The sequence below is a fragment of the Lissotriton helveticus genome, chromosome 10 (genome assembly GCF_964261635.1).
Source record: "Lissotriton helveticus chromosome 10, aLisHel1.1, whole genome shotgun sequence".
NCBI classification, from domain to species: Eukaryota; Metazoa; Chordata; class Amphibia; order Caudata; family Salamandridae; genus Lissotriton; species Lissotriton helveticus.
In genome coordinates, this window is record NC_136071.1 from 606,767,304 (window position 1) to 606,839,392 (window position 72,089).

Here is a 72,089-nt window from a genome sequence, read left to right on the forward strand (position 1 = left end):
TGCACAGGGTGTTTTGAGAACGAGGGGTACATCTGCCCAGTATAAGCATGGATCGATTCTTGCTGGTTAGGGGAGAGGCCCTAGAAATAGCAGGATGTAAGTAGGAATTCCGGCCTTGGTGGGGGGCCCTGGCTGCGACGGTCGCCACACCCAGGGCTGTGGCGGAGTTACAGGGCGATCCAGAGGCGGAAAGGTACTCAGGGGTACCCTCTTCAGGAGCACAAAGAGTGCTGAGGCCTAATATCCCCAGGAAGTCTGTGCGGTGGACCCTGGGGTGCGATGGCGCCCCGTCTATTCTACGGGCAGTTGGAAACCTGTACAACCGGGTGTAGTGTCGTGCATGCAATAATGACAGACACTACTTGATGTTCAAGGAGCTTTATTAATACACTCCTTCCTCGTCCCTGTCCCTTCTCTAACTGACCCTTTTCCGCTCGTGCCCCGCCTCTTCCTCCACCACATGACTCCACCCACACCCAGCTACTAGAATGCTTAAAGACATAACATCTCCCCCGTTGTTAACAAAAGAACAAACTAACTTTATTCAAGTTCTTCAATCAGTCTTTTAGGTCTGTGAATGTTCCTTCTCGGTCGCAGACTCATACCGCCAGCATCCAATTCAGCCTCAGTCTGCTGATCAAGTCTTTGGATTGTGCTCACTTGACTGGGTCCTTGTGTGTCCGGTATGTCTCCATCTTGTTCAAGAGCCTCCTTCAGGCCGGGCGTGCATTTTTGAAAGTGAGACACATTTCTGGTAATCTTTCTCTTGTCAGATGCCGCAGTGACCATGGTGCCCTTTTGTTGGGTGATAACCAACGGTTCGTCTTTGAACCGGCAATCTGTCTTGCGGGATTGTTCTTGTTTGACCACCACACAGTCCCCCGTCTGCAAGGAAGGAGACTTGGCTCGCCGTCGATGGTCCGCATATGATTTCATCTTGTTCTTATTGGTGCGATCAGCAAGAGCCACCTCTTGGTGGACATGTGTCGGAGACACTGGTCGCAGAGCACCTTCCCACGTCGGGATTCTGGTTCTGATGGGTCGCCCCAGCATGAGAGTGGCCGGGCACTTTCCTGTGATGGCATGTGGGGTAGTCCGGTAGGCTCGCAAGACTTCGTTGAGGGCAACTTGCAAGTCCTTCTTTTCAAGCGTAGCTTGTTTGAATGTTTTCTTCAGAGTTGCCATGAACCTCTCAATAGTGCCATTAGCCTGTGGCCACAGAGGCGTGACCTTTCTATGTCTAAAGTTAAGGTGTCGTGCAAACTCACTAAACTCCTGGCCATTGAAAGGAGGACCATTGTCCGTTTTGAGTTCCTTTGGGACACCCCAGGCGGCAAACACCTCATCAAGAACTGCGATGGCGCAGGAGGCGTTAGTGGAGGGCCCGAATTGGGCTATCGGAAGCCTTGAGTACTCATCCATGATAGCCACCACATACTTGCCCGATTGAAGGGGTCCGTAAAAGTCCATGGCTAGTTCTTGCCAGATTCCATTTGGTAGTTTAGTCATTTGAAGCGGGGCTGGGGGTGTTCCATGGCTGACTAGTTGACACTGGGGGCAGTCTTTGAGGGTGGCCTCCACCATGGTATCAAGCAGCGGGAACCAGACTCGCTCACGGAGATTTCTTTTGGTTGCAACCACTCCCCGGTGACCTTCATGAGCCAGGTTAATGACTCCTTGTCGTAACTGCCTCGGGCTGACAATCCGATGGTCTCTCAGGAGGAGCCCCTCCGAGGTGGCAGATAGCGCTTCACAGATGTGTCTGAACGCCTGCATTTCTTGGCGGACCTGAGGATCGGTCTGCTCCTCCTCACTGTCATGTCTCCATCGATGGGTGCGCAGTCGGCGCATGACTTTCTGAAGAACGCCATCTTGGGCAGTGGCTTCCTGGATTGCTTCTAAGGGAATGGCCGAAGGTCGGGCTGATCCTACTACAAAATGGATGTATTCTTCAGCAATTGACGGAGGCGAGGCCTGGGATTCCTGAGGGTGTCGGAACATGTAGTCCGCCGGATTCTCTCCTTTCCCCGGTTTGTGTATGATTGTGTATGTGTATTCCTGTAGGCGCAGGCCCCAACGTTCTATCCTAGGTGGCATTTTGGCATTAGGGTTGCCGAATATGGTGACCAACGCCTGATGATCTGTTATCATGGTGAAATGCTTGCCATAGATGAAGACGTGAAAGTGCTCACAAGCCCAGACAACTGCGAGTCTCTCCTTGTGTGGCTGAGAATAGGCTTTTTCTGTTTCAGTCAAACTGCGACTGGCGTAGGCCACGATGTGCCGTTGATCATTGTCTTTGTCATACTGGGCCAAGATGGCACCCAGACCTACTGGACTGGCATCCACTGTTATTTCAGTCTTTCTCTTGGGGCTAAAGTATGCCAGATTGTCTGCAGCCTCAACAGCCTGTTTGATTTCCCGGAAGGCCCTCTCACATTGGGAACTCCACACAAAAGGTTGTCCTTGCTTGGTGAGAGCTCTCAGGGGATGACTGATGGTGGCATAGTCTTTGATATATCGGGCACAATAGCTCGCCATGCCCAGAAGGTAACGAATGTCACTGACATCTTGGGGACTCTTGGTGGCGTTGAGTGCAGTCACTTTCTCCGGGTCAGGCCTCATGCCGGCTCCCGAAAACACATGGCCAAAGAACTTGAGAGTTGATTGGTGGAAATCACACTTATCTTTATTGAGAGTCAAGTTGGCCTCCAGAAGAGCATGGCATACTCGATCCAACGCCTTATCATGCTCCTGCGTGTTTGACCCATATACCAGGATGTCATCACTGTAATTCAGCGAGTTGGGTATGTGTCTGATGGTCTGCCGAATCATTTCCTGAAGGATTTCAGCTGCTGATGAAATGCCGAAACTTAGTCTCTTGTATCTAAACAAACCTAAATGTGTAGCGAAAGTCGTTATATATCTTGATTTCTCATGGAGTTCCAGCTGGTGATAGCCCTTGTTCAGATCAAGTTTGGAAAATACTCGGGCTCCATTCAAGGCGGCTATCATGTCACTCAGGTGGGGTCCTGGGTGACGCTCTCTCTCTATGGCAGTATTGGGAAGTCTCATGTCTACACATAGACACACTCCGTCTGGAGGGCCTTTCTTTGGGACTATGACAACAGGAGACACCCATGGCGTAGGACCATCTGTCTTTTCGATAATGTCAGTTTGTAACAGCTCCTGAATTTCCTCCTCCACTGCTTGCTGAAGATGAAAAGGCACTCGTCGAGGGTGTTGAGCCACAGGGCGCACTTGATCATTGATATGGAGGCGGATCTGGCATTTGTTCATTTTGCCTAGCCCAGTAAATAATTTGGGGAACTTGCGGATTAAGTCCGGATCATCACTGACTCTGTAAAGGATCTCCACCAGGCGGAGACGTTCCGCCGTCGGCAGGCTGAGGAGGCACTCCTCCTCAGGACCTTCAATGACATGGATATATGCTGTCACCGATTTGTCTTCGTGTGTGAGAATTGTTTCGAATTTGCCCAAGCATGGAAGTGGTTTCTTCGCCATCCAGGTGAAAACTCTTACGTGTGCTGGGCTCAGGTGAGGTGGTGATTTCATCTTGTTATATTCTGTCACGGGCATGTAGTTCAGGGACGCCCCACTGTCAAGCATGAACTGTCAAGCATGAGTCCCCACTTTTATGTCCAATGGGGGATACCTTTTTAGTTGATCAGGGTCTGATACCATGCCGACATATTCATCAGTATAATCAGACTCTGCCGACGTCGATCTGGACTCTGTCGACGGTGATCGTTTCGGTGACCTTCTGGTCCACTGAGATTCACGAGAGTCTCGGCTGGAGCGGGACGATCCAGAGGATGACATCGCCGGTCTTGCACCGCTTTGGCGTGGTGTCTTCTGGGGTCAGACTGCCGCCTGTTCGTTTCACCTCTCCTTTCTTTGTTATATGTTCCACACGTTGCTTCAAAGTGGTTCTTGCGCCCACACTTGTGACACTGTTGACCCATCGCTGGACAGACGTCTGAATGCAGATAATCGTATCCACATCGATAGCACTTTCTAGACCTGTCCATTTTCTTTGCAGGTTCGGCCTTCTTGGCTCTCCGGCTAGACTCATAGCGTCTGCGTCCTTTGTGTTGATGACGAGAGGCCGGTCTGGACCTTCTCTGCTGTTCACCTGACCTCCTGCGAGTCTTGGTGCTGTGCGCCCAGAAGGCTTGTTCTTTTCTCTCGCTTCTTCCTGTCTCCATGCACTTGGCGTGTTCCTCCGCCTGATCATGTACCCTTGTCATTTCTTCTATATCATCAAGGTTATGGCTTTTTCTTAGCAACCTCCTCCGGAGTGTTTCGGAGTGACAGCCTTCAATCACTCGCAGTCGGATAGCATCTTCCGTTGAAAACGCATCAAAATTGCAGTACTGAGACAGTCGTCGTAACCTGGAGATGAAGGTGCTCATCATTTCTTCTTTGTCTTGACGAGCTTGATGAAAAGCATATCTCTCATAGTCCACGTTCCTCTTGTGTATGAATTTCTTATTCAGCGCTTCTTTTGCTTTGGCATAAGTCCCTTTGTCATGTTCTGGCAGCTCTTTAATCACTTTGCTGACTTCTTTGCCAACTAAATTACGCAGTGCAATGAGTTTCTCTCTATCCACAGTGACCTTTGAACCTTCAAGATAGTCCACAAAATCTTCTAGCCACTCCTGCCATCGAGGGCCCATGCTTCCGCCAGCCACCAACATTAGTGGTTCAGGGGGACGCAAGTGTGATATTCGAGGTTCAGTCGAGGTAGCCACGGCAGCATGGCCATTCTCTTGCGGTGGATTCGACATCCTTGAGCGTGATTGGCTACGTCACCTTTTTTTTTACTGGTGCCAGTCGTTTTGTCGAAACCCGTTTTAGGGTATCACTGCTTGTTTCACATTTACCAATGCTTGTTTGTGTTTGCCAATGCTTGTTTCCTTTCACCAATGCCTATTTTATTTCATTTGCCAATGCTTGCTTTTGCATTTACCAGTGCTTGTTTTGCATTTACCAGTGCTTGTTTCGCATTCACCAATGCTTGTTTGCTGGAGCCGTGAGCCGCCTGACTTCAAAATGGCCGCTTCCGATTTGCACATAGGGATTGTCCTGTGGGCTGCCTGACTTCAAGATGGCCACCGCTAGTGAAATCTCGGCTCCCGCGAGATTTCAACTTCATTCATTCTCCTCACTCCGATCCAGTTACTGAGACTCACCGGATCGCCGATCTTGTCAGCAGCACTGTAGCAGCCGCGCTCCACTTGCTTTCTCTGGAACTTCTTCACGAAGGGGTCACAGTAGGCTTGCGATTCTGTCGCTTCGCTCACTGTCACTTCCGACGCCTTGCCAAGTTGCACGCATCTGGGGTGAACTCTCGTTTTGGCGCGAAGTGACTTCTCGGCAGCAAACTTATTTCAGCACTCACTCGGCAGCGCTCCACACGATCAACGGCGATCTTCTCTGGGGGCACATGTGTCGCGACGGCGACTACTTCTCGGTGCTGCCCAGGGACAGGGCACTCGTTTCCTCAATGTGGGGATGGCAGGTTACGTCATCCCATCCTCGTCGCCAGCTGTAGTGTCGTGCATGTAATAATGACAAACACTACTTGATGTTCAAGGAGCTTTATTAACACACTCCTTCCTCGTCCCTGTCCCTACTCTAACTGACCCTTTTCTGCTCGTGCCCCGCCTCTTCCTCCACCCCATGACTCCACCCACGCCCAGCTACTAGAATGCTCAATGACATAACACTTGAACGCTCCACCCCTCGTAGGGGGGGTGTGAGCAAGAGGGTGGACCGATGGTTCACCGGAAGTGGGAGTGGCTATTCCTTCACCACAACCGCTAAGCACCGATTGGCTAAGGCCACGAAGCAAGTTGGCCCATCAGGTGGTAGGCCGCGAGGGGCTTCTTGCCTTTGGATTGTCTGTATGATAACCCACCATGTTGGCATATGTGTATGCTAATAAACCTGCAGCAATTTTATCCCAACAAAAAGTTGTCTTGTCTGCTTATTTATGATACATGCATGTTGCTACGGGAGGGCTGGTGAGTGGGCCGATATTGGCACTATGGTTTACAGGTATATTTCCACAGCTGTTCACTTACGGAATCAGGTTTGGAAATGACCCTTACATATTTTAACAAACTATTTTTGTACTGTGAGGAGGAGCCAGCCATTACCCCCATCATGACCGCTGCACCAGAGTCACAGGTCGATGTATCGCCTGCTGTGGGGCACAATCCAGGTAAGCGAGGGTTAACTATTACGGACTCCTCTCCCATACAGGAACAAGAACGCCTGAGGAGAGAGAGAACCAATGGACTATGGCCCCGGGAAGCCAAGAGGCGGGGCTTCCTGCTCGAATAGGGAACCCAGAAGACGCTGGGGCAGAGGAGGGTTATCTGAAACCCAAAGGAAGACGCTCAACGAGAACCGTGACTGAAGGAGGAGGGAATTGCTACACACCGGGACCAGCGCCAACTTCGAGAAGGAAGCAGAGGACATGAATGCGGAGCCCGAGACCTGGTCGAAAGACTGGTGGACACCCCCGGAGGATGCCTTCACGCCGCCGTAACTCTAGAGAGTTACGGCCAGTGTACTACGTGGTCTGGGAAAGGGGAGATAGTGAGGGGAGGGGAAGGGCTTTTGTGAATACGGGCACACAGGTTATCGGGACAGCTTTTTCTTTGTAATTTGCGGGAGGGAGGGGGGTCAATGTGCACACTGGTATTTATGTTATTATTGAAGCCGATTCGAGGGAACGTCAGGATTCTGGGCTGTTGAGGCCTCCCTTGAACCCTAGATTGGGGGTCTATTGCGTGGCCATCACTGATTGGGGTTCAAACCTCCTCTAATTTGGGCTCTACCTAGCCTTATGTACTCTTTCCTCCTCACCACCTGAAGCTAAGGGGCAGGAAGTATAAACAGTTTCTTTTCTATTTGTCGCGCACCCTTGTAACCTCTGTTCCACCCGCACAGTACCTTGCCTAGTGCACTCCTAGTTTCTTTTTTCCCTCACATCTGGTACTGGTGACGGTACTCCACTCCCTTTATAAACCAGGCACATTCGAATTGCTGTTGTCAAGATGTCTATTATACATTGCTGGTTTTATATCTTAAATGTTTTTAATCTTTGGATGTATTCTTTTATGGCTGCAAGTAAGCTGAATAAAGATTATTTGACTGACTGACTGACTTCCAGCCTTGCTTCCCATAAGCAAGTACTATAAGTACAAAGTGCATGTTTATGCATCGCTTGCAGGTTTTAAAAATACATAAATAAAAGGCATTCAGCTAGATTCATCATAGTCCCGTTTTGCGAGTCGCTATTAAGGACTTGCAAAACGGGATTCATGTAGGAATTGCAAAAAATATTGCGATTCCTACATCTTCCTTATTTGCGATTAGCCTACAGGCCCATAGGAATGAATGGGGAGTTATTCCTTATTTGCAATTAGCAATTTGCTAATTGCAAATAAGGATGCGATTTCAAGGGTGCCAGGGGTTTACAAAGGACACCCTGTAGCACCCCTGAAATGCAAATTTACACAGGTGTTGCGCACACACATGTCCAAAGGACATGTGTGTGTGTAACATGCAACTGAGAAAAAGCACTAAAGTGCTTTTTTCTATTTTTTCGCTATTTACCACGAAGTCAGACTTCGTGGTAAATAGCGGCCAAATATTGCGAATTCGCAATTTAAAATTGGTTAATGAATTGCATTTAAGGAATCTCAAATAGAGATTCCTTAAATGCAATTCCTCGCACAATTGCGAATTCTATAATAGCGATTATTGCATTTGGGATGATGAATCCCAAATGCAATAATTGCGCTCGCAAAGGGCCAGATTCTCAGAATCTGGCCCTTTGCGAGCCGATTTTCGTTTCATGAATCTGGCTGATTATCATTTACAATGCCATTAGCTCAAACTCTCGCAAATGCGAGACCTATTTCAATGCAAATGCTCGCTATTTGTTACAACACAGGGCTAGTTAGCACCTGTTATAGTAAAGCAATTTAATTCAAATGTATCTTACTGGGTTTTAAAAGGATGGAATTTTATTTATTTTCTTATTGCCTCTCCCGTGATTCTAGGTTGATGAGCGCTGTGATTCTCTGCTGCTTGGTTGATAAAAAAGTGTTGCTCTTTTTCTTTTTTTTTGCGAAATGTCACAATTTCAATTATTCAAAACCTGGTCACCCTAAGGAGCAGGGGTTGCAAGTATTGTATTTCAGAAAAAAACACTTAGTTCTAACTGATTACAGCACAATGGTGGCAGAGACGTTTTAAGGCATGGGCAAAGTGGGCTCTGGCCCAGGGCCCCAGCCTTTCAAGGGGCCCCCTGATAGAGCCAGCTTTGTTCTGCATAGAGTCTTGCCCTGATGACTGTGAACATTTTTGAAACAAATTGTTGTAAGTTGCGTTTTTCTATCATTTATTTTTATTGTGTGAGAGTCTATTGAAGACATTATGCAGACAAAATGTGTTTGTTTCATGCAAGGTCCATATAAAAAGTTTCTTTTGGGGGGTGTACAGCATGGTGGTGGAGTTGATCGCAGCCATTGGAGCTTCGCCGTGTGTACAGGGCAAGAATCCAGGGAGGCGTCAGAGGCACGTCTGCCTGAAGGTCCAAGGTGTCCTGTGGCGCCAGACCGCGGCAGACTTGAAAGTGATGGCTGCTGTCCCTGGGCCGTGTGTGCAGAGCACTGTGGAGCCATAAGGCTGGGCATCATGGGCACCTACGGCCTTGCGGAGTGATGCATTTGCGGTAGTGCGGAGAGTCCGAAACCAGGGGTGAGTGGTGATCGGCCCTCTCCCTGGCACCATCTGAGTGAATCTGCAGCCCTGGAGTGGGAAGGGCAAGGACTTGGGGCCTGGGATTGCCGTGCTGGACTCTGGGCTGGGGCAGGCCCAGGTTCCCCCAGACCTGTAACGGAGTACACATATGGTCTAGGGCCCGGTCTTGGGACTGGGCAATCGGTACAGTGAAGAGAATGGGGACCCTCCCCCCACAATAAGTTTGGCCGCCTCTAGCAATTGGTTGGAGTTGTAGACCCTCAGGCTGTCTGGAGACCTGGTGGGCTGCCTGCCAGGTGGCCACATGCGGCGCCTCAGCACTTGCCCCTGAACCTGGTGGTCAGGCCGGGAGGGGGTCCCGTTAATGCTGTGGTGACCGGAGACCAAAACCGGGACTCCTTGAGTCTCCCATCGCTAAGGAAGAGGCCTGCAGGGGACAAGGGCACGCTACTGCAACTCTTCTGCTGTCCGGAGGGAGCAGGCCGGCATGTCCTTGTGAAGCTACACGTGGGCCCTACCACTGACTGGGTTGTCCTGCAGGAGTTGTGGAGAATGCGGGCAAATGCCAGGTCTATCACTGGATGACTGGAGGGTGCCCCCTCAATTTCTGAAGCCTGGATCGCCACTCTGTTGTTCTCTGGGCCTGTTAATGAGCCAGTGGAGGTCCCTGCGTTATCGGCAATGGCAACCGAAGTGATTGCTGGGGTGCTAAGCTGTGGCTGCTGCAGGCGGAGTGCCTCGTAGGGGACGAGGGCTTGCAACAGCAGCCTTCAGCGGTCTGGGCAAAGAAAACCGTCCCGACCCTGAGAGGCAACCAAAGTGTTTGCTGTCCCAGGCTCTGGGTGTGGCCTTAGGGATCTCCCATCAATCTTGAGGTGAGAGCATGGTTTCCAAAGAGGAGGTGCCTTGCATGGTTGCGCTATACGCCAGCAGCGGAAGGGACCAGTGCTGTGGCGACCGACGGCCATGAGAGATTATACTTTTGACCGGTGAGTGGCCATGTCGACCAATCGGACCACTATGAAGGACATGTCGGTAAAGGATATGACCTCTACAAAAAGATCCAGCTGTAAGACTTGGAGAACAGATCTCGGCGCCCCAATATTAGTATTAAGGGAGTTCCTCAACAAGCAGTCACAGGTAACCTAGAGGACTTTGTGGTCTGCCTCTTCAAGCACTTCGCTCCATCGCTGCCGGGACAGGATATCATCCTTGACCGCACTCATCACACGGGAAGACCGGCTTCTGGACCGGACCAGCCACAAGACATACTCACTTGCCTCCAATATTACCGACAGAAGAAGGCCATAATGATGGAAGCACAAGATTTGAAAGATATTGAATTCGAGGGCCTCCGGATTTGGCTGTTTCAGGATCTTTCCCCAATTACACTTCAGAGACACAGATTCATCAAACCCATCACAGACATTCTGCAGCTTCATGTACAAATGGGGGCACCCTTCCTGCCTCCAATTTGTCTGGTGAGACGAAGAACGAGTGATCCGTACTCTGGACAAGGCCAGCAACCTGCAACCTGCTGGACATCCTGAAGCTGGGAGACACAGGACCGTCTGGATCACCCGCTGCAAGCTTTGCAGAGGGGTAAGCTGGGCTCCCATCGCTCAACTAGATGTGTGAAAAAGATTGTGGGAAAACCTATGGAAGCAGAGAGGAACGCTCAAGGTTACTCCCCCATCTTCTGCAGAAAGAAAGAAGATGTGTTTCTCTCCAGGGGTTCAGCAGCTGAGGCTGAGCTGCTGAGACTCCTGTTTGTCTGGTATGTTGGCCTCCGTTGCCAGGCAAGGCGCGTTGTGTTCAGCGGAGCTCCAAACTGCCGGACGTTCGTTGGTGACTGCGTTCACCTTTGACATGGACCCATCTCATTATGACTCTTCAAGTGCCACCCGGTTCGGAAATTCATTGTGTTGATATTGTTGTTTATTCTTCTCTATATCTCGCTTTCCTTACCCCATCTTCTTCGTCAAAGGAGGTTTTTCCTTAGCCTTAATCTTTGTAAGGGCATGGTTCGACGTATGCGGGTTGCTGCTAAAGGAACACAAGCTTCCCTGAAGATTCCCTCGTAGTGGTGTCCTTGATTAGCCTCAATGTTCGAGGCCTTAAAGCCTGGGCCAAGCCGCTTGCTGTCCTGGCTCTGCTTAGAGGTTCGAAATGCAATATTTGCCTGTTACAGGCGACCGACCTCCTCCAGGAAGACTGGCGGAAACTACGTTCACTCTGGTTTGAAAGGCAATATTTCTCCTCAGGGTCCACCAAGAACGGGGTGGTTATCTTGCTTGCGACCCACTTTGCGGGAAGGGTGGAGCGGGTGCTCATGGAGATCCCAGGTAGGATGTTGGCATTGCAGGTCACTATTCAGGGGGCCAGGCTCATGGTTGCTAACATTTATCCCCCAAATGAGCAGCAGGAAGTTTTTTTTAGGGAGACAGTGGGCCTGCTGCTTAACTCTCCGATAGGGAAATAGTTGTGGAGGGAGACTTCAACATAGCAATCAACAGCCACCTGGATAGATCTGCCCCGAGAACAGGACGGAATGGGGGACTGACAGTGGTTGGGTGAGGCAGGCTTCACAGATATCTGGAGAACATGCATCCCAGGGCAATAGATTGCACCTTCTTTTCTGCATCACATCATACGTATGCGCGCAATAGATTACTTTCTCACTACATCACGGATCACTCAGGTCACACTATTGGTGGAAATTGGGCAGACGCACTCTCGATCACTCTCCTTTAACTCTGCAATTTAAATATGGGGATCAGACGCTCGCCCCCCTCTGTTGGTGACTAAATACTAAACTTTTGACTTATGGCAAAATAAGAGCTAATACACAAACTTTACTCCAATCCTTCTTGGAAACTATTTCTCTCCCTGAGACGCCAATACATATCCTTTGGGAAACTCTGAAGGTGGTATTGCGAGGGCACTTTCTAGGTATATCGGCAGGTTTCAATAGAGAACAAAGGGGGAAGAGAGAAGCCTGGGAGCACTGATCAAAGACATGAAGTCGGCGCATGTCAGGTCAGGATCAGTGGCAATCAGTCGCCAGTTGAACACAACATGAAAACAACTGCAGGCACTAGATATGGGACGTGTTGATTATGACCTTCTCGGAATACGTCAGACATATTATGCAGGAAGAAACAAGGCAGGGGTCATGTTAGCTCACCGCCTTCGAGCGCAGGCATCGGATCGGCGGGTCCTCGAGGTGCGGACTACGGAGGACTCCCTTTGTTCTTCAGACTTAGAGGTGGCTAATGCCTTCCCATATTTTTATTAGAAGCTTTATCAGGCCGAGCAGCTTCACAACATAGACATTTCAGGGTATCTTGCCCCGGTGCCTCCACCAGTGGCGACTGGGTCCATCTTTGAAGCACTGAAATAGGACATAAGTACACAGGAGCTCCTCATAGAAATTCAGAAACTAAAGTCTAACAAGGCATCTGGTCCAATGGGTACGGGGCAGAGTTCTATAAACTCTTTGGGGTACAGTTTGCTCCCATATTGGCATGGGTGTACAATTCATCGAAGTAGGGGGAGACACTGCCGTAATCAATGCTCCAAGCCACTATCAGAGTGATCCTGAAACCAGGAAAAGATCCTAGGGACTGTGCTTCTTATCACCCAATTTCACTATTGAACGTTGATGCAAAAATCTTCACCAGCATCCTGGCGCACAGGCTGGCCCCCTATGTGCAGGGATTGGTGGATTCTGACCAGGCCAGTTTTGTCTAGGAAAGAGGCTGTAGCAACAACACTAAAAGATTGTGCCATCTACTGGACAAAATTCAACGTACACAGGCCCCAGCCCTAGTGTTGACCATAGATGCTGAGAAAGCATTCAACCGCTTGCACTGGCCTTACCTACACCGAGTGTTGGAGAGATTTGGATTTGGGCCCTTGCTTCAAGGCTTGATCCACTCCTGCCACTCAACTCCCCAAGCAAATGTACAAGTCAACGGTACTAAATCATCTGCCTTCAGAGAATGACCAGACAGGCCTCCCCTTGGTCGCCACTACTTTTTGAGGTCTACATGGATCCATTTGACGAAGGAATAAGGCTGAATTGACTCATATCTGGGGTCGAAATGGGAGTCAGGGAACATGAGACAATGTTATATGCTGATGACGTGCTTCTCGCGCTCACAGACCCCGACAACTTGCTAGATGCTGTTTCCGTTGAGATGGATGAGTTCCGATCGGCCTCCGGTTTTAAGATCAACCCTCAGAAGTCCCTGCTCCTAGGCCTAACCGTCCCTGACGTAGAAGGCTCTCGGCTGCAGGGCAAATACCCATACCAATGGGCAGATGACAGCATACAGTACCTCGGTCTATGCGTGCACTCCACAACTACAGCCACTGCTGCTTATAATTATTGGGCCCTCCTAGCACTTGCGAGGCACAAGCTCACAAAATGGAAGACACATAAGCTTTCATGGATGGGCCGCCTTGCAGCAATTAAGATGACACTCCTGCCTAAACTCCTTTACACCATGCAAACACTGCCCCTCCAGGCCCCTCCAATGGTCTTGAATAGGATACAATCCCTGCTGTGGGACTTTATTTGGGAAGGCAAGCGAGCACGTATATCCAAGGCCTGCGCCTACCTCCCCTTGGCTGCTGGCGGCTTTGGCGTTCCGGACCGGTGGTGTTATTATCGGGTAGCGCAGCTCCGCTACATCGTGGAATGGTCTCGTCCACTCACTGAAAAGCATGGGTGCTTCATCGACCAGGCCATCGCAGCCATCCATATTTGGAAGATACCCTGGTTGCCGACAGCACACAGACCCTTGGGCGTGTATGTCTCCCCAGTCAAGCAGGTCACAGTGGGGGAGTGGGATAAGTATATCAACAACATGGGCTCTCCACTCCAATATCGCCACAAACTCTTGTGATTGGCAACCCAGACTTTCCACTGGCACTCACAGGGGCATGGTTTAAGACCTGGCAGGAAGCCAACTGTAAGTGTACAGGCGACATTTTTGACGCTGATGGCCTTATGGATTTCTACACATTGCAAACCCATTACAATCTACCACAATTGACACAGTGGCAATATCTCATGTTGGCGCACTGGGTTTTTCAGCCCTGGGTCCGCCCGCATGCCAGTAGACCTCTGACGGCATTCGAGAAGTGGATCCTCACTAGAAACTCGGATGCCAAGCTACTCTCAGACATGTACGCCTTCTTAGTAAAACCAATCCGCCCCTTAGCCTCGCAGGCCTGCACCTGCTAGGAGAGAGAACGCGAGCGTACTTTTACAGATAAGGAATGAAATGACATACTCCACAGAGCGCGCTCCTCAGCACTGAACACCACTAGTAAAGAGATGCTCCTCAAGATCGCCTACTACTGGTATCACATGCCTGTCAGAGTGGCGGCGGGGACAACCCCTGGCACTGTCCCAAGTTGGAACCCTTCTGGTCCAAGGTCTTGGACTCGGTCAACAGTATATTCCAAACTGACATTATCAAATTCCCAACCTACATACTATTAGGCCTTCCCAATCCCCTTACACCCGCTACGTTCGCACAGAGGTATAGTGATCACCTTGCTGTTTTGTGCAGTGAACAACTCCTGCTTGTGAAGTGGGGAAGGGATACAGTGTCAACACACCTGGATTGGTTACTTAAGGTCTGGGACATACTGAGCATGGAAAAGCTGTTGGCTATAGACACACAGCAATTACCTCGCTTCGTTAAAATGTGGCCCCCCTGCATACAATATTTGTCGGATGAATTCCGAGAATTGCCCTATGCTCAATATTTGAAAATCCTATGCTTAAGGACACAGACACCAGAGGTGGATACATGCCGCACCAGAGTCAAAGAGAAGCCATAATGTAGACTCCATTCCAGCGACTGACTCCCCTCCTCCCGTCTTGTGCCTGACCTTTCACTCCTTTAGTTATTTTATTGTTATTAAATGACATTCACTATATGCTAGAAGTTCCATCGCCTCCGGCCTGTGGATGTAGGCGGCTCATAATGTGATGTAATGTGTTAAAATAATAAAGAGATGTTAATCCTAAAAAGTTTCTTTTAAATCATTATATAGGAGAAATGGGAGGGTGTGACAGACATTATTTGCAGTAATGTTAGTGAGCTGCTACTGTGTTAAGATACTGAAAACACACATCACTATCCCTGAATATTAGATGGACACACATTTAGAATTTGACCAAAGAGGACATGAAAGAGGGAAAACTAGATAATAAAATCAAAATTGCTCCGAACAGGGGCCCCCAAAATACATTTGGCCCAGGGCCCCCAAAATCCTTAAAACGCCCCTGAATGGTGGTATGGCAGTTCTATGTCAAAATCTAGACGTCGTGGAAGTATTAATCTACCGAAGATGTCCTGAAATAAAGTGTTGCTGACAGAGAAACGTAGCTTCAAAGTGCAGTGTCACGCTTTTAAGTACCACAAAAGCCCTAATCCACTGTCAACTGCGCTCATGTGCCCAGTGAAACTGGTGGTGTCATGACAACCGCTGTGAGTCGCCAAGCTCTGCTATGTGGGGCATAGCAAAACAGCAGTACTGGTGCCAGCCTCGAGAGCCCACGTTATTCAGCATGTATTTTTTTTTTGTGTTCCTTTTTTATTGAATTTTACAATGAAAATACATCAAGAGAATAATGATAAGGAGGCAGTAATTGGGCATGTATTTAGAGCCTCGCACAGGAGTCTCTGTTCCATAACAAAAGAACTGCAACTTGGTGGAAAAAACAGTATAGCCACAGAGTCATATCTTTTTTAAAAATGTTTGCATTGAACTTTGTGTGAGGGGTCCTGCATGCACCAAATCCTCGTTCCACAAAATATAGGTACTACATAATCGCTGCTTTAATGTAGGACAGTGCTAAAATAGTTATACTTAAAATAATGAGTCCACGGCTATGCAATTGCTATATTAGTCAGTCAGTAAGTCCAGTGTTTCCACAGAGACCCGTATGTTTGCTGGGACCCAAGTGTTACTTACCCAAACATGACAGGTGGTGCTAACTTCAAAAAACACAATTTTCCCAACTTATCAGAGAGTCCGCTGATAGCCGTGCTTCACAGTGCCTTGCCTCCCTGCCCTATGGTTGTGACTTCGCTCAGCAGCTGCACATCTTAATGCTGGATTTTGTAGATCTGTAGTGCTTTAGTGCACTTCGGGTAGTTGCCCAAGGAAACAAAACGGGCGCTTCGCGGCAGCCACTTGCAATCAAAGACAGAATAGTTAAGCGACTTCTGGATGTGGCAAATGATCTGCGGCTTCTCCAGTGGGCTGCACAAGGTGGCGTTTCTGGCAGTCGGCACCTCTAGCCTCGCTCTTGGCAACAATACACGAGCAACGCTCCGCCCTCAGCTTTGGATACAGAGCAATAACCAACACGCATTTCCCATCCCACCCCCAGTGAATGGGTTGCAGAACAAGGTGCACTCTTCCTACCAGCGAGAACTGGATCACGCCTTAGTGTCTATGATCACTGTGCCAACAAATCCACATGAGACAGAATGCTGAAGTCGGCAACAAGTATAAAGTTAGATTAGTCTACAGTGGTTTCTCTACATCCTTGCCTCAATGTGCGACTCCCGCCCCCCCAGGTACATCAGTCACTCCTAACATGAAAGAAGAGGTCTCTTTAGCCACTTTAAAATCCTCCAGAACGACTTCATTTTCAATCCTTGACCTCTGATCAGGTTACCAAACTACTTCTGTCTACCAAATCTGTATCTCCATTAGACCCAAGATCTTTCATCTTCTACAAAAAATAATTGCTTCTTATCTATCTCCTATTTTTAACCAAATGTTTTCCTCAGGCATATTTCCCACCAACTTGAAATTAGCATCAGTCCTCCCTCTTCTAAAAAAAGCAAACTTAAACAGGGGGGTCCTAATAACTACCATCCAATCTCAAGACTCCCCCTGCCCGCCAAAATGGTTGAGAAAGCCATGAATGTAGCAATATCTGAATACATCGAGAAACATGCTTTCATGGATGCCACCAAGTTCGGCTTCAGAAAACACCATAGCACTGAACTGGAAGTGATCTCCGCATCAGAACAGATCAGGCAGAGGGTCGATGCAGGGGGCAATGTAACACTTGTGCTGCTTGACCTCTCTGCCGCATTTGACAATGTTAGTCATACTAAACTACTGGAATGCCTTGAGAGGATAGGCATAAAAGGAAAAGCTCTTGTCCTGCTTAGATCTTCTCTATTTGACCGAGAACAATTTGTAACTCTTTCTGAATTCAAATCACACAATTTCACACTGCCTTGCGGGGTACCCCACGGCTCATCATTAGGCTTCACTCTTTTGAAAATCTACATTGCACCCCTAGTGCAGCTAATTAGATCTCTGGGTTTTTCAGCAATTTCCTATGCTGACGATACCTGAATTGTGGTATCAGAGACAGGCACACCTTTGGACACGGTATCACAGTTTTATACCTGCCTCCGTCAAGTTGGTGACTGGATGGCCACCAACAGTCTGAATTAAAATTCCAACAATACTGAAGTTCTACTCTTTGGCAGCAACACCACTTTTTATTAACACTGGTTACCAGTGAAGGGACGCATTGAGTTTAAAGCCCTTTGCACAGCATTTAACCCTTCGGATGAATGCGAAATTCGGACGGCCCCGGCCGTCCGATGCACGCGCCACCCGTTGCGTCGGACGGCCGGGAGCTGTCCAACGCATCCAAAGGGTTAAAGCAACCCATGACATAGGACCAGCCTTTTTCAAGCAGTACCTTCATCAGTACGTTCCTACGCGACATCTACGCTCAGCTCAGTCCCACAATTTGGTGATTCCTAGGTTCCAGAAAAGCTCCTGGGGTGGCAGAAGCTTTCTGGTCAGTACGACCAGACTATGAAACTCTCTTATTTATTTATTTAAAGAGTTTTATATAGCGCTGGCTAGACCCGGAGGTATCAGAGCGCTTCACATGAGAATCAACAATGTAACAGAAAAAGTTAAACAATTACACAATAAATCCCAAAAAACATAGGCAATACAATTAGGAGAGGAGATAGAGGAGAGAGAAAAGTAGTGGAGGGGGCAGGGAAGGTGAGAAAGGGAGGATAAGGAAAGAGACAATACTGAGAGACGAAAAGAAGTCTGTCTAAAGACCGACTGGGTAGGTGATGACCAAGGAGGGAATCCACGGGCCATCTCCCCTATAGCTAAACTAGGTAGCTCCATCGGGCATCAGACAAAAAAGTTCAGTCTCAGTACATTGAGAGAGGGGAGAAGTAGAGACATAAATAGAGGGAGGATGCGGGAAGAGACAACAGGCGAGATGAAAGGAAGTCTGGCTAAAGACCGACTGGGTAGGTGACGTCCACGGAGGGAATCCCCGACCTGTCTCCCCTATAGCTAAAACAGGTAAAACATCGGGCATCAGACAAAATTGCTAGCTCTCAAATGACGCGGGGAATTCACAGGTAAACAGGGTTGGGACTAGGGCAAGGACAGGTGAGGGCAAAGGTCAGTAGCAGGAAAGAGGAGAGGAGTAGAGCGGGGAGGGGTAGGGAGTAGGTAGATCGGTAAAAGTTCTCATGGATCTGCTGCGAGCAGTGGCGGATCCTCCATGGGGGCGTTTGGGCGCCGCCCCACTGCTTTCTCGCCGTGCAAGAAGGCAGAAACAAATAGTAGAGAACCACCATTTGTTTCTGCCTTCTCGCACAGCGAGAAAGCAGACGTTTGTGCTTGAGAGAGTGGGAGGGGTTACTCGAGGGCAGGGCGGAGTGGCTTTCCCCACTGTTGTTAATACTGTCTGTTTGGGCAGCCTGAGAGGCTGTCCAAACAGACAGTATTAACTGTATTAATAACAGCGGGCAAGCCGCTCCCCCCTGCCCTCGAGTAACCCCTCCCACTCTCCCTGTTCCCTGTATGCTGCAGCATACAGAGAAATCACGTGGTGTTGGGGCAGCCGGCCGAACCAATCACAGCGCTGTGCTGTGGTGGAGGGGAGGGAGGCTGCCTGGCTTCCTGCGTGACGAGTGACGATGAATTCAAGAACAGGAAGGCGGGTTTGGGACGTCTGGAGTCGGAACGAACTTGAAGGCGGGAAGGTAAGGTAAGTTAAGTTTATTGACTTGACTTTGTTGTTTTATTATTTGAAGAGAAGTGAGTGTGACTCAGCAGGGGTGAGACACGAGGTTGCTGTGCAGGGGCCGTGGGTTGGGGAGGCTGTCAGGGGCAGGAGGAGTATTGTGTGCTACATCATTGTTGAAAGAGTGGGTAGACCGGGGCCTCGGTGCCTACCTCAGAACCTTTGTTAGTTTCACAGATGCAGATCTGAACCGTGACACATCTAGCCCAGTACTCTCGCACCCAGTACTTTTTGTCTAAATCCAGTGAGATCTGGAGTCTGGGAAAACTGGATCAAACTGTCCCCTCCTTTCAAGTCTCCGTGCACTGCTTTCTTGGTGGGTGTTTCTTTATTTGCGTAGCTTCCTTGACCTGTCTTCAGTGATTCTGGTTTGACATATGCAAGTAGGTTGATTCCACGTTGGCACCCGTTTTCTACTCAGCTTTTAGGTCTGGTCGGTTTTGTGCGTAAACTAATTTAACTAGCATGTTACAAAATTGGCAAGCACGTCTCATTCCTTCATCTCCTTTCTGAATCAAGGCATTTTGTGGGTGCACACAATCTGGGCTCTAGATATTTTGCGTGGTCGTCTCTAAATATATCACTTTGCTATATTAGAAGGCTTGCAACGCATGAACTTTAATTAACAAAATGACTCCAGTGTCTAAAGCAGCAGCCCACTTACCTCGCTAAATACAATTCAAATCTGTGATCTGCATGTTACATAATGTAATTATTTTCGTTCATGCTTGCTGGCTGCGCTTGCTCGCCACAGTGCGCCGTCCACAACTTTTACGCCCTGCCACTTTCAAATGTCACCAGCCGCCACTGGCTGCGAGGCATTCAAAAAGCAGGTCCGTTCCTTCTCAGGCGCCATCTTGAGGTTAAAACGCCGGGTGAGAATTACGCCATTAATCTTGTGTTGCTATGACCAGCAGGAACGGCGGCCACAGCGTCAGACGCTCCCGACCATTCGATGTCCCGGGACACGTAAAATCCAAATAATGTCCGACGACAAGTAACATTTTGCTAATAATTCTGATTAGTGCTAATTTAGAGTTGTAGGGAATATGGAGTTTTTCTTGTTAACGAGCTTGTTCCCAAAGTTTACAGGTGTCTGTTTCCGAATTTGAAGGGTTGCTAATGATTAATGTGCCATTTGAAGATGTCTGCCCTTTTTGCAGGCTGTTTTTGCATTGGTATATGGAGCAGTCTTCTTTTTGTTTCTAGTATTGTTTTTCTCAGTTCCGATCTCTGGGGGTAGCCATCTTATGTGGCTTGAGTGATTCTACCTATATTTGTTAAGGTAAAATGGTGGGAAGATTTATTTATTTGCTCATTGTAATCCTCAGGCAGTTGGCATATCTGCATACTTCCTTCCCTCTTACCCACATTCTTCTTATTCAAATCCTCAGAGGTTAAATGATGAAACTCACCTGTTGGTTTTCAGGAAAGCGTTAAAGACATGGTTGTTTAAACTATGACTTTTAACTAAGACCCTACAGCATATTTTACCTTGAAGCCTTCTGGTAAATGTATTGCGCTTTATAAATCTCTTTTTCATTTCATTTAAAAAATATTTATGATATGTTAAAAACATATGCACAATGTATCCTATGTAAATGTAGCAAAATGACTGCATTACTATGGTTGCAATCATTGTAGTTTGTCGCAGAAGTTGTGTATATATAAAAAGAGCTCCTAGATGGGGGTTCTAAAAAGTTGTAATTTCACTACAAAATCTATTTTTTTCTAAGAAAATCGAGACAGATAAAGTGTTGAATATATATGTATAGAAAAGAGATCCTAAATAAGCCTTTTCAATGCAATAGGTCTTGCATTTACACAAGTTCGAGCTATTGGCATTGTAAAAAACAATGCATTTTGTTTATGTGTTGTTTTTAAAACATAAATAAAAGGCATTGTCATTTACAATGCCAATAGCTCAAACTGTCTCAAATGCGAGCCCTATCGCATTGCAAATGCATTTGTGTTAGGAGAGAGCGTGCCCTGCCTGTAATAGCAGGCAGGACAAAGCTTTTTGAGAAAGTAGTGCTCGGAGGCTGTAATTAAAGCCTACCGAGCAACAACACACGTAACAGGGGGAGTAGCCATGGGAGGTTACAAAACAAAACAAGTCAGTACTAAAGAGGGTCTACTAAGCATTTTGGCCAATAAAAAGCCACAGTATAGAAAGGACAATGTAACAAGTCAATGAAAAATATGGGCAAAGAGTGGGCGGAGCTTCAAGTCCACTCCTGATTACAGCATGCCTCACAGGGCAGTGCGTGCGCTGCCCAGGCTTGACCTAAAAAGGGGCGTGGATACCGGCAAAAGGTCTAGAAACTCAGCCTGCCTCCAGGGCCGGACTGGCAATACAAACCAGCCTTGGCAATTCTGCTGGACTGGCCGCAATGGGGGGAAAGGCTATAGAGAAGCAGCACTGCTTCCACTTAAGCACGACTGCTGCTTTTGTTACAGGGGGCCAATATTGCGGTACTGCTGCAAAACCCACCCTCACTGCTTGAACACCAGCCCACACCCTTCTGGCCTACCGATAAAATGCCCGGTGGCCACTGCAGCCAGTCCGGCCCTGCCTGCCTCTCTCCGTCGCTCCTGCAACTGATTCCTAACTTCGCTCACCACCAGGGTGAGGTCACTGAGTTCGCTCTTTCTCCGATAGTCATTTCTGACGGAACCCAGAGGTCGCGGACTAGGCAGCTATCTTGAGCCGCTCCAGCACGCGCTCAACTAACTGCAATGCAATCCTGATAGCCTTAAGTGCTCCCCTATGCTACTGCAAATCCCTCACAGCGACTGTGCCATCTCCGACATTTCAGAGTAGACGGAGCCTCACAGGACTAGTCTCTGACTGTCTTCGGAGTCTTCTGGTCAAGCACCGCCGCACGCCATTGAATGAATCGCTGCTGGTCGTAATACGCGTTATTTATAATAGATAGAAGGGAAAAACAGAGCGATGAAGCACTATGGAAAATAAGTTGTAATACTATTATTACTATCAGTAGTGGCAGTAGTATTTTTTATTGTTATTATTAGTATAACAACAACTACTACTAATTCTACTAATAATAATAATGATAATGATACTTTGGGAACACTGAGCTTTGTTATTACCTTACTACTTTAACTTTATTTTAATTTTTAAAAACAGCTTTTATTGTAACATTCCAAATGGCACCCAGTCCAATGCACTTCAATAGTAAGTTCAGATTGGGCCATCGTGTCATTGTCAGGAAACTAGCTGCTAGATTCATCAAAGACCCGTTTTGCGAGTCTTTAATAGCGATTCATAAGGAATCGCTATTAAGGACTTGCAAAACGGGATTCATGTAGGAATTGCAAAAAATATTGCGATTCCTACATGTTCCTTATTTGCGTTTGCTAATCGCAAATAAGGATGCGATTTCAAGGGTGCAGGGGTGTCCAAAGGGCACCCTGTAGCACCCCTGAAGTGTGAATTTACACTGATGTTATGCACACACATGTCCAAAGGACATGTGTGTGTGTAACATGCAACTTAGAAAAATGCATTTAAATGCATTCTTCTAAGTTTTCGCTATTTACCACGAGGTTTGCCTTCGTGGTAAATAGCGGTCCTAAATTGCGAATTCGCAATTTTTAAATGTTTCATGAATAGCATTTAAGGAATCTCTAATAGAGATTCCTTAAATGCTAATCCTCGCAAATTTGCGAATTCTTTATTAGCGATTTTTGCATTTGGGATGATGAATCCCAAATGCAAAAATTGCACTCGCAAAGGGCCAGATTCTCAGAATCTGGCCCTTTTGCGAGCGCATTTCGCTTGATGAATCTGGCTGTAGGTGTTTATTTCAGCTAGACACAGAATGACGCTATTATTGAGAGATTTTCAAAAGAGCATTGTGGGGTAACAATTATCAAAAGAGGGACTCGTTGCTCAATGGAAATCGGAGGTGCATTGCTGATCCACAGTCCTTTTTTTAGAAAACTATTTGTATATGTTGACTTTTAAAGCAGGGTAGGCCAGCAGCGCGAGCGGTAAAACTCGGTAGGCTTATAATGACCACTTGAAAGATTCACCATTTTTATCTTCTACTGGTGTCTGGTTCACCTTCTCTCACCCTTTGTTCCTCTGTCTCTTCTTTTTCTGTCCTCTCTCCTCATTTCACACCGTCTCCCTCCCCCCTTTCTTCTCCCTCCCCTTTTTCCCCATCATCCTATCTCTCTCCTCTCTTTCATGCTCTGTCCCCATTTTTAGGTCTCGCCTGTCGATGCGCATGCGCATGCGCATCGAGCTTGCGAGCCTATTGCGGCTTAAACAACCTTTAACTAAGAAGCAAGGAATCCTGGCGATTCCTTGCAGTGCCCGTGACTTTTAAGCTCAATGCGCATGTGCATTGAGCTTAAAAGCGCGTGCACATCAGTTCCCTCAGCCGCAATCGCCGTCTGTTCCCTCAGCCGCATTCCTCCGACAGCTTTTGAAGTGAAGCTTAGCTTCACTTCAAAGGCCCCGGATTCTTCACACCCACATGCCGCTCTCCCCGCTCCGCCCCCTCCCCTGCCCGCCGTGTGCATTTCTCCTACACCCCCTCCCCACAGCAATGCCCTCCGTCTGTTTTACAATTTGAAGAGGTGCCTCCTCACATTTCACTTCACTGCCTTCCAACCTCATGGTTGAAACTTTAGTCACCATCTCCTGTTTGTCGTACCCCAAGCAGCGGTGCACGCACTAGCAATCCTTCTGTTATGCCACATCTCGCAGCTTACATTCCTTCTCTCTTTCTATTCCTCTCCACGTTTCTGCCTCTTTCACTTTCTCTTCCAACTCTCTCCCTCCCTCTCCATTTACTTACACAAATCTCGCAGATACCCCAAGCAGCGGTGCACGCACTACCAATCCTTCTGTTATGCCACATCTCGCTGCTTAGATTCCTTCGCTCTTTCTTTTACTCTCCACGTTTCTGCCTGTTTCACTCTCTCTTCCAACTCTCTCCCCCCTCTCCATTTACTTACACAAATCTCGCAGATACCCCAAGCAGCGGTGCACGCACTACCAATCCTTCTGTTATGCCACATCTCGCAGCTTAGATTCCTTCTCTCTTACTATTCCTCTCCACGTTTCTGCCTCTTTCACTTTCTCTTCCAACTCTCTCCCTCCCTCTCCATTTACTTACACAAATCTCGCAGATACCCCAAGCAGCGGTGCACGCACTACCAATCCTTCTGTTATGCCACATCTCGCAGCTTACATTCCTTCTCTCTTTCTATTCCTCTCCACGTTTCTGCCTCTTTCACTTTCTCTTCCAACTCTCTCCCTCCCTCTCCATTTACTTACACAAATCTCGCCGATACCCCAAGCAGCGGTGCACGCACTACCAATCTTTCTGTTATGCCACATCTCGCAGCTTAGATTCCTTCGCTCTTTCTTTTACTCTCCACGTTTCTGCCTGTTTCACTCTCTCTTCCAACTCTCTCCCCCCTCTCCATTTACTTACACAAATCTCGCAGATACCCCAAGCAGCTGTGCCCGCACTACCAATCCTTCTGTTATGCCACATCTCTTACTTTACAGATTTGCACTTTCTTTTCCTCTCCACGTTTCTGCCTCTTTCACTCTCTCTTCCAACTCTCTCCCTCCCTCTCCATTTACTTACACAAATCTCGCAGATACCCCAAGCAGCGGTGCACGCACTACCAATCCTTCTGTTATGCCACATCTCGCAGCTTAGATTCCTTCTCTCTTTCTATTCCTCTCCACGTTTCTGCCTCTTTCACTTTCTCTTCCAACTCTCTCCCTCCCTCTCCATTTACTTACACAAATCTCGCAGATACCCCAAGCAGCGGTGCACGCACTACCAATCCTTCTGTTATGCCACATCTCGCAGCTTAGATTCCTTCGCTCTTTCTTTTACTCTCCACGTTTCTGCCTGTTTCACTCTCTCTTCCAACTCTCTCCCCCCTCTCCATTTACTTACACAAATCTCGCAGATACCCCAAGCAGCTGTGCCCGCACTACCAATCCTTCTGTTATGCCACATCTCGCAGCTTAGATTCCTTCTCTCTTTCTTTTCTTTTCCTATCAACGTTTCTGTCTCTTTCACTCTCTCTTCCAACTCTCTCCCCCCTCTCCATTTACTTACACAAATCTCGCAGATACCCCGAGCAGCTGTGCCCGCACTACCAATCCTTCTGTTATGCCACATCTCGCAGCTTAGATTCCTTCGCTCTTTCTTTTACTCTCTACGTTTCTGCCTGTTTCACTCTCTCTTCCAACTCTCTCCCCCCTCTCCATTTACTTACACAAATCGCGCAGATACCCCAAGCAGCAGTGCCCGCACTACCAATCCTTCTGTTATGCCACATCTCTCAGCTTACATATTCCTTCGCTCTTTCTTTTACTCTCCACGTTTCTGCCTCTTTCACTCTCTCTTCCAACTCTCTCCCTCCTCTCCATTTACTTACACAGAGCAGGTACACCACAGGCATCAACAGTGCAAGCTTCCCTCACACACAGAGCAGGTACAGCACAGGCAGCAACAGTGCAAGCTTCCATCACACACGGAGCAGGTACAGCACAGGCAACAGCAATGCAAGCTTCCCTCAAACACGGAGCAGGTACAGCACAGGCAACAGCAGTGCAAGCTTCCCTTACACATGGAACAGGTACAGCACCGACAGCAGCAGTGCAAGCTTCCCTCACACACAGAGCAGGTACAGCACAGGCAACAGCAATGCAAGCTTCCCTCAAACACGGAGCAGGTACAGCACAGGCAACAGCAGTGCAAGCTTCCCTTACACATGGAACAGGTACAGCACCGACAGCAGCAGTGCAAGCTTCCCTCACACATAGATCAGGTACAGCACAGGCGGCAGCAGTGCAAGCTTCCCTTACACATGCAACAGGTACAGCACAGGCAACAGCAATGCAAGCTTCCCTCAAACACGGAGCAGGTACAGCACAGGCAGCAGCATTGCAAGCTTCCCTCACACACGGAACAGGTACAGCACAGGCAGCAACAGTGCAAGCTTCCCTTACACACAGAGCAGGTACAGCACAGGCAACAGCAGTGCAAGCTTCCCTTACACATGGAACAGGTACAGCACCGACAGCAGCAGTGCAAGCTTCCCTCACACATAGATCAGGTACAGCACAGGCGGCAGCAGTGCAACCTTCCCTTACACATGCAACAGGTACAGCACAGGCAACAGCAATGCAAGCTTCCCTCAAACACGGAGCAGGTACAGCACAGGCAACAGCAGTGCAAGCTTCCCTTACACATGGAACAGGTACAGCACCGACAGCAGCAGTGCAAGCTTCCCTCACACACAGAGCAGGGACAGCACAGGCAGCAGCAGTGCAAGCTTCCCTCACACATAGATCAGGTACAGCACAGGCGGCAGCAGTGCAAGCTTCCCTCACACATACATCAGGTACAGCACAGGCGGCAGCAGTGCAAGCTTCCCTTACACATGGAACAGGTACAGCACCGACAGCAGCAGTGCAAGCTTCCATCACACACGGAGCAGGTACAGCACAGGCAACAGCAATGCAAGCTTCCCTCAAACACGGAGCAGGTACAGCACAGGCAACAGCAGTGCAAGCTTCCCTTACACATGGAACAGGTACAGCACCGACAGCAGCAGTGCAAACTTCCCTCACACATAGATCAGGTACAGCACAGGCGGCAGCAGTGCAAGCTTCCCTTACACATGCAACAGGTACAGCACAGGCAACAGCAATGCAAGCTTCCCTCAAACACGGAGCAGGTACAGCACAGGCAGCAGCATTGCAAGCTTCCCTCACACACGGAACAGGTACAGCAGAGGCAGCAACAGTGCAAGCTTCCCTTACACACAGAGCAGGTACAGCACAGGCAGCAACAGTGCAAGCTTCCATCACACACGGAGCAGGTACAGCACAGGCAACAGCAGTGCAAGCTTCCCTTACACATGGAACAGGTACAGCACCGACAGCAGCAGTGCAAGCTTCCCTCACACACGGAGCAGGTACAGCACAGGCAGTTCTGAACATTGTGCCTGACCTTATTGCAAGGTGAACTATCCCTTTCTTTCTATAAATTGAGATAAGCCTAGTAGTGGATGTGTTAGCTCCTAGTACTAGTTTCAGTGTCTATTGTCACATTTAGTTTGAACTATACATTCCTAAAGCCATATGTGTGTGTGCCCATTAATCACTGGTGCTGTACTTCACCGTCCCTCAACCCTTTTCTAGTGAAAAAAGGGGGAGGGGGATTGGCAACGCCTCACGGGAGCAACCACCATGGAGGATGTGTCAAACTGGTACTCGCTTGACTCCCCACTGTATCATCATCAGCAGTTGCCAACCGTAAAAGTAAAGGGGATCAAAACATTGTGCTAAAGAAAACAAAACTCCGTGTCGTGATGTGCAAATCTTGGTGATGCACATGCAGCAACAGTCCAAGCTTCCCTCACACATAGATCAGGTACAGCACAGGCGGCAGGAGTGCAAGCTTCCCTTACACATGCAACAGGTACAGCACAGGCAACAGCAATGCAAGCTTCCCTCAAACACGGAGCAGGTACAGCACAGGCAGCAGCATTGCAAGCTTCCCTCACACACGGAACAGGTACAGCACAGGCAGCAACAGTGCAAGCTTCCCTTACACACAGAGCAGGTACAGCACAGGCAACAGCAGTGCAAGCTTCCCTTACACATGGAACAGGTACAGCACCGACAGCAGCAGTGCAAGCTTCCCTCACACATAGATCAGGTACAGCACAGGCGGCAGCAATGCAACCTTCCCTTACACATGCAACAGGTACAGCACAGGCAACAGCAATGCAAGCTTCCCTCAAACACGGAGCAGGTACAGCACAGGCAGCAGCATTGCAAGCTTCCCTACCAATCCTTCTGTTATGCCACATCTCGCAGCTTAGATTCCTTCGCTCTTTCTTTTACTCTCCACGTTTCTGCCTGTTTCACTCTCTCTTCCAACTCTCTCCCCCCTCTCCATTTACTTACACTAATCTCGCAGATACCCCAAGCAGCTGTGCCGCACTACCAATCCTTCTGTTATGCCACATCTCTTAGTTTACAGATTCCCACTTTCTTTTCCTCTCCACGTTTCTGCCTCTTTCACTCTCTCTTCCAACTTTCTCCCTCCACCACCATTTACTTACACAAATCTTGGTGAGGCACAGGCAGCAACACTCAAAGCTTCCCTCACACACAGAGCAGGTACAGCACAGGCAGCAACAGTGCAAGCTTCCATCACACACGGAGCAGGTACAGCACAGGCAACAGCAATGCAAGCTTCCCTCAAACACGGAGCAGGTACAGTACAGGCAGCAACAGTGCAAGCTTCCCTCACACACAGAGCAGGTACAGCACAGGCAGCAACAGTGCAAGCTTCCTTCTCACACATAGATCAGGTACAGCACAGGCGGCAGCAGTGCAAGCTTCCATCACACACGGAGCAGGTACAGCACAGGCAACGGCAATGCAAGCTTCACTCAAACACGGAGCAGGTACAGCACAGGCAACAGCAGTGCAAGCTTCCCTTAAGGCCACTAAGGTCTGGATTGCAGTGATGAAAAGACTTGGGTTGGGCCGATACAACTGGTATACGAGACTATATAAAAACATCTCTCTCCCAAGGCAGATCTTCGGCGATATTACAATGGCAGGCTGGGTGGACAAGGGGATAGTTCAGCTTGGAGATGTGAGGAACAAGGAAGGGATGCTTCAATTCACGGAGCTAATGTCCAAATTTGGGTTAGATAGGAGGGACCTTTTTAAATTTTTTCAGCTAAGAAGTTTTCTTGGGAATAAGCAAGGTGGAAGCATAGGGTTTGCTAAAGTAGAAATCCTGGAGAAAATAAGATTGGGGGGAGATTGTTCAATACGGTGCTTCTATGCAGAGCTGGTAGCAAGTAAACCAGATGACATGGATAAACACGGCGAAAAGTGGGCAGCGAGGCTAGAAGGGGAACCCTGGTGGTTTAAGGAGTCGCTGGACTTAGGGCGAACTCTCCTGTGCTCAGCTCCGCTGCAATCGCAGCAGTATAAAACACTTTACTCGCTCTACTTTACCCCTGCAAAAATAGCAAAATGGGGGGGTACTACAGGCACCACATGCCCAAGATGTTCCTCCCCCGATGCAGATTTAATACATCTATTTGCACTATGCCCACAGATAAAGACAGTGATAAAGGATATAGAGCAGTTTCTGGATGCCACTCTTAATATCCAGATTACTTTAAAACCTCCAGAAATACTCCTCGGGATAGTTACAGATACTAATGTTATGCAGAGAGAATTCATCTTTGTTGCAATGGCTGTTTTTAGGTTATGTCTAGCTAGGGCTTGGCTAGATAAAAATCCCCCAGGAATGCAAGTTTGGCTGTCGAACTTGTTATCAACCTATAATTTGGAAAAGAACATATACGCCCGGAAAGGTAGGAAAGGGAGAAGCTTGGGGTTAAGGATATGGGATCCCATAATAAGATGGAAGGAAGGAATGGATTTGTGAGACCGGAACAGCTTATGACATGGCAAATGAAATAAGTAAATAACCTGAGTTGATGCTGATAAGGTGCTTATTGAAATCTAAACTGTTTTTTCTTTTTTCTTTTTTTTTTTTTCTCTTGTGTCTCTTCTTTACTTTCCATTATGTATGATGTAATACGATAGTTGAATACAATGGATGATTGTAGAATCTATAATGAACTGTGTAAATTGTGCAATGGTTTAAATAAAAAAAAATATAAACACTTCTGTTACGATAAAAAAAAAAAAAAAAAAAATGACAAAAACACATGGAACAGGTACAGCACCGACAGCAGCAGTGCAAGCTTCCATCACACACGGAGCAGGTACAGCACAGGCAACAGCAATGCAAGCTTCCCTCAAACACGGAGCAGGTACAGCACAGGCAACAGCAGTGCAAGCTTCCCTTACACATGGAACAGGTACAGCACCGACAGCAGCAGTGCAAGCTTCCCTCACACATAGATCAGGTACAGCACAGGCGGCAGCAGTGCAAGCTTCCCTTACACATGCAACAGGTACAGCACAGGCAACAGCAATGCAAGCTTCCCTCAAACACGGAGCAGGTACAGCACAGGCAGCAGCATTGCAAGCTTCCCTCACACACGGAACAGGTACAGCACAGGCAGCAACAGTGCAAGCTTCCCTTACACACAGAGCAGGTACAGCACAGGCAACAACAGTGCAAGCTTCCCTTACACATGGAACAGGTACAGCACCGACAGCAGCAGTGCAAGCTTCCCTCACACATAGATCAGGTACAGCACAGGCGGCAGCAGTGCAACCTTCCCTTACACATGCAACAGGTACAGCACAGGCAACAGCAATGCAAGCTTCCCTCAAACACGGAGCAGGTACACCACAGGCAGCAGCATTGCAAGCTTCCCTCACACACGGAACAGGTACAGCAGAGGCAGCAACAGTGCAAGCTTCCATCACACACGGAGCAGGTACAGCACAGGCAACAGCAATGCAAGCTTCCCTCAAACACGGAGCAGGTACAGCACAGGCAACAGCAGTGCACGCTTCCCTTACACATGGAACAGGTACAGCACCGACAGCAGCAGTGCAAGCTTCCCTCACACACAGAGCAGGGACAGCACAGGCAGCAGCAGTGCAAGCTTCCCTCACACATAGATCAGGTACAGCACAGGCGGCAGCAGTGCAAGCTTCCCTCACACATACATCAGGTACAGCACAGGCGGCAGCAGTGCAAGCTTCCCTTACACATGGAACAGGTCCAGCACCGACAGCAGCAGTGCAAGCTTCCCTCACACACCGTCACACACCCTCAGCTTCACACACCCTCACTCACCCTCACACACACACATACAACAACAAAAGTAAGAATAGAAATAAACTATCCTAATCCACACTCTAACTCCAAGATAGAAATCCTGAGTCCTAATTCACCCTAATAAACTAACAGCCTAATTCACCCTACAAATACACCCTCAAGATACGCAACAGAAAGACATCCTAGAAAATAACAACCAAAGTAAAAATACGCGCAATGATGTTTATCAAGCTTCAGGTCACCAAACCAACTATTATTAGGACAAAATAACACCAACAAAAGAACGAAGAAATATCAGTCAGGATGCGAGGACTAGGATGTACAAACACAAAAGTAAAACAGCCTATTTTTAAGTTGGGTAATAAACAAGCACTATTCATCCCGTAAATGGGACGGATTAAACACAATTGTCATGAGTTACACAAAAAGCCGTAGGCATATAACAATAGCAGTTCATCACACGGAATTACATCAAATATAAAAAAAATATTGCGCAACTTGGATTCAGCGCTAACATCATCAATAAACATTACATATGTCTCTTAGCTTCACAAAACAACTCGTAATACAATTAATACATTTGAAGTGTACAATATTCATGGCGAAAAGAGTACTTAGAAACTCAAAGAACAGCTCTTGTACGTCAAATAACAAACAACTGCTAATAATACATTACATAACACTTTAAGAAAATAAATACATTACATATCGAATAATAAAAACAAGACTTTAATTACACTACATAATATTCATTTCGAAATATTACAAACAAAAAAATACAATGTCAACATTATTAAAAATACACTCCTATTCATTCGTTAACTTAAACATACTATAGGTAGTAAATATAACACTTACTTACATATAAATTACATATATAACTAAAATAATTACAATCGCTAACAAAATATGTCACTATTTATATAAATACACTCATAATTATTAACTAATTTATGCATACTATCAATACTACTTTAAATTATATTAAAAAAACACGTCGAGGAAATCTCTTACCTATCATACGACGCACCAACAGCACACGAACAGGAACACGCCTTCCGCATCCGGCTATTCTCCATGTTCTGGAGAATTCCACCGATTACGTATGCAAATCGGATCGCGACGTCAAAAACGCCGCGCTCCGATTGGCTAAAAAAAATGTCCATCAAAAACAATACGTAACGCTAGGGAAAAGGAAAAAAAACTAAAACGCTAACCTGGTAAATGTAGGTAGCGTTAAGATGACGCCTTGCGTCAGACATTTTAATAAAAAAAAAATTGTTCAACCTCAACCCCTCACCCTCAATAACTCTCAATCACCCTCAACACATCACCATCACTCACCCTCACTCACCCTCAATCACCCTCACTCACCCTCACCCTCACTCACCCTCACTCACCCTCACCCTCACTCACCCTCACTCACCCTCACTCACCCTCTATCACCCTCACTCACCCTCAATCACCCTCACTCACCCTCACTCACCCTCACTCACCCTCATTCGCCCTCACTCACCCTCACTCACCCTCACCCTCACTCACCCTCACTCACCCTCACTCTCACCCTCCCTCAACCCCTCACCATCACTCACCCTCAACCCCTCAGCCTCCCCCTCACTCACCCTCAACCCCTCACCCTCAACACATCACTCACCCTCACTCTCACTCACCCTCAATCACCCTCAACGCCTCACCCTCACTCACCCTCAATCACCCTCACCCTCACTCACCCTCACTCACCCTCACTCACCCTCAACACCTCACCCTCAATCACCCTCACCCTCACTCACACTCAACCCCTCACCCTCACCCTCACTCAGCCTCAACCCCTTACCCTCAAACACCCTCACCCTCACTCAGCCTCAACTCCTCACTCACCCTCAAATCCTCATCCTCAATCACTCTCAACCCTTCACCCTCACTCACCCTCAACCCCTCACCCTCACTCACCCTCACTCACCCTCACTCACCCTCACTCACCCTCACTCACCCTCACTCACCCTCACCCTCCCTCAACACCTCACCCTCAATCACCCTCACCCTCACTCACACTCAACTCCTCACCCTCACCCTCACTCACCCTCTCACCCTCAACCCCTCACCCACCCTCTACATCTCACCCTCACTCACCCTCCCTCACACTCACTCACCCTCACTCACCCCCACTCAACACCTCACCCTCACTCACCCTAAACCCCTCACCCTCACCCCCTTACCCTCAAATACCCTCACCCTCACTCAGCCTCAACCCCTCACCCTCACTCACCCTCAACCCCTCACCATCACTCACTCTCAACTCCTCACCCTCACTCACCCTCAATCACCCTCACCCTCACTCACCCTCACTCACCCTCACCCTCACAACACATATTGTGTTACAATAGGTGTCACATTTGCAGAAGATACAACTATCTACAGATGTAGCATAACGACCAGAGCTGCCATATAAGTCACGTAAATAATAAACATGTTGCATTCAAAATGCTATAGGTGTCACATTTGATAACGTTATAACTATTGGCATTGTAAATGACAAAGCGATCAATATAGCAATTTTAACATCGCAAAAAAAAAAAAATTGTCATTTACAAGACCAATAACTACAACTTTTCTAATGCGATACTTATTGCATTCCAACCCCACTCACACACGCAACGCCACTCACACACGCAACGCCACTCACACACGCAACGCCACTCACACACGCAACGCCACTCACACACGCAACGCCACTCACACACGCTACGCCACTCACACACGCTACGCCACTCACACACGCAACGCCACTCACACACGCAACGCCACTCACACACGCCACTCATCCACGCAACGCCACTCATCCACGCAACGCCACTCATCCACGCAACGCCACTCATCCACGCAACGCCACTCATCCACGCAACGCCACTCTTACATTTGCAAAAAGAAAAATGTCTAACTATTCTATTGCGAGACCTATTGCATTTCCAATGCTTGTTATTTTTATTTCTTTTCATTCCCATTTACGATCTCTCTACATCCCCCTCGTGCTCCATGTTTATTCCTCTTCCCTTCTTTCTGCCTTGCTATCCCCTCCCTTCTTCTCCCACTAACACCCCATATTTCACTATTTTCTCTCCTCCTCTCAACATTCTGCCAGCCTTCCACTCATTTCTGTTGTTCTCTGCCTCTCTAACTAACGTCCCTTTAGACCCATTTACAAGCTAACCTCTCTCCTTCGTTCGTCCTGTCATTGCATTTTCTTCTTTATCCCTTCGTCTCATTCTGTCACTTCTCTGCTCTTCTGTTCCTCCTCCTCCTCATCTCACTCTAGATCATGGGTACTCACAAACACTGTTCCAGGGGCAAGAGAGCACTGTCTGTAGTTTGACAGAGGGCCACACTGATGCCAGCAGGGTGGCGGTAGGTGGTCTGAGTGGTTCAAGGATTGTGTAAGGAGGTCTAAAAACCTTTTAGATAAACGGGCAAGCATTTATCTGCAAATTAATAAATGCTTTCCTGTTTGTTTAGCAATTTTTTCTAAATATTAGTGCTCAGCAACTAAATAGCAGCTGGTGCTGGTTTTCACTATGAGGTCGCATGTAAAGGTCAAGAGGGCCGCAAGCGCCCCCGGGCCGTACTTTAAGTATCACTGCCACAGAACTTCGTTCTGTGCCTCTGACGTCCCTTCTCTCCCACACATTCGGTTCAGTTAAATAATGCTTCATTGTCACCACTGATGAGGGTTCAATTGTAACCAAAACTTTACTGCTCACTGTCTAATTTACACTGTGCAAGGTCCACTTTTGCTGTGCTTTCTATGCTTCTCTGTTCTGCCACTTACAATCTCCAGCCAGTACTTTCTTACCTACCACTTAGTGATTAATCTGTGTTAAGATGTTTTTCTAACTGTTGACAGCTATTCTTTTAGATTGTTGATCTTGAGAACAGACTGTTTTGGCCACGGTGTTATTCAGACTACCGACCTGCACGTCATACTCAGGGTCATGTTTGTAGGTCGAGCCTGGGCACCGCAAACGCTGCGAGCCATGCTGTATTGCAGTATGTACCTGAAGCCCCGCCCACTCTCCGCCCATATTTGTCATTGGCTTGTGTAATTGTTCTTTGTAAATGCTGGCTTCTGATTTGCTTTCAGGCTTGTTAGTCCCTCCTTAGTACCGCCCTGTCTTCATTTGTAACCTCCCATGAGGACTGGCCCTTTTACTTTGGTTGTTACACAGTACTCTTTAGTCTGTAAGCACTATTTTCTGAGTTTCTCGTGAGTGGTTGTGACCACAAGCTGGTTTATTTAACTCGTAGCAAACAGGGAGCTCTTCAGGGGGCCATGGGGGACGAAGGGGGCAACTCAGTGATGCCTTCAAGCATTTGCAATGCAATAGGTTGCAAGCGTTTGAGCTATTGGCATTGTAAATGACAATGCCTGTTATTTATGTTTTAAAAAGCAAAACATAAATTAAAGGCATTGTCATTTAAAATGCCAATATCTCAAACTCGCGGAAATGCGAGACCTACTGCATTGCAGATGCTTGTTTTCAATCTTTCTATTGAGTTTACCACCAACAGGTGGAAAGCTGCCACCTTTCTGCGAACGGATAGAACATGAGGCGTGACAACCAAGTACATTAGAATCTGCTACCCGAGAAACCACCCGGTGCCCAACTGGACGAAGATATATAATCATAAAACGGCCCCACCCACACATCAGCAAGTATTGTTGAGAGTTAGTCTGGTCGGATGGATTCTTGTGCCCGTCTGGGGCTCCCTCCCGGCCCACCCTCATGGAATGACTTCTTCTGATGCTTAACAGGGCCACCACACTTTGTCAAATGTCTTGGGGCAGCTTCGTGTCTGGTATACCAGCTTCTCGAAACAAATGCACCAGTCTAAATTGGATTCCTAGCTCCAGTGTGAAGCCTAAAACCAGAGAGTCTCCGCCCTATTCCCCCCCCAATACTTCTGAATGTTAGGGAAACTCCAAATCTTATGGAGCAGTGCACCCTTCTGCCCACTTCCCCCCAGACACCGGTCTGTCTCTGCCCTCCTGATGCCGTGCAGTCTCGTTCTTATAATTGGCCCTGTGAAGGAGTTTCAGCTGGATGAGTTGAAATCCAGCTCGTATAGCAGCCTCTTGGGGGTATCTACAGGCCGCTCCCCATTCATCATCCTTCCATCTGCCCATGTACCCCATCTATTTATCCAGTAGGTGCTCTAATGGTGGTAGGGTATTATGTAGTAGTTTAGATTAGAGTCAGGACACTACATGACTGGCTAGCGGGCTCCCCCAAGACCCCGTATTCTAGAGGCGATTTGTCAGGGGATTCCTGCAACGCCTCTGCGTACAATCTCAGGAGGTACCTTATCCCCTGATAACAAAGGCATTGTCCTCCTGAAATTTTGCACTGTTTCTATATTTACGAGAACGGTATTATCTTGTGACCCCTCCAGAAGTGGCCCATCTTGGATATTCCCAGTGTATCCCATTCACTGTGACCCTCCATCGTCTGTGTTCCCATCAGTGTATCTGAATCACGGAACTGGGTCTCCATCATCAGCTTACCCTTCTAACCCACGATTCTGCTGGCTTTATGCCAGATTTTAACTACCACCGCCATGTGTGTCAGCCGCGGAGCTAACCCATTCACCCCATACAATAATAGGATGACCCCTCTGGTTCAAATGCTCGCCTTTGGCTACCACAGAGGGTTCCCACTGTGCGGAGAAGGCCCTCAGAGTTATTTTTTGCTTCGTATCTACATTTGGATTACCCGGTTGATTACTTTGTCTTCTTTTTACTGGCACGGTCCTTTTAACGTTGATGACTATATTTTTAAATATGTATTACCATGTTTATCTTTTAAAATCGTGATCTTTTTATGTTAAGTTAATTTCTTTATTACTGTACAATGTATTTTATAAGGAAGATTGTTGTGTACATTTTTATGAATGATCATTATTTGGTCGAATAGAGATACTACTACTACTTTGTCTTCTTTTTTTACTGCAGATTGAGTAATGAGAATTGCTTAATTTTTCTTTGCATGCATTGTTGTGGCATTCCTGTGGACCGTCGGTATTCATTTACAGAGCAGCAGGTTGAACGCCCCCCACTGGTTTGTATAACATTTGTAGTGTAGCCCAACATTGTTCCAGCTTTATACGGAACAAACCCCATTTTTTGTCTGTTATTTGTATTTATGTCACCTCACGTTGACTGCCTCCTGATTTGAAAGAAGGACGGGAGGGGGTTAACTGATCAATGTGTGCCAATATTCAAAGCTTTTCATGGAATCAGGACTTGCACCCATTACGCAAAAAAGACCGTAATTGTGATGCGTCAAAAACAAAACCATACTTTTCTTAAAGCTATTTAAAAGCATAAAAACCCATCCCCTACTATGTGTTAAAGTTTGATTACAGCTTTCTGTACCCTTTGTGAACCTATTTCAAAGAAGTTATTTTTCCCATGCAGAGACAAAGATCTTCTGGACTGAAATTCTCAGTAGTCACAAAGGGACACGCATTAGGCAAACCACCTCTAACTGAGATGCTGGCTAATGGCAGAACATTAAACAACCATCCATTAGTCTGTAAAATGTATTCAATTACAGCATTTAATAAGGCTACGCTGCTCACTTAGAAAACGTACTACAGTTTTGTTCATTTTAGAAGTTGATTGACACTTCCAAAGCTCGCTGGGCCCTATTTACACCAGTAAATTTATATGTGTAGATTTACTCAAGTTTAAATTCACTAGGACTAAATTCACACTTGAGAGTAGTTTTACTACTGTTCGCTATTCAACATTTCTAGTGGAAAGATAGTCCAAGATGTAGACTTACACGTCTCCACCTCCTCAGTTCTGGAGGTTGACCCAAATTATTTATAACAAGCCTGAAAGGCTATCAGAAAATCATGTGCCAATAGCAAGGTGAATGATCAGAAGTGCTCCCCGATACGCACAAGTGGTAATCAAGTGATAATCAAGTAAATACATAAATCGCAATAGAAGTGCTAATTCCAATAGTCGCACAATAAGCACTCTCCTAGGATGCTAGTCCAAATGATTTAGTTTGAACACCTGGAAAATACTCCTCAACCTAAACTACCACTCTTAATCTACAAAGGGGCAAAGTGAGGTATGGTAGGGTCCAGTTTGTCAATTATTTTGCTATTCCACAGCTTTTTTAGGAATACAGAGTCCGTCATTCCAGGTCCCAATATCGTTGAGCCTTTTTGACCTCTGACCTTTAGAGGTCTCCTCAGTATTTGGACTTATATGAAACTCCTATAGAATATTAAAACATCTTTCAGACTTAATGGAAGGGGGCGGGAGATGAGGGATAAGACTTATCTGGTCTGTAGTTGAATAAGCGTATTATTTATTCACTTTTTCCGTGGAGGCCAATTCGTTTTACTAAACAAAAGAAAAGGGACATTAGCCCAGTTATTGTGTGTGAAGGTTCATACTCCTTATAACCATCATCATGCATCTTTATTTAACATATTTTCATCCTAGTCAGTGGTATATCTACAGAAAAACAGGGGGGCAAGGTTTTATGTTGAGAATTGGGGCTCCAAATAAGTGCTAAGCATGTAATAATGCATACGTGGGCCCCCACGCTTTGCTCACCTTTCGTCAAGGGTCAGCGGGATGACACTTCAAAAAAATAGAGTGGTGCAGAACAGTTAATGTCAAACTGTTGCCAAATGCTCCTGAGGTGCAATTGTAATAAAACCGTCCCACTTACCTAAACCACCCGCAGCTGTGCGAGCAACTCACGGGCGCTGCCACCGTTCCTTCTTTCCCATCAATTATGTTCACCAAGACCTTTTTGTGGTGCTAGAACGGCCACAGTTTATTCACATCATAGGACACACTTGTCATGATGGCATCGGTCATCCACATGCTCATTTCTGGCTTATCTTAGACCACTACATAAGGCATTTTCATAACAGGTTAAACAGTGTACATTCTATAGTTTATTGCATGTTAATAACCATAACTTGCCTAATCCTACCATGCATCATCATCCCAGTCAAGGTTTCTCTTCAAGGTTGTCATAAATCACTCTCCAACTCTTGTGACAGCTGTACTTCTGTCACTTATTTGGTACAGCGGGTCGCGGCTTCGAGGCTTCAACCTGCTACCGAATATCTGGCATTTGTGGCCCCATGACCATGCCTGCACAGCGATGACCATTTCTTACCCTTTCTCTGCCCTCAAGTATCCCTGCCGTAAGGCATCCCAAGGATCTTGTTTGGGCAATTGCATTTGTCTCAAGTGTCCCAGCCGTAAGGCAGCCCAAGGATCTTGTTTGGGCAATTGCATTTGTCTCAAGTGTCCCAGCCGTAAGGCAGCCCAAGGATCTTGTTTGGGCAATTGCATTTGTCTCAAGTGTCCCAGCCGTAAGGCAGCCCAAGGATCTTGTTTGGGCAATTGCATTTGTCTCAAGTGTCCCAGCCGTAAGGCATCCCAAGGATCTTATTGGGGAAAGTGCCCTATTACGTCCTTATGTGAAGAATATTTCTTGTTAAACCTCGTGACTCCCCTCCATGCTGAAGGTGGTTTACCAATCACTGACAGGTCCCTGCATGGCTAGTGGAATCTGTATCTCGAGTAACCTTGCAACATTCCGGAGGTCTCTATATTCTCTGGGGATACATTCTCTGGGGATACAACCGGAGGAGAAGGCACATGACTCTTGAGGGAGGGCCCCCATGCCCTTTTGTCCTCATGGCGCACCCAGGTGGCCCGACAATTGTTTGCTTCAATGGAGGGGGCCCTTGTCCTTTTAATCTTGTAGTGCATCCAAGGCCCCCGATGATTGGTCGCTTCAAACCATGCTAACCTACCCGTGCCTGCATCTTTCCTGGCTTAGCTGCCACCCGCTCTCATTACTGCCACACAGTAAGGTTTGTCCCAGCCCTTCCCCCAACCGACCACGCCACCCCAGCCCACGTGCTATCTAAAGGACCCTGCTATCTAAGTGTCCGCTGTAAAGATGAACCCCATCATCTGTGTAATCTCAGGGGAGATCCTGTGCAGAACCACAACCATAGTGGGAAGGCACATGCCTCTTGGGAGGAGTCCCCCACACAACCCTCTTAATCATGTGGCACACCCAGGGGGCCCTCAGACAGGTGTTCGCTTCTAGAGGGGGGCATGCTCTTCTTTGACCTTGTGGCACATGCAGCGGGCCCCCTGAAGATTGGTCGATTTAAACTATGCTAACCAACTGGCACCTGCGTTTTTCCAGGCTGAGCTGCTGTCCGCTCTCGTTACTGCCCCTCAGTAGTAGCTTGCCACAGCCACTCACCCAACCGACTGCACCTCCCCATTCCGCGTGCTATCTAAAGGTCCGCTGGACAAATGAACTCTAACATCTGTGTAATCCCCAGAGAGATCCTGAGCAGAGTTGCTGTACGTGCTGCCCCGCTTCCCTTGTTCATCTGCATTTGCTGCAGCTGTTTTTTTTATTTTAAGCAACTGACAGCCATTGACAAAGCCAATAGTCCTGACTTGTTGTTCGTGTAATGATACTTGCTGTATTATATATCTGGATGCAATGACAGAAACAGCATGATTCCAATCGGGCGGAACACTATGCTAAGCACAGATTTGTAGCACAGGTGTTTTAAGCCACGCCCTTAATGACATCGAACACCCCCTTTGAATAGACCCCCCAGTTTTGTTTACCAAACTTGAAGCCCTGGAAACACCACCATGTCACAGTCACCTCACGTCCTGGCACTTTGCATCGTGCATGACTCATGACTTCGAAGTTTTCAGGTTGCCTATGTGCAGGGTCATAGTAAACCCTCAAGCACTGCACCCCTTGCTTTCGGAACTATAGCAAGGGTGAAGTTCTTGATGAGCGTCTTCTGTCTGAAACTCTGCAGACAAAGGCTCAGCTCATAATGTGAAAAGGTGGGTGAGTAAATAAGTGAAGAAATGGGTGATGGCTGGATGGATTAGAGAAAGGATGAATGAAAGGGTGAATGGATAGATAATGAAAAAGGATGTATGTATGAGTGAGTGAGTGGAAGGATGGATGAGAGAAAAGGTAAATAGATGGATGTATGGGTGGAAGGGTGGATGTGTGAGTGAAAGGATGGCTGGATGAGTGAAAGGGTAGATAGGTGAGTGAATGGGTGGATGGATGAGTGAAAGGATGGATGGATTGATGAATTGATAAGTGAAATGGTGAATGGATGGATGGATGAGTGAACAAGTGGATGTAAGGATTGATGAGTGAGTGAAAGGGGCAGGCAGACAAAAGGAAGGATAGATGAGTGAAGAAGTGAAAGGGTGGATGGATGAGAGAACGGATGGATGGATGAATGAAATGATGGATGAGTAATAGGGTCAATGGATTAATTCATGAATGGATAAGTAGATTCTGGGTGGGTGGAAGGATGGATGGATGGATAAGTGAAAGGAGAATAGAGAGAGAAAGGGAGGATGAATGACTGAAAGGGTGAATGGGTGAAAGGACAAGTGACTGGGTGGATGAATGAGTAAGTGAAAGAATGGCTGGATGGGTGAAAGGGTAAATGGATGGATGGGTGAGTGAATAGATGGATGGGTGGAAGAGTGGATGGAGGAGTGTACGGATGGATGGGGTGAAAGGGTAGATGGATGAATACTATACGGATGAGTGAAAGAGTGGATAGAGGGATGGATGAGTGAAATGATGGATGGAAGGATACATGGTGGATAGGTTTGCAAATGGTTGAATATGTTTGGATTCAGGTGGGCACACAGATGGAAGGACAGAATGAATGGTGAAAGACTTAATGATAGATGAAAGAATTACACCTTGTACCACCCATTATCTTAAGTAACATTTCCTATACATTGACTTTCACATTTATATGAGTCATTGTCTCTATATAATGTGTGTATGTGATGTATCGCACTCCGAAACCCTGCCCTACATACTTGGGATGAGTAACACTATAAAGGAAATTAAATACACATGAGAGACAGTCTATGTGAAGATGAGGGGCACCATTGGAGGGTGGTGGCAAGGCCGGACTGGCCGGATCGGGGATCGGGTGTTTCCCTTGGATGCTGGAAAGGGAGGTGGGGCGGTTTAGTTACTGGGGGCTGGCACTACAAAGTTCCTTGTATATCCAGTAGGTTTCAATCAACAATAAAAGGGGCCTCACTTATATTCAGGTGTGGTTCAATCAATCAATCAATCATTTGTAGAGCGCGCTACATACCCGTGAGGGTCTCAGGGTGCTGGGAAGGGGCTGCTGCTACTCGAAGAGACAGGTCTTGAGAAATCGTCTGAAGGCCAGCAGGTCCTGGGTCTGACGTAGGCCGGTAGGGAGAGTGTTCCAGGTCTTGACGGCGAGGTAGGAGAAGGATATGCCGCCGGCGGTGGTTTTCCGGATGCGTGGACTGTGGCGAGGGCGAGGTTGGCTGAGCGGAGGCTGCGGGTGGGGGTGTAGAAGCTGAGTCGACCGTTAAGGTATGCTGGTCCGGTGTTGTGTAGGGCTTGGATGAGGAGTTTGAAGGTGATCCTCTTGTTGACGGGGAGCCAATGCAGGTTTCTCAGGTGGAGTGTGATGTGGTTGCGTCGGGGTACGTCGAGGACCAGTCGTGCTGAGGCGTTCTGGATGCGTTGGAGCCATCTCAGGAGCTTGGTTGTTGTTCCTGCGTAGAGGGCGTTCCCGTAGTCCAGTCTGCTGGTGACGAGGGCCTTAGTGACGGTTTTCCTCGTGTCGGAGGGGATCCACTTGAAAATCCTGCAGAGCATTCGGAGGGTGTTGAAGCAGGGAGCGGAGACGGCGTTGACCTGCTTGGACATGGAGAGGGCAGAGTCGAGGATGACCCCCAGATTGCGTGCGTGGTCAGTGGGTTCTGGGGGTGTTCCTAGCGATGTTGGCCACCAGGAGTCGTCCCAGGCTGAGGGGGTGGAGCCGAGGATGAGGACCTCCGTCTTGTCTGAATTCAGCTTCAGTTTGCTCTCCTTCATCCATTCGGCGACGGCCTTCATTCCTCTGTGGAGGTTGGTTTTGGTGGTGCGGGGGTCTTCGGTGAGGGAGATGATCAGCTGTGTGTCGTCGGCATAGGAGATGATGTTGAGGATGTGCTGTCGGGCGACGTGGGCGAGTGGTGCCATGTAGATATTGAACAGTGTCGGGCTGAGGGAGGATCCCTGTGGAACGCCGCAGATGATCTCGGTGGTCTTGGAGCGGAAGGGTGGGAGGCGGATGCTCTGGATCTGCCGGAGAGGAAGGATGTGGTCCAGGCCAGGGCCTTCTCTTGGATTCCGGCGTCATGGAGGCATGGTGTTAGGGTGCGGTGGCTGATAAGTCCAGGAGGAGGAGGGCAGCTGTTTCTCCTTTGTCCATGAGGATCCTGATGTCGTCGGTGGCGGCGATGAGGGCAGTCTCGGTGTTGTGGGTGCTGCGGAACCCGGATTGGGAAGGGACCAGGATGTTGTTATCTTCGAGGTAGCGGGTCAGCTGGCCGTTGACGATCTTCTCCGTGACTTTCGCCGGGAAAGGGAGCAGGGAGATGGGCCGGAAGGTCTTGAGGTCCTTGGGGTCCGCCTTGGGTTTCTTCAGTAGGGCGTTGATCTCTGCTTGCTTCCAGTTCTCTGGGAAGGTTGCTGTCTCAAAAGAGATGTTGATTGTTTTCCGGAGATGGGGTGCGATGGCTGTGCTGGCTTTGTTGAAAACGTGGTGTGGGCATGGGTCAGATGGGGATCCGGAGTGGATGGAGTTCATTATCTTGGTGGTGTCTTCGTCGCTGACGTTGGACCAAGCGGTCAGGCGGCTGGTGCGGGTGGTGGTTGCAGGGGTGTTGGTCTCGGCAGCGGAGGCGGTGGTGGCAGTGTTGAAGCTGTCGTGGATGTCGGTGATCTTGCGGTGAAAGAAGGTGGCCAGTGAGTCGCATAGGTCTTGCGATGGGGGAATGTCGTTGGTGTTGGAGCTGGGGTTGGAGAGTTCTTTCACGATGTTGAAGAGCTCTTTGCTGTTGTGTGCGTTGCTGTCTGGGCGGTCCTTGAAGGCAGTCCTCTTGGGGGTCCTGATGAGTTGGTGGTGTCTGCGGGTGCTCTCAACCAGCCTCACTTTTGATGGCCTCCCTCTTCTTTTTTATCTCCGTTGGCTCCTCCACCTCTTCCTCTGTGCTGCAATCATCTAATCTCACCTTTGGTGGCCTTCCTCTTCTTGGACTTGCAATTACTGTTGGTTTTTCATCATCATCCTCTGAGCTGGCATCTGTCCGTTACACTTTTGGTGGTCTTCCTCTTCTTGGGCTTGAAATCCCTTTTGTTTCTTCAGATTCGTCTTCAGTACTGGTCTCAAACGATCTTGCTTTTGATGGCCTTCCTCTCTGACGCGCCTGCTCTAATGGGCCTCTGTCCTCTTTGCTACTACTGGACAATATTGCTTTAGGTGGCCTTCCTCTCGGTCTATTCTGCTTTGGCGGTCTGCCTCTCGATCGAGCCACCTTTGGTGGTCTTCCTCTCGATCGAGCCAGCTTTTGTGGTCTTCCTCTCGATTGAGCCAGCTTTGGTGGCCTTCCTCTCGATCGTGCCAGCTCTTGTCTATCTCCTGGCTCTCTTTGTAGAAATTAGCAGCTCTTGCTTTTACAGGTCTTCCTTGTTGACTTATTTGTATTTTAACAATCTCTCCCCCCTCCTTATTGTCACCAGCATCCTCAGTACTACTCATCAGTGTGCTTGTTTTTGGTGGCCTACCTCTTGGACGTGCAGGCTTTGTTTGTACTTCCTCCTCACTCTCTGTGTAATTCTTGGGTGGTGTTAGTGTTGGTGGCCTTCCTCGAGGTCTTGTCTGCTTTGTGGAGCCTTCCTCCTCTCCACGGCTGTCACTGTCCTCTGTGCCACTCATGACCAGTCTTGCTTTTGGTGGTCTTCCTCTGGGTCGCATTGGCTTCACCGGCTCTTCCCCCCACTGCTGCTCATAGCTATTTTTTCTTTTGGTGGCCGTCCTCTTGGACGTGCTGGTTTTGCAGGTTCTGTCTCCTCTGTACCACTTTGTATTGGTCTTGCTTTTGGTGGCCTTTCACTTAGGTTCAGACCTGCACTGAGGGACTTTCTTTTTGGTGGCCGTCCTGGTAGCATGGACTGCTTTTCATCCTCATTGCCACTATTAGACCATCTTGCTTTAGGTGGTCTTCCTCGCCTTGGACTACCAAGCTTTAGCCTTTCCTCTGCACCGTCAACCATCATCTCATTTGTCTCGTCATCGCAATGGCTGGCTGTGTTATCCCGTGGCAGCAAAACTCCTTCACCAGTGGTCCTTTTCTCTCCCCTTTCCTCACCACTAGAGCAGTCTTCTCCGTCTTTCACTTGTACTACATGTTTTGGTGCCTTCTTTGGCTTATATTCATTTTCTTGGTCACTTATGTTCCTTCCAACTCAGATTCATTTTCACTACCTTTAGCACCTACATTTTTGGACACAGTGCCGTTTTCATTCTTTGTCTTATCTCTGGAACCCTTACGTGTGGTCTCCACTGCTTTTCTTTTTGAAGACTGTTTGGAAATGGGCAACTTTGTCTTCACATGATCGATTCCCAAATTCTCCATGTCAGAGTTCTTGCCGGAATCATGCTTCCTCGCCCTGCCTTCCTCGCAAGAACAGATGGAACTGCGGCTGTGCTTTTTTGCCTTTTGGCTGGCAGTGCTCGGCTTGGAGAACTCCTCTTTGTCCACCTGCATTTTAAGAAGCTTCTGTCTGAAGACCTTCTACAGGATATGTGAAGACTTCTTCCAGGTATCCTGTTTGTGCTGTTGTACACGAGATAACATCAAGCAGTATGTTGAAGTCTGTGCACGTGCCTGTTCGCACCGCCTTCCTCGCTAGAACAGCTGGAACTGCAGTGCTTTCTTTTCCTTCTACACGGCAGGCAGTGCTCGACTTGGAGAACTCCTCGTTGGCACCTGGGAAGCCAGTCAATCCAATCCAGCTCCACTGATCTGGTCAACTGCTCCAAGATCCTAGAACTGCGGGATCAGTAACATTCCCTGGCACTGCACGGGATGCAATCAGTACGGTCTTTGATGCACCACCGATATGATCGGGGTGCAACGAGGACTGATCGCAGCACTACCACATTCAGGAAGAATTTTATTGAGTTTTGTTCGCCCTGTCGGGAGGGCGACCTACAGGTAACGCGCAGGCGGCGTCATTGAAGCTGGTCCATGCCCCTCATCCCACCCCCCAAAATTATTGGATCTTAAACAAAAAATAAAATGGTTACTTTAGTTTACTGCCATGTGTGGTGCTGGACTGCCTCCAAAGCTGATAGAGTACATTAACTCCTGCTTTGGGTTTCCTTTTTTGCCTGTGGTAACTTAAGAAGTGCAGATAGTGAATTGCCTTGTTCTTATTCTTTTGTGGGTGGGTTTCTGTCCATCCTCAAACCCCTCTTCACCCTTCTATTAACCACCTCCATACCCCTCCCTAACCCCCTCACATTCAGTAGCAAGTATTTGCCATTTCCCAACCACTCCCCTCTCACATTTACTTAAAAAATGTATGCATACATGTGTGTAGATCTCTGCAATTGGGCAGAGTTCTCTGCTGAGACAAGATAGGTGTAGAAGAGACTTCCACACGTAGGTTTGTGGATAGCATTTTGTAAGACATGAGTAGTACTATTGTATCAGTACCAAACTTGCTACAAAGTGAGGTTCTGTTGTGTATTAAAAGAAATGCAAAAGTGTAGCTAGGACTTTGAGGGCCTGCATAGTGCTTACACCACACATGCCAAGATTTGGGAACAGAGAAGAGTGGGATTTAGAAAATAAAATAAGGGAAAATTAATGTTTCCGCTGACTTGTTTGCCACGTATGTAAAACTTTGTCCAAGGATTCCCTTTCTGGAAGTGTTGCATGTTATTTCTAACACTTACCAGTAGCTCAGGCTTTTAAGTCAAGGTCAGTAAACCCACTGTGTCGCCTTATAGCACAAGTTCTTACATTGTTCATGCTGTCACCTAAAAATGACTGAATGAGTCATATAAGACATGCCCCCGTTTCTCATCCATTGGTTAAATAGGTGCTGAATAACTCAAGTAAACTTAAGTGTACTTTGGGTGGAAACTGAAGATCGAAGATGCCATATAACTTTGACAGATGCAATTTTTCAGTTCAGAATAAATCATGTTTTTAACTGATTTACAGAATTCAGAACACAAACTTACAAGTTACAAACTTTGAAGTTAAAACGGTATATATACTAATGCTGGGAAAAGGAACTAAAACATACAACCAGTATGACATAAAAAATTTGGTAAAGAAAATGTTAATTTCACGATAAATTGCATATTCCCATCAAAAGTGGTGTTATAGAGTGAGAAAGATAAAAACATATTCTTGTAGATCTGTGGTCTGTGCTGCTCCTTAGGGCTCCTTAAGAAGGAGCCCTACATTCCTATATAAGACGGTTTTCTAGACCACTAACACAGTGAATCTTAGTTGGTATTAGCTCCTGCATTTGGCAGTCCTGTTGACCATAGGTTCTAATCTTCAGAGGATGCTTTCCAGTAGCTCTGAACACTGGTTTTGCCTTTGTGTCAAATACCTGTCATACTCGGGTGAGCTTCAATCCCCTTATTTACTAGCGACTGCACTGATTCAGCACGCAAACAGTGATTGGTGTAAAGATTGCTCAAATCTGGTTTTCTGCTGATTTCCTTTCTTAGTGCCCCAATTGTCTCCTTCCCAATTGTGAAATCCCATTCAGAGGCACATACACAGTCTACTACAGAAATTTTAGTTAGCTGAATATATAAACAGGTACAGCCTCTGAACAATCTAATACTACATAAACCTGCAAGAATTTACAGAGCACATTCCACTGGCTTGTTGGCAGAAATGTGTCCGCTGTTATATATTTATTACTCATTCGGACCGGGAAACGGCCATTACAACGCGGCTGTTTCCACGAAAACATTTACCACGCATGCATTACAACGCATGCGTGGTTACAACGACAGCCTTTATCACGCATACCTTTACTACGAGATACGTAGTAAAGGCATGTGTGGTAAATGCAAAAAAAAGGAGGGGTTTTGGGGGGGTCTCCCCCCCAAAATAAAAAATAAAGCGTAGGATTAAAAAGGGGGGCTGGAGGGGTCTCCCCCCCAATAAAAACGAACCTTAAATACCGAAGCAATCAGCGTCGATAGAGAGGAAGCTGGAATAAACTTCCGCTTCCTCTTTACGACGTACAAGCGACGTGACCTACGTAACAAACGAAGATGAAGAGGAGACGAGTTAAAGAGGTAAGGGGAATTTTAGTTTAAAAAAAAAATTAAGGGTTAAGGGAAGGGGTAATAATAAGGAGTGAGGGGCGGGTTCATGTAACGGGAGAGGTATAACCTTTAAAACGAGTATGCCCTCACCGTGCATAAATTTACAGCGAAAATCGTTGTAAATCTATGCGTGGTAAAGGAAAATTCGTGGTAAAGGTGAAGCGTGGAAAACGAATTCCGTTGTAACGCATGCGTGGAAAAGGCATGCGTTGCAACGGAATTCGTAGTAACGACATACAACCATTTGGACCCTGATGTTTGTGGTCAATTAATTGAAAGTTAAAACAGTATACTCCTTATTAATTCCATCTACCAGGAAGGTGAACGTATTTTTGGCAGCTCCCATAATCCCTCCCTGCCTTGTCATCTAAGGTATGGTTTGGTATTAAAAAAATGTTTGTCCTGCTCTCATTCTGGGTCATCACAATTCAAAATACCACAATGTTTTATCAATGGAAAGTTCTGTGCTGATGCAGATTCTTAGTTAATACTGGTATCGTTGCATTGTCTATGTTCTTTCTTTAATATCATTACTAAAACTGTAGGTAAAAAGTGGGTTATTGATTTGTCTATTTGGCCGTGCTCTGCTTGGTATTAGGTTGTGGTTGCATTGTCATTCCCCATTAGTCTTCCTTACCTCTGCATAAAATTGCCTCAGGAGATATCAGAGTTCAGGCAGAGATTTACAGCCTGATTCATGAAGCTAAATTGCACTTGCAAAGGGCCAGATTCTGAGAATCTGGCCCTTTGCGAGTGCGATTTTTGCATTTGGTATTCATCATCCCAAATGCAAAAATCGCTATTTAAGAATTCGCATATTTGCGAGGAATTGGATTTAAGGATTCTCTAATAGAGATTCCTTAAATGCAATTCATCAACCAAATAGAAATAGCGAAATCGCTATCTTTGGTCTCGATTTACCACCAGGTCTGACTTGGTGGTAAATTGCGTAAATAGTGTAAAAAGCACTTTAGTGCATTTTTTTCTTTTGCATGTTACACACACACATGTCCTTTGGACATGTGTGTGCGCAACACCTGTTCAAATGTGCATTTAAGGGGTGCTACAGGGTATCCTTTGGACAACCCTGGCACCCTTTAAATCGCTATCTGATTTGCGAGTAGCAAATTGCTACTCGCAAATAAGGGATACTCCCCATTCATTCCTATGGGCCTTTTGGCCCATAGGAATGAATGGGGAGTTATTCCTTTTTTTGCGAGTAGCAAATTGCTACTCGCAAATAGAGAACATGTAGGAATCGCTATTTATTTAGCAATTCCTACATGAATACCGTTTTGCGTGTCCTCAATAGCGAGTCGCTATGATTCGCTATTAGGGCCACGCAAAACGGCCCGTACATGAATCAGGCTGTAAATTCTCAAATCTGGCATGTATCCGATTCTACCAGCCATCCTCGAAATATTTCTGTGGCCCATGTTTTCTTTGTTCTGGTGTTGTACACAGACCGCTGCTCTTCAAATACATCCAGTTCATGTACACTAAGAATATGGTGGCATTTTGCAGGCATCACTGTTTGTACTCAAGATGCAATGTTTAACCATTCCTCAATGCTAATGTGCCGAAATAAATTAAAAGATATTTCCTAAGGTCTCTGGAAAGTTAGGACATATCTGTGAAGGCTTGCCACTGTTCCTGCCCAGCTCGTCAACTTGCTGTGACTATTAAGCAAGCTATGGGGCATATTTACAAGGCCTTAACGCCACTGGAGTGTCACTTTTTATGATGCACTGGCGGCCTAGCAGCATTCCCCATATATAGAAGGTGCCTCTATGCCACTTAATGTGGCATAACGCCACCTCGTAAATATACCCCTTTCCACTGCAGTCCTCTGTGGCAAAAGGCTGTGCAATGGTTGTTGCAGTGGGCGTTCCATCGCAACACCCATTGCTTTTTGACGCTGCCCCAAATTTGCAAGACTCGTGCAGTGCCAAAAACTAAGACCAGGGAATACCTGGTTTTAGAATGGTGATACAAGGAGAAATTATTATTTCTCCCCGAAGTCCATGGAAGCATGGAGGTCGAGGTCGCCAAGGGCTGTGGATCAATTAGCACACCAGGAGGGGCCCAAGAAGGACGGGGCTCGCGTTTCCTAGGTCTAGGAAACGCCAGCCCCGCTCGAGCCACACACAGCACCTCGCCTGACAGAGATTCATTTTCTCCACGCCGATCACTGCCGGATCGGTTTCAAGGAATCGTCCTTTATGGCCTCTCCTGATGCGCTAATTGATCCACAGCCCTTGACGACCTCGACCTCCATGCTTCCATGGACTCCGCACCCCCACATCGGCCGATCAAATGCTGATACCGCACTGCCTTCGACCTAACCCAGTCCTGATGAAGATCCCGATTTATGTGGATTGAAACGCCGTCGACCTTCCAGCGCGATCATAGGCGCGTCACACAAAGTGGTTTGCGAACAATACTTCGAAACGAAAGTAGAAACAAACTCCTCAAGTTACCTGGAACCATATTGTGCCAATTATTCACTGTATATTGATGCACCAGTCACTATGCGTCGTCCACGCTGATCACATTGTCACCTGCGTAGCTACCTTGGTTTTCACTCACACACCATGAGCAACAAGTGCAATTTGGGTTGTTTTCATTTGTTTTATTTGTATATTGCAGTGCTGCCATAACTGCTAATTGCCCCCTCTTTTCCTTTGACTTCTTCCCAAATTGTTTACATAAATGATGCCATGAGCACATGCTATAATCAAATAGAGTCTCCTTGCTTCGATAATGTTGTACTCATATCCTCACTAATTGCCTTTGAATAATACCAGTTGGGATACCATATGTTCTTATCACATTCTCTACCCCAATCCCAACAGGGTTGACGGGTTTTTGCTCCGGTTATTGATACAAGGGGCCTTATTTATGAAGGACTTGCGCCGCCGGTGCGTCACTTTTAACATGGGAAAAAGTGACGCACCGGTGGCGCAAGTCCTTCATAAAAATAAGGCCCAAGGTTGCCAAATTTGGCGTAACACCATGCTTCAACATTTTTTTGTAAATATGCCCCCATGTGTTATAACTGTAGTATGGAATGTAAACTGCATTCTGATTCCAATGGTAGAAGACCACATAATAGAATGGGAAGTTCTTTGTTTTAGGCCCTCATTATGAATGTGTGAATAAATTCCTATATGTCCAGTTACTCTTACCACGCATATCAGAATTTTACCTTTTGTGATAAATATCAGCAGGTCAAACCTGTCAGTATTTATTCAGGGAAAATCACCAGTATTTACTGGAATATGATAATTTTTTGTGTGATCCAAAATCTGCATGTTATTCACCCAAAACTTGTGTCAGGCAATAATTATCGAACCTGATAAATAGCAAACACGATGGTGTCTGTTTTTATTGGATGTGATAATTATCACAGGGATAGTAACCCTACATTTGTCCAGATGCTTCAATTTATCACCAATTTCCTTGGTCAAATATTCTCTTCCTTTGGGTACAGACACTTTGAAAAGGTATACTATTTGATGGCTCATTAACATTTGACCTAGAGGACACAAAGGACCAACCTTCCTGAAACTGTCCTGTAGGGCACACTTGGAAAAGTGTCAGTGGAAAAGAATCCATTAAAGCTTCAAGATAAAGCAGGAAAGGAGCTAGCTAATGTAGTAGCTTCAAAACAAGAATATTATTTGGTAGGAGGAATATCAAATACATTATTTTAAAGACATTAACAGCATCTGTCCACAGATAGTCACAGTTTGTGGAGTTTGGAACACTAAGTGCAGAGGGTCTTTACCAGGAATTACTGTTCTCTGCAGCTTCATTGACTGGGGCAGGCCTTTCTCTGTCTTTATAGGGACCTGTTTAGTACCTTACTAAGATCGTTTCTGCAGATTATTATCTATTTTGCAGAGGCCAGGGTTGTTGTAGTTCGTGTCTCCATTCGCTGCCCTGATCCATTGATGAGTATTTGTTCCTAATCTGTGCTGAACAACTGTGTAGAATATTTCTCTGGCAATTTGACTCCAATTCCATTTGAAACAATATATTTATTCTAGAGTTGAGAGCAAGGATGACTGGTGGATTGCAAATGTTATGTGGAGTAAAACATTGAAAATATGGACCATTTTGTTGATAAAACAATGTCCGTGCGCTCGCATACACACACACTTTTTTTCATAATGAAACCTTTATTTTTATTTACTGGTTTAAGGTTCAAATGAGCTTTAAACGTTATGTTTGCTTCTCTTTATGATAATACAACATCTTGGCGGAACCTCGCGTCACCAACGAGCGTTGGGACATGAGATAACATCTGCAGTTAAAGAACACACATACATACTTAACTTTTTTCTTCTTCATAAAACCCTTATAATAATAACATGTATATGTAAATAATATAAATGCGCATCGTATATATGTTTTCATATTTCCTATGTTCCTCCTATTCACGCAAAATTTCATTGTACATATTGGAATTTCTGGTGTGAAAATTGGGCACGAGGCAAACTTCGCGTTTTAAAGTTACTTGAGATTCAGAAAGGAGACTGGTATATGGTGAAACTGTCTCTTTCTAATCATTTTCTGCTTTCACATGTCTCACCCGAGAAATTCTTTGTTCCAGACTGTCTCTTATTGCTAAACAGTGTGAGAAATTTCACGCTAGCATAATTTCTGGCATCCCCATAATTTGCATAACATGAAGTTGAGCGAACTATGCACATTTCAACAGTGTAAAGGAAAGGTTTGCAGGGGAAAGTCCTCAACCGTATGATAGTGTAAATGAGGGCTGACAAAAATCTTGTGTTCCGGTGCAGCGCAAAAGTTGCCCACCCTTTACAAGTCACAAATAAGTCACAGACGCTCAAAAGAGACACAGTATGAAAGTGCACGTAGCACATGTATTTTGTATGGTTTAACAAACTAATTTAAGTGTTGCACTTGACCTCATTTAAGAGGGCCTTCACTGTGGTATTAGAGAATTTACTCATATTGTTTTGTTTTACCATAACTGAGTGCGACAAACCGTCCTCATTTAGTAGATAATGTACTTACCATAGAGATGAAATGCGTATCTCTTTATGTGTGTGCTACATCATGCTAATACCATTTATTGATTTGCAAAGTAAATGGAAACCATCCTTAACTATGTAGAATGTGATTTGTCGTGAAATTACATAACGTTTATGTAACGTGTGCATTAATATTTCATATATTTGACTTAAATGTAGCTCTTAGCCATACTTAACAAAAATTACTTTAAAGACTTGCTGAATGTTACGTGTAATGTGAAACCTAATGCAGTAGAAATGTATTTTCATTTGTGTTTAAATGTACACACACATATTAAATGTGCACCATTGATTTAACGTTTAAGTTGTCCTATGTAGGCCTGCATTTCACCATGCTGCATAAAGCTGATTTCAGTTTTCTGCTAACACAACATTTCTTGCAGATATTCACATGCATTGTTAGCTGTAGAATGGATGGATAGAGACAAGAGCTTAGAAGAAGACCTTGATGATGGAACATGGGGAACCAGAGCGTCAACCTATTGAGGAAATGTAACAATCTGATGTGTTCGTGAGAAACTGAAGTTGTTCCCATGTCTAGTGAACGACTTTTTCCTGTTGTAGCTGTCTGCTAACTGAGAACCGGACCGAAACAAAGGACCCCTGATGATGTGTGCAAAGGGAGTGTTGCCTTATTTATTTATTTATAAAATTGTATATAACACGAACATGAAGCTAGAGTGAAGGGGAGGTAGGATATAGGTGTGAGATCAAAGCCAGTGACATATAAGAGCGAATGTAGTGTTCACGCAGTCCGACTTCAGAGCCCCTTCTACGAGAGATGCTGTACGAGGTCTCTTTCAAAACTTCTTTGCCCTTTAGAGGTGTAGACCTCAATGCCTATCTGATCTCTTCTGAAGTGTGTCTTTGGCTGACGCTTTTCTCTCTGACCCATAAAAGACTCTTGACTGAGATTCTGAATGCTGACTCCTTTTAAACTTAATGTCTGTGCTTAATTCTGATTTCTTTTATGGAATTGCTTGATTTGTGAAATTATTGATATTAATAGAACCATCCTCTTTGTCTGGACTTTAATTGCTGTGATTCTAGATTTGCCTATGCATAGACAACACAACTTGAGACTTTTCTCTGAGCATCAGTTGCTATTTTTAATATTCTTTGTTGCAGTAGCAGACTGTCTTGTTTGTTTAATTCTGTTGTGCCTAAACTTCCTCTGGAGATTGTACTTCCCTAGTGTTATTCTGTGTCTTCATATCATAGTTCAGCTAGTTGTGTATTTGAACTTAATTGTGAATTTGTAATAAATCTTCCTAACTCAAGCTACCAATTCCTGGTCCTCATAGTGTAACCAAATGAGTTGCAATGTTGATTGAATTTTGAGTGATGTTAATGTTATCTCCCATCACCTCACAGTTGGAGAGAAAGATCTTTTGGAGGACCACTGGTAAGCAAGTGTGCCTAGAAAACATTGTAACAGTTCTAAATATCGTTTGCAGAAATACCACCCCATTACATGCAATAATAGGAAACATACATGCAAGGGACCTATATTTTTGGTAACAATATTTTGATACAATAATTATATCCAATGATATTTTTGTTACCACATGTCCCTGCTTGTTTTAGGTCTACTTCACTGTATGTGATCATAATTCCCCTTTTAACACCACCAAACATGTTCTAAAGCAGTGTTGAGCATCACACATTTTGTGCTGTGGCACTTCCCCATCAGACACCCCTATAAATAAATACCTATGCTTCAAGCACAGTTTTGGACAGGACTTTTGGGCACTCTGGCATTGCCAGATGTGATGGCTTGAAAGGGCCAGTGTTGGTCAGTTTGTTGGTCCCATGGGCTGTGACAGGACCAAAAAAGACCAGTCCAAAAATGCACAGGATCTTCCCCACAGTTCACTTTCACAGTGTGTGGTGCTGCGCAAAGCTCAGTCTGCCCTGGTCTGCTCGAGGAATCTGAGGCCACTCATGTACCATAGTTAAACGCCAGTATGTTTGAAAATGCACTGTTAGTCACACTCGCCACCATATTCCTCTGTCTGAAATGTTCCCCACCTCTTTGTAACGTTGTCTTATAATCCTTTCCAAAGCTCACCAGTGTTACTGACACTAACTGTGCTTCACAATTAATCATTTACATTTAATTTTCCACAAAAGTCCGTTGGGTGAAGGCACTTTTGACAAACGTTATTTGCATAATGTACTTTAAAATGCACAGTGTGCTACAAAGTGTCACAAAAACAATTGCCCCAGGGAACATTGAAACAGTGCACCATGAACTGTTGTGAATATTGAAATAAAGCCCTCTTTTTGGGTACTGAGGACTGCCTCTCTCCCAGGATGCATGTGCAGGAGAAGGACATATGCATCAGTTGGGGTCCTGCTCCACCCAATATTGCCCTGAAAATCAGCACAATGTGTGATGAAGTAACAGTCCACATCCACTCTCAGAATCTTACTCCTACTTCCGCTCGCATCATTGATTGGCTGTATCTTTGACTTTGACCCTCAACAGCACTCCACTGCCTTTTGGCCAGGTTTGCGCTATACAGATACCAGTAGCAAATAGAACAAATGATTGAAGGAACGCTGAACAATGCAAACATTCAACCCAGTCACAAAGATCTGGTTTTAATCCATCCTTCTTTAGCTCACCACGCCACCATAGTTTGCACGAAGCCATATACAAATCAGTCTAGACCCTGCTCCTCATGGGAACAGTCCAGCCTGAACTGCCAAGCCAGGTCCTCCCTGGATCAAAAACAAGCATCCTGGGACTGGTTTCAGGGCATCACTCCACATTAGCCAGGCTAGCTGGAAATCATCGGCGCAGTGATCCCGGGATCCACGTCTGGGCATACACTTCCCACTTAGGGCAACAAAAGGAAAAGGAACAAATGATGGACAGAATGCTGAACAATGCAAATATTCACCCTCAGTCACAAAAATCTGGGTTTAATCCATAATTCTTTTGCTCACCACGCTGCCCAGATGTGGGTCCCTTGCTTGCTGTGCCATTGGATTCAAGCTAGCCTGTCTGATGGGGGGTCAAACCCGAAACCTGTCCCAGGATGCTTGTTTCTGGTCCAGGGAGGACCAGGCTTGGCAGTTTGGAGTGGACTGTTCCGATGAGGAGTGGGGTCAAGACTGATTTGCATATGGTTGGTTCCAAACTGGGGTGGCTTAGTGAGCAAAAAAACAATGGATTTTACCCAGACCTCTTGACTGAGGGTGAATGTTTGATTGATTCAGTATTCCATCCATCATTTGTTGCAACAACATTTTTCGCCCTAAGGGGGATGGGTATGCCCAGACATGGGTCCTTTGCTCGCTGTGCCACTGGATTCAAGCTAGCCTTCTGATGAGGGGTGATACCCCAAAACCAGTCCCAGGATGCTTGTTTCCGGTCCAGGGAGGACCTGGCTTGAAAGTTCAGGCTGGATTGTTCCCATGAGTAGCAGGGGGAAAGATTGATTTGCATATGGCTGGGTCCAAACTATGGTGGCATAGTGAGCAAAATAACAATGGATTTAACCCAGATCTCTTGACTGGGGGTGAATGTTTGATTGATTCAGTATTTCGTCCATCATTTGTTGCCACAGAATACAGATATCATTGCCGGTTGGTAAACCACAACATTGGTGAGTCGACATAAATACAATTAAAAAAAAACACACAAATAAACATTTAAACATGAAACAAAAAAAAATCACTTACCTTAGCCTGCAGCACGTCCTCTGTGTTCTCCAATCCCCAGCTCCAGACTCCTCTGAGCGCAAAGCAAAGACACACAGCTTCCACAGGTCCTTATCCAACCCAGACACTGCTCTCATGTTGCATGAGTGAAGTGTCTGGATTGGCTGGAGCAGGCTGCCTCTGTGCTCTAAAGAGCATTGAAGGCCTGTGCCTGCTCTCCAACTCAGCTGTTTCACACAGCCGGGTTGAAGAGTCTAAATTGAGTATGTTGGTTTGGCCGTAGCAAGGTAGCAGGCCAACCCAACATAGGCAATTCGTACTGAAAGGGCCTCGCGTCATTGCTGTCAATCAGCAGCAATGACGCACTGGCTCCGCCCTGCCTTCTCTGTTTGAGGCAGAAAGGCTGAAAAATTAAATTTTAATAAAATCCTTTTATTTCCATTCTATTTTCCAGCTTTCTGTCAGCAGTGGGGTGGCGCTCCTCTGCTCCCATGGAGTAGCCGCCCCCTGACAGATACCACATCTATTCATAAGTATAGTATGGTGAAAGCAACTATGTGTCTGTAGTCTGATACGAGGGCCATGAAAATGATTTATTTCACTATGGCATTATTTTATAAGGCAGAGTTGCCTTTTCTAGGCAGCAACATCACATTATAATCATGCATAATGCAAAGTCAGTCACTTGTTTAGACGGTGCTTATTTGTGTATCTACTTGTTTTGTAAACTCATATTGCGTTGCAAAGCCAAGGATCAGACGCAGGGGCAATAAGAAGCATCTTACAAAGAGATGACTGGTAATATTTGAAAGCGGTGTGGCCTAAAAACTTGCCCTGAACTGCACCCACCGAACTAGGCTGTACTCCTCCTGGATGGAATTGAGTGATTTTCCCACCACCAGAGAATCTCTAAAAATCGGTCCATAAGCAAATTTTAGCATGTGCTAAGCAAGTCCGACCGACCAAACAATCTGTGTATGCAATTTCATGTGAAGTATAATTTTTTTAATAACGTCTATGCATCTTTTTCTTTTCTACATTCCAAATATTTTCATTGTTTCATCCTGCCCCTTCCAACTTGATCCCAAAAATCATATCGCACAATCTTTTTGTTTGATGTTCTTTGAAAGGACAATGTGCTAACATTATATAATTGCTTTGAATTCTCAGTGTTATGCCATATACACAGGAAGGCAGATTCTAAAGTTCAGTATATCGGAAGAGCCACTCAAGTTACAGAGTCTTAACAGTTTCAGTAGACACATAACCCCCTCCTCCCAATGTTGCAAGCTCAGGTTCCAGGCCGCAGGACCTATAAGGTCATACCATCTTCATTAATGAAGAAAATTAAGTGCCTTCCTAGGATTAATGAACCAGCAGCAGAAAGTGTTCTCTGACACCAAGGAGACATCAGCGGTCAGCCTCCCTTTGTCACCATATGGACTCCCCAAGTGGACATGCCCTACTGAAGAGACCAGTACTACCACCATCTCCCCCAATAGACCTTGCTCCTCAACTATATGTTAACACCAAGTAGATGTTTGACTACCGGCATTTGCTAAATAGATCCTGCCTGCCCACCATTTGCCTGCCTCTCTAATTCCCTTCACCACCCACATTTCCCTACATCTCTCCTCGCTTTATGAATAGCCCCCTTGGTCGTCCTAAATACCTTCTCTATAGCGGTCTTCTCCTTTTGCTCCATCATATTTCTGTTCCTGTAACCTGCTTGTTCACTCAGGGATCCCTAAAGAGACTAGAAGGCAGACGTATCAAAGGGTTACCCCATTCTGTGTCTATGTGGAAATGCATTGATGTTGCTAAATTGCTTCATTAAGAGGACAGTGTTTTAGAAGAACACATCCAGTTAATCCTCAGTGCAGAGTTAATTTACATGAGCCAGGTGGGTAATTGGAATACAATTAATTTTTGATTGAAATTCTAAGACTACCTCACAATAGTGTCCCTTCGGACTCCGGAGTGTACGACAGATTTCCCATTTGCTCAAAGTTATATAATCACCCATCAACTAATGGGATACATTGAGTCTTGTAATGAAACATGGAACATTTTCGTCCTGAGGAAGTCAATGTGACAACACAGTGACATTAGTGCTTATAATATTTTGACTTTCTGATTTTTAAATGAGGCTGACTGCAGGGTCTGACACATAAATCACTTCTTGACCATACTTGATGGACACTTGTAAGGTATGAATGAGCAAGTTTACAAGAATCACTTTTTCAAATATAAGGAACCGAAATGTAGTATTTGCTCTAGGCGTCACATTGGCAACCTCTCCGATACACAAATAATCAAACTCAGAGACTGTCTCAAGTAAAGTCCATCTAAGGAAATATTGCCTCCAAAAGCTCTATGAGGGTTAAAAGCCATAAACTGCATCTTACATGAGTTAACAAGATGACCGACCTTCTGAAAGAACTCTTAAAATGTGGTCATAAATGTATGTATCCCCAGTGGAGCCTTTGAGATCTTCAGGGAATCGTCAGAGAACAATAGAGTACACATTTTCTCTTCTATCAATGTTGGAGTGTCTTTGAAGCTGCCAAGTAAGCATTCAACCACACCATTTTTATATACTGTAAAAATAGTAAGAGCCGAGAAGCACCTTTGGTGGATGCCTTTGTTAAACCCAGATGCGCCTGTAGTCTTCCCATTGGATGCCCACCAAAACATTTATCAAGTTGTTTTGCATGGAGTGGAATAAATATTTGAAAAAGGACAAAAGGGTCTCTTACTCCATGCAGTACTTCCCACTAAAGTGGGCGGTGAGCACTATTAAATGCTGACTTTATCAAATGTCAACATTAAGTCGTCGTACAGTATGTAGTATGTCATACATATTATGCAGCATTATACAATGTTAACATAAGGAAACAATATGCCTGGCCGATTGTGATGATCTTTTTTTGATCCTGCTTGTAGATGGGAGACTACATTTTTAACTTAGATTCAGTATTTTTGTCATATCTAGGAATATTTTACAAACATAGGGGCCGATTACGATTGCGGATTTCCCGCATCCACCGGGCCGGCGGAAGCCACCGCCGGCCCGGAGGATGCGGGAAATCCGCCGGGGAGCCTTGCAAGACCCACCGCCATATTAGGATGGCTGGTGGGTCTTACTATCTGTCCACCGCTTTTCCGCCGCGGGCGGATTCCGCCCACGGCGGAAAAGCATTAACATGGCTGGCGGTGTCTATCAGACACCGCCAGCCATATTAGGATGACTGCGGAAAGATGCCTTTACACGGCGGCATTTCCGCCGTGTAAAGGCATACGGATTTGTGTTTGGGGGCCCGTTGCGGTCCCCCAGGGGTGAAGGGGGGGTGGGAGGTGCACATGGGGGGTACCTATGGTACCCCCCTACATTTGCCTGCACAAAGCGGCAGGCACCGTGAGGTGCCTGCCGCTTTGTGCAGGCAAATGCACAACTTACTTTTTTATCATTGCGGCGGGTGCTGCTTCAAGCAGCACCCGCCGCAATGATAAAAATACAGGATGTGACCGCCAGGGTGGCGGTCACATCCTAATTTGCACGGAGGGACCGCCGCTGGCCCTGCGGACGGTCCCTCCTTCTCTATGGTGGCGGACGGACTCAGGTCCGTCCGCCATCATAATCGGCCCCATAATTTGGATATTATCTATAGGACACAGAATTGACTGGATCACTTCGTCCACCATTTTTAAACACAGGCTTTAACTCCACTCCCCACTAAGTGTTAGTGATGCAGGTACCAGGAAAGATAACATTTGATAATAGTTGAATACAGGCACCTCAGATCATCAGCTCTAAACTGAACAAATCAGCATCTAATCTGTCAAAGCCTGGAGGTTTTCTCGGATAGCGGGCTCATATTAGATCTTTCAACATCCACATATGTAATTGTGCTCATCAATGTCTATATCAGTTGTGGAATAAAGTGTTCTCAAATATTTCTTCAAAGATGCATTTTTTCTAGGTTATGTGCTTATCAAGTGCTTTGAAGTATGATAAAGATCATTATATCTTTGTAACAAAAAAGAGTCAGTGGTCTATATGGATATTTGATTGATTCCAGGTACAAGACTATCTGTTCCCTGAGCCACAACATGGGGCTTCCTGTGTGATATATAAGTGGTACCTTTTATGTAAACCAAATTGGACATAAAAGCAAGGTCCTACTCGAAACTAAAGTTGACCTTGCAATTTAATAAGGACCAAGAAGGATCCATGATTGTATCGAGTCTATTTGACCCATGTTTTCTCTTATATATTATCGGTTAACATTTTGGCCTGTGTCACAGAAAATCATAATTCAATCAGCTAATATGTTTACATTTAAACAAAAAAAACACGACCTTCGTTGGCAATAAGGGCAAAACAGTGGCATAACAAGGTTCTAAAATGGAACCACAGGTGCGTTCACTACCATCCCCCTCTAGCTCAGGGCTGGTGTCAGGCATTTTAGCTCTCAACTTAAAGGGGTTCCAGCGACCTGAGGCCCTCTCCCAGACACTGGGAGAGCCAGGAGGCAGATACAGGCAGGCTGACAGCATTGAAAATATTATATTTCCCCGACAACAGGTACTGTGCTTACAAATACTGTTTTAAAAAAAATCATATCATTATTTTAAATATTTAGTTAGTTTAATAGTATGTTATATATGTTATTGGTCTTTGCTAAGTCCAATTATGGCATTAGAATGTGCAACCAAATATGGGCGGGGGAGGGTCCCAAAGCAGTGATTTCAAATTGGCTACTTTTCAGCCTCCCCTGCACTTCTATTTTACATTTTAACTTTCTGCTCTAGTATGGCTGCCCCACTGGCATAGCAAGGTCAGGTGGTACCTAGTGCGGAAAATTTCTTGTCACCCCCGGCTTGACAAAATGGTAAAAATTTGTATTTAAAACACATATTTTTGTCACCCCCCTCGATGATGACAACCGGGGTGGCCCGCACCCACTGCACCCCCTACCTACGCCACTGGGCTACCCACCATATTAGAATGGTAATTTAAAAGGGCAAACTATGGGCCACAATGCATGTACATGTACGCGTCACGACAGACAGGTGAACATACGTCATGACACATTTGCACATAGGCTCTTTTCATGAAATAGGTTTTATTTAATAGGAACCCATTGAAAGATTACAGTCAACATGTGGACATGTGTTTTGCCAAGCACTGGCACAAGAAACTGCTCAGCCTTTTAGAGCCGAGACGTTTGCCAGTGCTTGTTTTTCCTAATCCCCTTCACTCTACTCATTTCTTTATCTTTTTAAATTTTTTAATGCAAACAAGTTAATTTGGTTACTGTTTTCTTCATATTTACCCTGCATTATTTGTCTATCGTTTCATATGTAAATGAGAAGAGCGGCTCACGTATATCAGCATGTGATTCATTTCTTGCAAGTTTGTTTTGGCCTTTAGTTGAGCACAATGGAAACGTCGAGTCTGTTTACAACGAAAAAAGCAAGACACTGAATACAAAGGGCCCGATGTAGGTAAATCTTTTTTACCACTTCTTAAATACCGATTCATACCGAATCGGTATTTAAGAAGTGGTAAAAAAGAGGAGGGGAGATGTAGGTATTTCTGATTCGGTAAATACCGAATCGTTAAGATTCGGTATTTACTGAATCTGTAAATACCGAATCGGTAATGCCCATTGATTCCTATGGGCATTGAAGCCCATAGGAATCAATGGGCATTACCGAATCGGTATTTACCGATTCGGTAAATACCGATTTTAGCAAGGGTGCAGGGGGTGTCACTTTGACACCCTCTAGCACCCCAAATACAGGCATGTGTGCCATGTGGCACACAGACATGCCCCAAGGGCATGTCTGTCTGTCACATGGCACAGGTGTGCATGCACAGATGTGCATGCACACCTGGATCCGGTATTTCACCACCCAATTGGATTGGGTGGTAAAATACCGAATCTAAAAGGCCTGTAGCACTGGAAACAGTGCTACCTACATCAGGAATTTTCCGAATCGGAAAAATTACCGATTCGGTATTTTACAGAATCGGTAAATTTACCGAATCGGTAAATTTACCGATTCTGTAAAATATAGCCCCCTACATCTCAATGACCCATTTACCGGTCGGTAACGGCCAAATTTGGCCGTTACCGACCGGTAATGGCCACCTACATCGGGCCCTTATGTTTAAAAGATGTAACCCCTGCTAGGATAGTGTGACTGGGGCAGGGAAAAATTATCAACAAAAGCGAACAAATCCCCATCTTCCCTTTCATAATGCCTCCCGCAACATATATCAGAACAAATGATGCATGGCTCAGTGGGACTCTGTCTTGTCTACTTTATTTATTCACTGTATGATGCACTCTGATCAGTTTTAACTTTTAATTATCATGATATATATATATCCATTTCAAAAGGTTTTTGGAACATAAATACATCAAACATAGGTCACATGAATAACAGAAGTATCTCATTGTAAAAACACACTGACTCATCCTCTAACATACATATCAAATTCTCACTCATTCTTACAAACATTCATGCCTTGATACAAATAGCTGAAAATAGTTTTTTAGGAGGATAATACGGTTATCCCAGAGTGTCCCCTCAGAGATTGCTCATGAGGAGATCGGTATTGCTTCTGTAGAGGATTTTATAAGATTACAACCCTATATCATTATGGCTTTCTGTTTGGCTAACCAATGACCTAGGTTTTGACAGGAAAATTGTAAGGGATTGCCTGGGCATTGACCATTGCCTACAGATACAGTGTTTGATGTACATGTTGGCGAGGCTGGGCAAATCTCAATTGTATAGTGATATGGGGATGACTTCTAACACAGATATTGCTTTGGTCAAGAGGGCCTTTGTAGCACACAGGCAGAGGGAAAGGGGCAAAGGCGCTCTGACAAAAAGTATGTGTATACATCATGGGATGGTGTCTTCTTTGAGCAATATAGAACGTACCTCATTCTAGATATGCCAGTTCTTCATAGAAGGATCCTAACATATTTCCGGTTAATTATGTTTCCTCATCTTTTAGGGGGTTGGCATAAACCCTCCGACCCCCGAGCAATATAGAACTTTACCTCATGCTAGATATGCCGGTTTTGCGTAGAAGTCTCCTAACATTTTTTCCGCTAAATAGGTTTTCTCAACTTTAAGGGGGTGGGCTTAAACCCTCCAAGCCCACGACCTGTAAATGTGACCTTGGTGGTGCCCAAGACTCTTTATATAATACCCTTATTTGTCCTAAGTCGGTGAGTTTACAACATAAGTATATTCGCCCCTACTTTTGCCATTGAATTTTAAACAAGCTAAGCTGGCATTACTATAGTTTCAGTTTTTAGAGAATTTTAATGTTTGTTCTGATGTCACACGGTTTGTAGCAGGAGTGTATCATGCTCATTTATGAATCTAAATGCTACACTGTGAAATATTTTTATTGTCTATCACACTTTTATGATTCGCTTTGTCAGATCGAATACAATTAATTTGACTATATGCATTCATTGCTTCACATATCTAAAACCAAGAAAAGACTTCATTTCTATATCACAAGGGTCTTTGAATTGCACCTCTACCAAAGTATCCTATTTGTATCACACTTTATAATTCTCTTCATACATATATTTTCAAAATAAACATCAGTATTAACATAAATAACGTTCTTTTCTTTCATATAACACATTCTCTTTGTTCATTATAACTACATCAAGCATGAATTCAGAGGTAATCTTATGGATTAGGTGGCAACATTGAATTAGTATTTCCATTTGGAGATCAAACCGTTTAATGATTCAGATTCTTTTTTTTCTTTTAGTGGATTATGCAATCCTTCATTAAATATTCATTCTAACTAGAGGCTATATATAATTGTGTTACTTGAAATAATCTCTCCTGTGTTCTTGTTTAATCAAGAAAGTGAATATAGATGTTGTCTTTTATGTAGGGGATTTTCATAGTAGGCCAAAGAGGCTTTGATCCGTGCATATTTTCAAGAGATCCAGATACGTTAAAATGCACATACTGATTCTAAGAAGAACTCTAAAAATGTCCCATGAGTCCGGCAACCCTGGCCATTTGTTGGATGCTCCTGTTCTACGGCATCCAAGAAAATCTTGTTAGGCTTAAGTCAATGAGCCAAAAGAATGTCTCTGCTTATAGTATTATTATGACAAGTGTGCAATCAAAGCTAAATTGATATTCTCCTGGTTCCCGTAGCAGATTATTATATTGTATATGGATCTAGCTGCAGTTACCTAGATTTCATATTTGTTTCTGTTGGCACTTTAATCAATCAGTACACCATATGAACAAGTAAATTAATTACTGTTGCTTAGAAGAAGTTGATTTCATTACAAGACCAGATGACACCATTATGAATAACCCTTTTATTGCTCCCACAATATGCAGCCCTTTAAAGAACATTAAACACATCATAATTGGAAGTTTCAAAATAGTATATAACTCCATGTCATATAAACATATTCCTCTTTAATTAGCTGCTCCTGACAAGATAATTATTATGGCTTTACCTTTCCATTTATTGTTTACTGTTTTTATCACCTTTTACTTACTTGGTAGGTTGTTTACATGGCCCCTCCAACATATGGTTGGGTCTCTTTTCTTTATTTCCTGCTTAATCTGTTAATTATTTCCTTTCGAAATAACTCTTAAAGTTATTTTTTTCCCCAAGCCTAGACTTCTAAACCGCTAAAAAAGTGACTCTCACAGGAGCATTTTATTGCCTCCCGTCAGCAGTGCTTAATTTGTAAAAAAAAAAGAGAAGTGTAGGTGCTGAAAATTTTGCCAAGGAGGCCACCGCACACGTCTTCCTCCGGTGAGCCTCTTTTTCAACACTATCACTGCCTCAGTCTCTATCTTCTAACCTTAATCTGTTGTCTGTCTCATAGTCTTTGCTCTAAGCGACTATCCTCTCACCTCTCTAATTGTTTTCTATCACCTTTGTCACACCCTGTATTTCTGATTTGCCCTCTATTCATTTTAGCCCTGCCCTTTTTTCTCTTCACTTTTATCCATGCTCTGCTCTCTCTCCCCTCAATCTTGGCTCTTGGCTCTTTACTATCACTCTCTAGCAGTGATTAGCCGTGTCTCCATTTTATTATTTGTCTGCTTCTTTTCCTCCGTCCTGTCCTCCAGATCCTTTCATTCTATCTTCTCTCTCTTCTTAATGCTCTCTTCTTCACATCATGGCAGCTTTCTCTTTGTATCTGATTTGCTCTCCTCCTTGTCTTCCACTGTGCTCAGTTTTATCTCTCTCCTCTCTTGTTGTTTCTTCTCCTTTTTACTCTCGCTGTCTCTCATCTCTAACACTGCTGCTGCCTGTGACACCAGCCGTCAGCCTGTACATGTCCCAGCTATTTTGAACTCTGCGTTTTCCTGTTGTCATTCCTAAAGAAGCGGAAGATGTTTTACTTTCTTACCTACACTGAGTGCAAAAACAAAATGTGCACCAAATTAAACGCTTTTTTGCATATATTAATCAGTGTGGTACGATTGAGTTTATTGCGGAACAGGCGGCTGCTTGAGCACAGTAGGTCATGTCACTGCTAGTGCTGCCTGCAATTAGTAGGTCCAGGGATGGCCAAGGCATCGGCATCCAGTTCTCAGCTTGCTGTGATCCTGCCTGCTACAGCAGTAATGCTGCCAATGCCGGTAAGTATGGCTGTGGTGCCTACTGGACTCACTCACGCCCAGAAATTACCATGCTGGGGTGCAGCGCACAGATTCTACTGGTGATGCCATGGCGCACAAAAGTTGTGTTGGGCCACAGCCTCATCGAGCACATTGAGGATAGCAGCAATGCAGGGCTGCCGGATATGCTACTCTGGCTATGCAACAAGTGGAAAGTCCACACTTACTTTCATTTATTCTTCCTCAAGAGCCCTCTCTCCCAAGTTCCAAATGTGCTCTTGCAGCTTCCTTGCCTCAACTCTGTCATGAGCCAGCCCCCAGCTATAATTACTCAATGGGAGGTTTAGGCTTGGGCAGTGGCAGGGTGCAGCAGACTAAGGGAATAGAATGCAAGCCATAGTTTGTCGATGACTTCTTGTATTTGTGATCAGCATGATGACATCATCACTAACGTGGTGATACACAATCATGCCTGCCTGGACAGGCGTATGCCGGCCTGCCTATGAACATTTACCAGCCAGTCACCAAGCAATGTATGTTGAATTGAACAATTATTTTTGAGACCACCACCTGCAGGTTCAGAAATTGTAGCCCCGGCCCTGTGAAAGAAGTGCAGGTGCTGAGCACCTGAAATCACCTGCTCAAATTAAGCACTGCACGGTTGAGCCCTCAGTAGTAATGAAAAGGCTGTGTTTGACAAAAGGAAGAGAGATTCTCCCTCTGATGGGGATTTTTCCTCTTTATCAGAGGGGGACTGTCCTAGAATTACTAAAAAGGGAGGTAAGGTTCCAAAAAAATTAAAACACCTGATAAGGGACTCGAGACACGGTAACCTGAGCGCTACACTGACCGTGGTGTCCAGAGCGACACATCAAGCATGATCGACCATGTTGGTGCATTGGAGATGGGTTTCCATCAAGGCACAAATAGAATGAGTGGCATTCATGGCACAAAAAATGGTAAATACTCCCACAGTACAGATAGTGATAACAACATTTATGAGGATAATCTAGATCAGCTGGATGAAAATATTTTTAATCCACAAGAGACCTTGGAGACTGAGGGGCTCATTATGATGGCGGACGGACTTCATGCTTCTATCAATTACAAAAAATCACGTACTAATTTACCCATGAGGCGATCATCGAAATTGTCATTGTCGTGATGATCTCCTGGATAGACTATGCAAATGCCCTTTACCTGAATCTCCCAGCCAGCCTAAACCGTAGACTGCAAATGGTGCAGAATCAGGCAGCCAGGCTGATCTGCCAATTGCCCAGACACTGTCACATCAGCCCCGTAATGGAAAGGCTATACTGGCACCCAGTAGCAGAAATATCAATTATTTAAGACAGGATGTATCATTAAATCACTGAGCCCAGCTTCATATCTGCAGAAATAATAAACTGATGCACTCCTACCCGTAATCCAAGATCTACATCCGTGAATCTCCTAATGGTCCCAAAGTTCAAAAAGAAAAGAACTGGAGGTGCTAGAGTCTCTGTATGTGCTCTTAACTTATGGAACTCCTTTCCTCAGGAAATCAGACCCTCATCAACCTATGCAAAGCTTAGGCATCTACTAAAACAATGCTCTTCAGACAAGCATATGGCTAATCTCTACCAGCACGCAGCATTTTATGACATTCTAGAGCCAAGAAACCTATTGGTGTACATGGGCTCTACGAATCCCCAGTAACATAACCTAACATAACACCATATGGTTCAAATTTGCATTGGGGACTGTGCATCAGAAGCACTCCGGGGTAGCAATTCTACTGGCTCACCATAGATGTTGCTGTGTTATAAATGTGATGTGGAAGTATTTCAGTTGGATGAACTGCAGCCAGGAGGAGATAGCTATAGTCCGAGGGACCAATTGACATTGTCTAGGTCGCCTACCCAGCTTTCCCACTTCTGCTTGAGGACCGCAAATTTGTCTGGTGCGTTAAACAATAGAGTTTTATATATCTTTCAGATCTCACCTCTTCCCTGGGCTCCCATTAGGATCCAATTCTCAAGGGGATTATATTCAGGGAGCTCCAGCAAATTCGAGCAATGGCATGTCAGCGTCTGGCGCAATTGTAAATATTTGTGGAACTGAGTTTTGGAGAGCGTGAAGTGGGACTGTTAGGCCTGAAATGATTTCATAATGGATCCTTGCCATACGTTTCCCAGATAGGTATCACACATTTTGTATCTTTTTGAGGATTCCTCCAACCTTGCTGTGTATTTAAACATTGGCCCTTTCAGAAGGGGTGCATTGCATGAATTTTTCATTCCAATCTGCCATGCGCATTATTACAGGACATCATCAGCGTATAGCACCTTGCTAGGTTCTTCTCCCCCTCCGCCCCAATGCCAGCCCTGTATCTGCATGTCACATCTGATCAGCCAGACAAAAGGCTCCATTGCCAAGGCAAACAGAAGGGGTGAAAGAGGGCATCTCAGCCTGGTGTCTCTGTGGATCGGGAATGGGTCACAGAGTGCCCCATTAAAGCACACCTTGGTGAATGGGCATGAGTACAGGACACCTACGTATTGGCCAAAATGGCGACCAAAATCCATCTGTTGGTGGACTTTATCCAGGTTGGGCCAGTTCATGGAATCAAACGCCTTTTCAAAGTCTACAAGAAGAAAGGTGCACAGGTTTCCACATGTCTCCAAGACGATCTAGGGTCACCTACAGATGTCTGATGCAGTGGAGTGTGCTGCGGTCAGGCATAAAGCCACATTTAATTGGTGTATTAGAGTGAGAAGTACTTTGAGGAGCCAATGTGCCAGGGCTTTAGCATAAATCTTGAGTTCTGCATTAATCAGAGAAATGGGCCTGTATGAGGAGCATTTATCAAGCGGTTGTCCTGTTTAATGAAGAAGTACATTTGTAGCAAGTTCAAGTGCGACCAGGAACATCCCCTTAGACTCACACAGCTTCTGGGTATAGGTATCATAGGTGGGGAGTGAGCGTTTCTCTGAACTTGCAACAGTATTCATTGGAACATCTGTCTGGCCTGGTTGTTATACCAGCTTTTAGCTCAGTCAGGGCCTCCTCCACCTCTTCAGTGTAAGGGATGTATCTAGGTCCCTTTTCTGGCCAGTAGAACGTGAGAGTAAGGGAATACCTGCCAGGATTTAGCTAGTTTGTTCATTTAGGGAGCTCGGTTGAATGGTGTATAGGGTGTGATAGTAGTCAGCAAACATCTTTGTATTTTTTGTGGCCTTAAAATGCTTCACACCCTTTTTTTGTTTTTAAACTTTATTTATTACGTTTTCCTTAATACAGTGTGAAACAAAAAAAGGTACATCTTTAACAGCTCACATTTTCCCCCTTATTATTACAGTACATAGCCTGCAATCCGGTGTCTCTAAAATTATTGTCCCACACATTTCTTCATCGGTCATTATCTCCATTCTTAACGACTTCCTCTTTTCTTTTCCTCCCTACCCTCTTTTTTTTTGGGTCATTGACCCTGTGTGACACATGCAAATAAACACATAACAATAAAGACAGCGCATCCCCGGTTCACATATTTTACTCCTCTGTTCTTATATGCACCTGATGTCTTGCTAGGCTTTTATCCTGTTCCTTCTAGCAGTGCTCTATATCTCTGTCTCCCTTTATATTCACGGTGGGTGCATTAACACGTATTTTACCTTTAAGGGATCCCATATATCCTTAGGTCTAGAGGTAGGGGGAAGGAGTTATGCGTATTTCATGGTTTGTTCCTGCCATAATATTAGATCTTGCAACCAGAGTTTTAATTTAATCTGCCCCATCTACAGGACACTCTTCTCTTAGCTAATAAGAGTCCCAGTGCTGGGTATTTCCTGTGGGGTGTCTCTATATCTGTAATGTAGCCTAGCAGAGCTTTAACAGGTGATACCAGGACTGGGGTGCCTATCATGTCTACCAATGCCCTCAGAACCTGCTGCAAGTATGCCTGTACAGTTTCACAGTCCCAGACCAGGTGTAAGAAATCTGCTTCTGTGTGGCTGCATCTGTCGCATGCACTGTCGTCACGCAATTTGAATCTGTGTAATTTGGCCGTGTGTAGTATATACGGTGAAGGAATGTATGATGTATAATACTGGAGATTTGTGTATGTGATATGCAGTGGGGGGCTGCTTTGTAATATGGAGTGCAACATGGTGGGTGTGGACAGTTCCTGTGGTAAAGCAGGTGTGATATGTTTGATACTCTAGTGAAGTTTCACATATAGAAAAAGTTTCAGTGTCGTGGGTTTGCTTCTATGAAAGAAAAAACGCTCCCTGTCTTTGGACGTGCCATTTTTGTAAAGGTCTCCCCAAGTGTGTGCTTTAACCTTCTTTAGCATCTTGTGACATCCTAGCTCCTGTGTTACCTTAAGGTCTGGATCTTGTGATAGGTGTAGTCTGGGAGAATATAGGATAGGTATCCCTGTTCTGCTGTCAATATCCCTCCAGGCTGCTGTAGTGCATTCTACTGTGGTGTGATCTGGGTCTCTATTTTGGGTGTGCATGTAATGAACCCCATCAGGGGGATGGGATCCATTTATCCCTGCTCTATAGCGAGGTGCGGCATGTAAGGGGGGTGGAACCAATATATGGCGCAGTGTGCCTGTTCACATAGGTAGTATAGTTTCATGTCTGGGGCTTTAAAGCCACCCTGCTAGAAGAGTCGCATCAGGATTTCCCATTGAATCCTAGGGGCCTTCCATCTCGACGCCAGTCTGATCAATTGTGTTTGGAGCGCTTTAAAGAAGTGTAGGCCCGGGTTGTATGGTATGTTAATTAATAAGTAGAGAAATTTAGGGAGTATCACCATTTTCATTTACGAGATCCTCCCTGCCATCGAGAGGGGCATAACAATCCTTCTCGTTAGCATGTCCGTTAGAGGTGTTAAGATTTTCCCGTAGTTAGCCCACTGCAGCTCTGATCTGTCCCTGGAGACCATTATCCCCAAATATTTAACCACCTCCTGACATCAGACAATAGGGTAGTCCAGAGTGTACTCTCAGGTTGCTCCAGTTAGAGGAAATATCTGCGTTTTGCCCCATTTAATCTTGATCCCCGATATTCCACCAAACGTTGTCATTTCTCTCAAAATAGGGTTTAAACTTAACTGCAGGTCATCTACATAGAGTGTCCTATCGTCCGCGTATAGGGAAATTTGAATTTGTCTGCTGGGTTATCACATTACATATTCTCTATGGAGTTGGCGCAGCTTGACAGCCAGTGGCTTCACTGTTAGTGTGAATAGCAGGGGCGAAAGTGGACATCCTTGTCTAGTTCCTCGCAACACCGTGATTAGCTCGGAGCATATTCCATTGATTAAAACCTTCGCCTGTGGCTGTTGGTACAATAGCTTTACCCACGACAGAAAGCTAGGTGGCATTCCCATGCGATCTAGAATTTTCAAGAGTACCCCCACTCCACAGAGTCAAATGCCTTGGTGGCATCCAGAAAAACTGCCACTGCCTCCAGGTTTGGGTCCACATCCTATATAAGAGAGAAGAGGGCTCTCAGTGGAAGAAAAAAGGAAAAAAGAACAAACCGAGCTAACCAAAGTAAAGGGAATTTCTGACAACGGTCAAGAGGTAACAAGTGACATCAAAAGCACCGGCCACTTAGCGCCGGCGAAAAGAGAAATGGGAACACAAACCGGTAATAAATCATG

The 72,089-nt window shown here is 45.8% G+C and overlaps 1 pseudogene; it reads right to left on the bottom strand.

Annotated features, from left to right (window-relative positions):
* Nucleotides 1-12,126: 12,126 nt before the first annotated feature.
* On the bottom strand, nucleotides 12,127-45,442 carry LOC144784066 (uncharacterized; annotated as a pseudogene).
* Nucleotides 45,443-72,089: the final 26,647 nt, after the last annotated feature.